The 65,189-nt window shown below is 57.6% G+C and overlaps 5 protein-coding genes, 1 non-coding gene and 1 pseudogene across 17 annotated transcripts; 3 read left to right on the top strand and 4 right to left on the bottom strand.

The window, feature by feature from the left end:
• Positions 1 to 7,655: 7,655 nt before the first annotated feature.
• On the bottom strand, positions 7,656 to 16,779 carry MIDN (midnolin). 4 transcript variants are annotated; one of them, XM_059697365.1, is made up of 9 exons: positions 16,622 to 16,779; positions 14,824 to 15,459; positions 13,679 to 13,766; positions 13,442 to 13,504; positions 11,325 to 11,453; positions 10,936 to 11,241; positions 10,601 to 10,748; positions 10,140 to 10,400; positions 7,656 to 9,411 (listed from the first exon to the last, which is right to left on the bottom strand). In XM_059697365.1, exons 2-9 carry the CDS (start codon positions 15,054 to 15,056, stop codon positions 9,134 to 9,136), a joined length of 1,506 nt encoding a protein of 501 aa, XP_059553348.1. In that variant the 5' UTR covers positions 15,057 to 15,459; positions 16,622 to 16,779; the 3' UTR covers positions 7,656 to 9,133. The 4 variants fall into 4 exon arrangements, with proteins under 4 accessions (XP_059553348.1, XP_059553349.1, XP_059553350.1 ...); XM_059697366.1 differs by having other exon boundaries at positions 10,601 to 10,745; XM_059697367.1 differs by lacking the exon at positions 11,325 to 11,453 and having other exon boundaries at positions 16,622 to 16,778.
• Positions 16,780 to 19,548: 2,769 nt separating this feature from the next.
• On the bottom strand, positions 19,549 to 22,082 carry ATP5F1D (ATP synthase F1 subunit delta). Its single transcript, XM_059697379.1, has 4 exons — positions 21,838 to 22,082; positions 21,125 to 21,278; positions 20,162 to 20,250; positions 19,549 to 20,062 (listed from the first exon to the last, which is right to left on the bottom strand). Exons 1-4 carry the CDS (start codon positions 21,976 to 21,978, stop codon positions 19,940 to 19,942), a joined length of 507 nt encoding a protein of 168 aa, XP_059553362.1. The 5' UTR covers positions 21,979 to 22,082; the 3' UTR covers positions 19,549 to 19,939.
• On the top strand, positions 21,277 to 33,553 carry CBARP (CACN subunit beta associated regulatory protein). Of its 4 annotated transcripts, none has more exons than XM_059697362.1 (10): positions 21,277 to 21,704; positions 26,586 to 26,696; positions 26,778 to 26,917; positions 27,065 to 27,129; positions 27,473 to 27,617; positions 27,823 to 27,994; positions 28,221 to 28,358; positions 28,862 to 29,072; positions 30,499 to 30,682; positions 31,592 to 33,553. In XM_059697362.1, the coding sequence occupies exons 2-10, from the start codon at positions 26,604 to 26,606 to the stop codon at positions 32,646 to 32,648; spliced, it is 2,205 nt and encodes a 734-aa protein (XP_059553345.1). In that variant the 5' UTR covers positions 21,277 to 21,704; positions 26,586 to 26,603; the 3' UTR covers positions 32,649 to 33,553. The 4 variants fall into 4 exon arrangements, with proteins under 4 accessions (XP_059553345.1, XP_059553346.1, XP_059553347.1 ...); XM_059697363.1 differs by lacking the exons at positions 21,277 to 21,704; positions 27,065 to 27,129 and adding exons at positions 22,274 to 24,846; positions 27,240 to 27,289; XM_059697361.1 differs by lacking the exon at positions 21,277 to 21,704 and adding an exon at positions 22,275 to 24,846.
• Positions 33,554 to 33,874: 321 nt separating this feature from the next.
• On the bottom strand, positions 33,875 to 53,212 carry STK11 (serine/threonine kinase 11). Of its 6 annotated transcripts, none has more exons than XM_059697370.1 (10): positions 51,861 to 53,209; positions 43,738 to 43,821; positions 42,948 to 43,037; positions 41,011 to 41,143; positions 40,799 to 40,935; positions 39,962 to 40,089; positions 37,700 to 37,757; positions 37,418 to 37,614; positions 35,077 to 35,295; positions 33,875 to 34,423 (listed from the first exon to the last, which is right to left on the bottom strand). In XM_059697370.1, exons 1-9 carry the CDS (start codon positions 52,148 to 52,150, stop codon positions 35,093 to 35,095), a joined length of 1,320 nt encoding a protein of 439 aa, XP_059553353.1. In that variant the 5' UTR covers positions 52,151 to 53,209; the 3' UTR covers positions 33,875 to 34,423; positions 35,077 to 35,092. The 6 variants fall into 6 exon arrangements, with proteins under 6 accessions (XP_059553353.1, XP_059553355.1, XP_059553356.1 ...); XM_059697374.1 differs by lacking the exon at positions 33,875 to 34,423 and adding an exon at positions 35,919 to 35,988 and having other exon boundaries at positions 35,155 to 35,295; positions 51,861 to 53,211; XM_059697375.1 differs by lacking the exon at positions 33,875 to 34,423 and adding an exon at positions 35,919 to 35,985 and having other exon boundaries at positions 35,155 to 35,295; positions 51,861 to 53,211.
• Positions 47,025 to 47,158, top strand: LOC132236368 (small nucleolar RNA U109). The gene has a single exon (XR_009453296.1). It is a non-coding gene; the product is annotated as a small nucleolar RNA U109 (small nucleolar RNA).
• LOC132236090 (large ribosomal subunit protein eL28-like) lies at positions 52,520 to 61,996 on the top strand (annotated as a pseudogene).
• On the bottom strand, positions 61,539 to 62,916 carry RPS15 (ribosomal protein S15; the record flags this gene model as incomplete). The annotated part of the gene is made up of 3 exons (XM_059697381.1): positions 61,539 to 61,676; positions 61,762 to 61,996; positions 62,765 to 62,916. Coding segments are annotated over 3 exons (501 nt in total), but the record flags the coding sequence as incomplete, so codon positions are not given.
• Positions 62,917 to 65,189: the final 2,273 nt, after the last annotated feature.

Below are 65,189 nucleotides of genomic sequence, written 5' to 3'. Positions count from 1 at the left end.
CACCCACACCCCAATACTCACCTGGCCATATACTTTTGTGCATCCCAGCTCTCGACCACAGGCTGACCCCCACCTTGCCTCTCAAGCCCACAACTGGGCCATCCTGGAGTCTTCACTGTAGACCTACGTTCAGCTCAGCCCTGGCTTCCCCTCCACCAGGTGCTCCAGCACCCCTGCCTCAGCAAACCCAGAACCCACTCACTACCCATGGGGGCGCCGGTGCCACTCTGCTCCTCCTCCTGTGTCGTTTTTCCTGTCTTTTAAAGGTGTCCCAAGATCTCTGCTATCAGGAGAACCATCCTTACAGAGATCCTTACACCTTGGAAACCCCCTCGGGGCAGAGGAAGTTAGTGCAGAACCTTGCCTGCCAGACCAAAGACCCTAGCAAGAGTCTTCAGAGAAGACACCCCAGAGAAATTCCAGTCTCACTCTAGATCTCTCAGGTGGGTCTAGCTGATGCAGCAGGGACCTGCCTGGGAACAGACACTGTCTCCTGTGATACACAGTCTTGGGAACCTCTCTCCCAGGTACCAATTCATGACTCATCGTGGTCCCCTCTGCAGCTTGTCCCCCCCACGCCACAGCCCCTCTACATTACTCCCAGTCAGCAGCAGCCTACTGCTGTGTCAGCCACTTATGCAAGGTGGTTATTAAAAGGAGCAAAGAAAGATAACAGCACTCAGCTCCCTTTCCTGCTGGCCGCCTGTGGGGAATCTGAGGCCAGGGTTCCCTAGCCGGGGAGCAATTCCTGCTCACCCTTTCTGATCTGCTTCCCCAGAAAAGTCAGGTTGGGCGTTTCCTTGTCCCGGCTCAGACCACGGGTTCCCAGGACCACTGTGCCCTGATCACCCTCTGCTCCTCCCCCTTCCGCTTTGCACCACTTTCTGTGGTTCAGAGTTGCCCTGGTTTCTTGAAGTGTCCTGTTCATTCATTCATTCCACCAGCACACAATTATTAAGCGTTTACTACAATCCCGTTGCTGGGCACGGGCTGCACACCTGCGGATACCGGTCACTAGATGCACCGGGTATTGTGTGGGAATTGTGTACTTGCGTCACAGGTGTGTAACCTGTCTCCGTACCTGTTTCTGTGGTAACCTGTGTCTGCTTGTTCCTGTGACTCGGTGCGTAATCAGAACAGTGTGTCTTTCGTGGGGTGCTCTTAGGGGGCTGCCGCCGCTGCGTCACGCTCACGCCGCGGACACTAGGGGGCGCTGCGGCCTAGCTGTCACCTTGACCCGGGCCCCGCCATGCAGTCTGGCTGCCCGCCTCGTGTTTCAGCGTGGGAGAGGGTCCCGTCTCGCCCCACGCCTCAGCCCGAGCCAGGAGGGGTGTGTGGCCGGGGAGGAGGTGGCTCAAAATAGCCGCGGGCGGGGGCGAGGCTGCTATTTGTGGCCGGGAACGCGCGGTGCTCGCCGCCTGCCTGGCGGGGATGGAGGATTAGGCCGGGAGGACCCGGTCGGCTCATTCACAAATAGCCCCTCCCCAGAGGGCCGCCGTGAGGGGGCGCCGGCCTCCTGAATCACCCAACTTTGGTCCCCGGGCTGGGTTCTCCACTCTCCGCCCCGGCGTCGCCAAGGAGACGGGGGTGTGGCCGCCGAGCTCTCGCGCCGCCCCCTCCGCCCTCTCCACAGTGCCCCACCCGCGGGTTGCCGGGTCCTACCCCCACCCAAGCTAATGAACAGGCGGAAGGCTCTATTGAGGGTCTGGGGCCAGGACCGGAGTGGCTGGGATGAAAGACGCTTGTATTTGGAAGAGCCGGGTACCGCGTAATAACCGCCCCCTCCCAGCCTGCCAGGCGGGGGCCGGTCGGTGCACCTGGCGGCTGCCGAGCGGGGGCGCAGAAGCGGGATGGTCCTGGCCCAAATCCGTGGGGTCCAGAGCCAGGGTGGCGGAAGCGGAGACTGAATGTGTGCGGGAGTTGCCAGGTGTGGTGCACATGTGTGCCCGTGGGCAGTGGACTCGTGGGTACAGAAACAGAGAAACAAGGATTCCTGGGGACGCTTGCGTGGACATGAAAATGGGGCTATGTGCGTGTGCACACGGGATGGCTGTGTGTGCATGTAACTCGTGTGCAAACACGTGGAGGTGTGTGTGATCACATATGAAAACATGCTTGCATGGCACACCCCATGTGAAAGATCATGGGGGAGAGGGGTTGTGTGCAATAGGGATGTGGATGTGGGAAAATCAGAGACAGGGCTGGGTATACATGACTCTCATGGGCTGGGGCTCACAAAGCATATGTGTCCATAGCTGGTAGCATGAGTTATGTCCCTGGGATGGGCACACAAGCTGTGCATCAGCAGTGGCCAGGGTCTCTTTGGGCAGAGGAGAGACACAGGAGGCCAGAGCCAGGAGGAGGAAGGGTTAAACTGCTCTCCACCCAGTTCAGACCTGCAGGAGGAGGTGGGGGCTTCTGATCCTAGCAGGCTCTAGGTGGCTGCCAACTGTGAACACAAGAGATTTAGCTGTCTCCGGCTGGGCTCAGTTTCTCTCCTGTTTTCTAGGAGGGGGTATTCCACGTAGAGGGAGATGCACAGGGCAGGGGGACACCTGGTAGAGCTGCCTGTGACTCACCGCCCAGGACTGGGGGGGCTGGTTCTTCTGCACCTGCGCAGGCCCCCATCCCAGAGTGTAAATGCCAGGCCGTGACCCCAGTCCCCATTAACTGCATGCACCATGTGATGGGCTGCAGAATGGGACCCTGAGGGATTCAAGGAGACACAGATCTTGTATATTTGCCCCCACCTGCTCCTGGGCAGAAGGCCTGTGGGAGCCACAAGCCTGACTCTTCTGTCACACACACGTTTGCTCTTTCCCCATTTCATGATGTTCCAGAGAGCTGGATGGTGGTCCCTTCTGCTGAGGGAAACGGAGGCACAAGCAGGATGGTAAAGGCAGTGATGAGCAAGCACACACCAAAAACATGCGTTCAGGCGTAGGACCTGTATCAGAAGGAGCTAATCCCGAGGGATGCCCTGTCCACTTGACCTTGGCCCCACACACCAGATGTCATTACCCACACACAGGCTCCATGCAGGCACAAGGGGCTTACGGCATCTCCATGGCAGCACTGGAGTGACACAAAGGTAGAGTGCCCCCTCCCCTGACAGCTGCAGGGATTCAGGGAAGAGCTGTGCGGCAACCAGCCCACACATGTGCCCACACCCCCCTGCACCTGTCCCCACCAGAATCACCTGGCGAGGCTCCAGTTGGGCCTGTGTGGGTGCGTCTGTAGCTGAGTGCTGGGTGTGTCTGGGGAGGACACTGCCTTGGGTGAGCAACTCTTCAGGACCTGGGTGCCAGCTGCCAGTGTAACTTCCAATTTTGTACTTTTCTTAAGGGAGATCTTGTCCAAGCTAAGAGTTGAGGTGCAGTTTGATTTGAGGGTCACTCAGTTGACTGAGGTTGTGGTGGGACCAAAGTGTGGGTTGGAGCTGGTTTGGGGGCGTGTGGGGGGGTGTTGTGTATTAGGGTTGCTAGGTTGCAGAGCAGGGTGCTGATGAACTGTGAAGAAGGGTGCTACATGTGAGTGTCCAGCAAGAAGGTGGATTAGTCTATCTGGGGCTGTGAGGGGCCCTGTGTGGGAGTCAGAGGTGGTGGTGTTTCTCCAGGAGGCCTGTGGGGAGCATCTGGGGAGTGCGTGTGTGGGAATGCAGTTGGGGCCAGCCTGTGGGGGCTGCCTTTCCCTGCCACTTCCTGGGACTGGCCCTGCCCACATTCCAGAAGGGTTAGGGGATACCCTCCCCACCCCTATCTGCTCCCAGACCTGTAACCTTGGTCCAAACCCCACTCCCTTGGTCCTGGGCACCTAAGGCGGCAGTAGCTGGCTCCAGGGAGGGGCACTGAGGTGGGGGTGGAGGCCAGAATGTGCCAAGCATGAGGAGGGGGCTTCCAGAGATGGGGCGGAAGTAGTGGAGGGGCTGGTGGGACAGAGACGAGATGAGAATAGAAGGAGACCCATACAAGAACAAAGACAGGCTGAGAGGCTGAGCAGGGCAAAAAGAAAGGGGATGAAGACAGAGAAAGAGAACTGGGCAGAAGGAGGAGAGGTAGGCAGAGAAGGACAGGGACTAGGAGCAGACATGAGGCAGTTGGCCAAGGACACAGGATCAGGGCAGGGCAGTTGGGAAGCAGGGCCCCAGGTGACAGTGGCCCTGCCCCCACCCACAGGCGGGCTGCTCACCTGGTTAGAATTACACCAAAGGCCACTGGTCCTCTGCCTTCCCAGGGTTGGGCAGCCGTGGGTGGGACTGGAGTCAAGACTCCTGGGTTGGGCCCCAGCACCCTTGGCTTGGTAACTCCCATTCCCAATGAGCCTGGAGAGAAGGGCGGATTCCACTAGGTCTGCTGGGGGTGGCTGTGCCCCGGGGCACTTGCCCAGTGCTTGGGGTGCAGCTGTCCCTGGTGGCATACCACTCACTCCCATCTCACCAGAAGGCTCCTGGCCAGGGGCCTGGCTCCCTAATGTCTTCCCCAAGCGACCCAGGACTGACTCTGGCCTTTGGCATTTCAACACCACCATGCAGCTAGCCACCGTGACCCATCGGGCCACCCCCAGAGGACTCTGGCCTCAAGTAGAAAGCCATGACCCCAGTGACCTTCTCCTGACCACCCACAGTGGCCTCATCACCCCAGGAGCACGGCCAACTTGTGAGCCACCACCTGCATTCAGGTTCCACACCTTGGTGTCCACACCAGCCAGTCAACACCACCATCCTTGACCCTCATCTCAGTCTTAAGCTCTTTGCCTTGGACCAATGGTGTGGCTCACATCCTCCCCAACTGGCAAAGCCTACCCTGTTCACACTGACTGTTGACTTCTCTGAGGGACTTCTGGTCACAGAACTAATCTGAGCCACACCCAGGCAGCGACATGAACTTCCTGCCACCCTAACCTCTCCCTCTCGGGTCCTCAACAATCTCTGCCTGGAGGCTGGCCGGGTGCCAGGAGCTCATAGGGGCACCTTCCTCCAGTCTCCCAGCTCCCTGCAGCCCTTTTGCCAGTCATCTCTCTGAACAGGAGGCCCCTTCAGAGGAGGCTCCAGCCCCATTTGTCCCTTCTCAGGCCTCTCCCCTAAGTCCAGGCCCAGCGTCCAGCCACTGTCCATCCTGGATGTTCTGGCTTCTGCTCCCTTCACCCGATTCCTGTTTTTATGTCTCCTGGTCTTTGCACACGCCTGGGGCACCCGTTGCCTCTTCCTCTATTTGTCAAACTCCTATTCCATGGGCAAAGCCTCATTCCAAGTGTCCTCTGCCCAGTGGGTCTCCTGGGCTTCCCAGCTTGGGGACTGCAGTACTCCTCCAGCCTGGGGTCACGCACACGGGGACGTTGGGGAGGGGCCAGCAGTCAATACCTGGGCGTAGAAGAAGGGGCGCACTCGAGCGCGCCGATGCAGGAGGGGGTGGGGGGCGGGGCACGGGCGGCGCCCCCGGACCCGCCTCCTCTTCCGTCAGAAGATATCCGCCGGCGTCAAAACTGCGGCCAGGGGGGCTAACGCCTCCGCGCCACACTGGCGCACTCGGCCGGCCGGGGCTCGGTCCTGCCTCGGGAAGGCAGCCCCGCCCCCTGTTGGTGTGTGCGAGGCCCAACGCGCACCCACCGAGGAGGCGTCACCCGTGGCAGGCGGGGCCTGGGCCGCCGACGCGCGGTAGGGGGCGGGCGGGGCGCCCGCTGTACGGTGACGTAAGAGCCGTGCCAAGGCGCGTTGCCCTGGAAACCACGTTTCCATCCCTGTGGTTTCCGGGGCCGCCTCTTCCCATTCATCTTTTTCGTTCATGGGGGAGGCGGCGGTTCAGGGCCAACCCCAACACTTGCGGCCCCAGGAGTCCCTGCTCTCCCTGGGCCTCAGTTTACCTTTCCGTGCCTCCTACTCCTGCATGGTCTGACCTCCCGCCGCTGCAACACCTCGGATGGGCACCCCCACCCGCACTTCCTGTAGGTGTCTGCACTGCGGCCCTCAGCCCCTAGGCGGGGTGGAGTCTTCTTAGGACCCCTGGGCAGGGCCGTGACTCTTGATTCCGGGGCTGCGCCCAGAGGGAGTAAGTTCCGGGGCATCAGGGCAAGTGTTCCCCGCCCTGCATTGTGCATACACAGCCCCGTGATTCAGCGTGTTCCTGAGTGGACACCCTCCCTCTGCATCCCCCACCCAGCTCTGCGGTGGTCACAGCGCTAGGCCCTTACCCTCCCCCTCCCTCCAGCCGGATTGCGTAGGCGGGGGTTCCACCTGAACTGCCCCACCCACGCTTCCACCACCTGCGGGGGCGTTTGCTCCGTTGACACAGGTCTGAAGTGAGCAGCCTGACCTGGACATCCTGATTCCTTTTTGCTGTGAGCGGGCAAAGATGATTTGGGGGTGAACGGACGGTGGGAGGGGCCCCAGTGCCTCCACAAGATGCCCCCAGGGTATTTCTGGGAGGGAACCTTTCCCTTCCTTCTGGGGTCCCAGGGAGCTGGGCCTTGGGAGGGCAGGAGCTTGGGCCATCAGAAATCAGCCAGGGAGGCCTGGCCAGATACCTGTGAGAACATCTTTTCATATACCAAGATTTCGGGTTAGATTCCTGGTTAGGGCACAAACAAGAATCAGTGAATGCATAAAATAATTTGAACAAATTGATGTTTCTTTCTCCCTTCCTCTCTCTAAAATCAATAAATCAACCAATGAATGCATAAATAACTGGAACAACAAATCAATCTCCGATTTAAAAAATTGGCCAGGGGTGGTCGTCACTAATTTCAGAAACACCGCCTGGACCAGTGTTTTCTCCTCTATGAAATAGGTGTAATTATCTTAGGTAGCAGTACTTGTGAAATGAGGAAATCCATGTAAAGTAAATGATTGTCCTGTGTCTGTCTGACCCCAAGTAGATGAAGGTGAGATCCCAGAGAAGTGGGAGACACAAACTGAGAAACTTCCCAGGCCAAGAGAGGGTTGTTCCTGGAGGCTGGATGCATGAAGGTCAGGGCTGGGGAGTGCTGGAATGCAAGGCCAGGGAGAGTTCACACTGGGTCTGGTGGCCTTGCACAACAGCCCCAGGCCCTGGGAATGATGGATTCCTTACTAGAGAGGGGGTGGGGCGTCTGGTGGTATCCTGGGAGGGGGCTCAAGTCTGGGGCCAACCAGAGCAGGGAATTGAGAGGGTAAGGCCCCACACATCCCCTACCCATACCCTGGACTTCGGGCCTTGGGCACTGGTGGCGGCCTACCTGCCACTCCTGCAGGGGCAGCTTCCTGCTCACCCTCACCCTCAATCAGGGAGGGGGCCTGCGATGTTATGGGATCCACTCACACCCAAGATGGTGGGAGACCCGGCATGCCACCTCATAAAGGCACCCCTCCCAGGCATGTAAGACCACTGGTTATCATGCTCTGGAACAGCCCTCCCTCGCCCCAGGGGAGCGGGAGGGACTTCACTTGCGTCTTTATTACTTGAAATCATGGTGTTGGTGTTTGTGCAGGCCTTTTTTCATACAGGAAACTCACGAAAAGTGCAGGCACACCCCACAGCCAGACCCCAACCCCCAGAACTGGTAATGCTTTCTTCAGGGGCTGGGCATGGTGAGGGAGGGGGGCCGGGCAAGGGTGGTTCCTGCCTGGGGCGTATAGACATTACTTAAAAATTGTTCAAAATAAAAGAGAACACACATTTAAATAGGTATCCAAGACAGTTTTTCAAAAACAAATCTGCCCCTCTTCTCTCCTTTTAGAAAAACAAAACAAATCTCTGACCCCTAACTTTCTGACCCCTCCTCCCCGCCCACCCCCCCCACAAAAAAAATTTACAGAGCTACAGTTAACACATGATGTTCACATCTGAAACCATTAACTCGAAACACATATGGGGAAGGAGTGAGGACCTGGGGGAGTTCATCTACAAGTAGGACAAAAGGAGGGAGACAGGCAGGGGGTGGGGTATCCTGCAGGACAGACAGGTGTGTGTGTGGGGGGAAGGCCCAGACATCTCCATTTATCAGTAAAAAAAAGTGAATGAAAAATAAACTCCACCCACATTGAAATGGCCCCAATTAAGGGGAGGTTCCTGTCCCTCTGCTCTGGGGCTGAAGACCCCTGGGGCATGGGCATGAGTGGGGAGGTTCCAAATTAGACCAGCAGCAACCCTCCCAAGGGGTTAATGCTACAGTGTAGCCCCTAACCATGAGATTCACAGCTCAGCACCCCCTCCCCTCCAGGTTGCAGGAGAGTCACCCCAACACAGTCCACAGGCCCAGATCACTCAGGTTGGGCTGAGAAGTAGGGCTGGGGGCATCTCCCCGACCCCACAGCAATTTCTCTCCTGATTTTTCAAGAGATTCCCAACTACTATTGGCTCAGTCAGAAAATTAACAGTCTATAAATACCCAGAGCTCAGGGAAAAAAAAAAAGATGTGGGGTTGGAGAGTGGCATCAGAAGAGCGTCACACAGTGCGTGGCCAGCAAAGGCAGGCAGCAAGTCTGTTCCCCTCCGTCCCTTCTCTGCCAGGAAAGGGTACTGACTACACCCGGACCCGCACTCCAAGGCAGGTTCTGGCCAGCCTCCCCTGAAACAGCTTTTCTTTTCCAGGAAAAAGAAACCAAGAAGAGAAAGTAGTACAGACGTGGAAGAGACAGCCCCTGGTTGGTGCAGCTGTGGGTCCTGTGAGGTGTTTGGAGCCCCGCGGGGCCCTGCTGGGTAGGCGGAGACCAGAATTGGCAGTGGGGGTTCTCTTCTCTGTGGCCCCCTCCTGTCTGTAAAGTGCAAATGAGGCATCTACATTTTAGACTTAAACCTGAAGGGGGGGGGGGGTGGAGCATCAGAGCCGGCGGAAGAGGGGGGCTTCTTCCTCATTTCTGCTCTGAACCATCTGGACAGACTGCTACATATTTGGAGCTTGGGAAGGTGGGCAGGGAAGGACCCTGCGTGGCTGAGGGAGGGTGGGGGTACAGAGGAAGAGGTGGGGAGATGTGAGGCTGAACCGAGGAGGCAGGAACCCAAGGCCACGGAGGGTTTGGAAAACCATGGTAAGAAATGAAAATTTTAAAAAACCAGGACGCTGGCTGAAGAGGGAGGGGCCTCCTGCAGTGCCCACTGCCTGCCCTCCTGAGCTGGGCGATGCTCTCAGCCACCCTGGGCAGGGGTGAGGGACAAGGTTTCTAGGCCACCACGAACTCTGACTTGATGTCGGGGTTAACTTCTGGCTTCCAGACAGATTCCTCGAAGTCAAGGCCCAAGCCCGCAGCCTCACTGGGGCTGCCACCACTGCCTCCGGGGCTGCTGTCGCTGCGGCCGGCCTTGCGGCTGGGTGGCCAGTGATAGGGGCCTCGGGCATCCCTCCGGGCCTTTCTGCGGAGCCGTTTCTGCTGGAGCAGCAGCTGCAGGCGCTCCACCTTGCAGCGGGTGGCTCGGTTCTCCGTCTGCCGCAGCCGGTCCCCTGTAAAGGAAGCAATGACCATGACCCCCGGGGAGAGGCTGGGCCCCCAGCAAATGCCCCCCAGCATTAGGCACAGTCCAGGGCCTCCTGGACACTAGTTCCATTGAGGGAGTTGATCAAGAGTATCCAGGGAATGAATCTCCAGCAGACTCCTGGGAGCTGTGGGTTTATTAAAACTTGTCTGAAAGTCCAGCACACCAGCTGTGAGCCCTGTGAGGGCAGGGCCGTGTCCAAGACAAGCACTCAAGACACAGTCACCGCATGAATTAACTGCAGCTCGAGCCCTTCCAGCTGCTTCTGTGACAGAGGAACTCGAGCTCTGGCCATGGTTTCCCCTTCGTGGCTTGGGCTGGGGGCCCACTGGACAGAGTGGCATCACCAGTCTGCGAGACTCCGGATTCATAGGGTAAAAACAAGTGGGGGAACACGGGGCCATCGAGGAGGAGGGGAAGCCAGCCCCCCTCCCTTCCCTGGCTCGGCCATTCACAGAGGCTCCACCTGCCATCTGGAGAAAGTGCCCGAAGAGGATGTGAGGAGGAACCCCACTCCCCCTCGGGAGGCACAAGGACACTTTGTGTCCCCAACACACACTCCCTTCTCTTCAGGCTCTTTCAGAGCAGGCCGAACGGCAGCTGGTGCCTCCCCAGCCTGAGGTGGGTCAGCTGCTCTGAGCTGCACACAGAGGGGCCTTGAGCGGTGAGAATGGGTGGGGCGCCTTGGACACTCACCCGTGGGCTTGCCCAGGCGGGCCTGGCTCAGGGCGGCCGGGGCCGAGGCCACCAGTTTCTCACAGGAGGTAGTTTTTGGGGTGAGGTCTGAGGCGGGAGAGGCAGGTGCACACTGGGCGTGGCAACGCAGTTGGGTCAGTGATGGGGGCATGCCCTGGTAGTGCCGCGTGGCACTCAGGAGGTCGTTGAGGATCTGCAGGATGGTGCCGATGTCCCGCCGCGGCCGCCCACTGCTGTCCTGGCAGTTGGGGTGCAGCGTGCCTACAGGGGGCAGAGCGCCTTGGTGAATGCCCAAGGGATGGGACCCGGGGGCAAGAATGACACAAAGACTCCCACCCACACAAGGGCACACACACAGCCTGCTGTAGGGTCACGATCTGAGGGTGGGATGGTGAGTGTCCCACCCCTGAGGTGTGTGCATGTGACCACTGCTGGGACAACATGGAAGCCATGACACCTACCAGAGAAGGTCCCTGAGAAGACCCCTGGGGCGTGGTTCACGAAGCTCTCGATAATGGCACCAGGTTTTCGGGAACGGGAGGTGGGGCTGCCCCCAGGGGTGGAGGTGGGGCTGGCCCGGGCACTGGCAGCAGGGGAACAGTCCATCTGCTGATGGAACAGGGGGACATAGCTTAGGGTATAAGAAAAGGCCTTGGGGTTCAGGGTCCGGGACCACCCACCAGCCCAGGATCCAGCGATGGCCTTTGAAACATGCAGTAGGGGCTCCGAGTCCCTTCTCCACCCCCTCCAAACAGCCCACCCTTGGGTTTGAAGGATAAGCCCTTCCCAGACTCACCTCGGGGCAGGTGGTGGGGGCTGAGTGGGAGCGGAAGGAGCCGGCTGTTACAGGTGAGGGGGATGCAGGTGCAGGGCTGGTGGGCACGGGGGGGACACGGACAGTACTGGACACTGGCCGGCAGGGAGAGGACACAGGAGTGGTCATGCTGGGGTCCCCACGGGTGGCAGCGGTTGCAGCTGCCAACACATGGCGGTGTTGTAGTGGGGCGTGCTGGGCCGCAAGTTGAAGCTGGACGAACATCATGTGGTCACCCACTCGAAGAGCCAAGGTCAGCGGTGAGCGGCCTGACAAGAAGTCACTGACCTGCAGAGAGTGGCCCGTCAACCCCAGGGTCCCAGCCCTAGGCGCCCAGCCCGTCCCGGCCCAGCCCCCCCACGCTGTGTGACCTGGGGCCTCTCGCCGCCCCTCTCTGGGCTCTGGGGTCCCTGTCGGTGCCACGGATGCTTAAATAAAATGAATCGGTATTTCCGGAAGCCGCCTCCGCCAGCCCGGCCCGGCCCGGGCGCCGCTGGGGGCTGTGGGGGACAGAGGCAGGTCAGACAGGGGGGCCTGGCCCTCCTTGGCCAGCTTGGTTCTTTTAAGGGGAAACTGAGGCCAGAGGGGGCGGGGCCTAGCCAGAGGTCACTGCCCTCAAATAACCCTCACCTTGTGCCTTTCCCCACCCTCTCAAACCCCCAGATCCTCTCTGCCTATGATTATGAGAGACCTATCTCAGGCCCCCTCCCAGTTAAGCCACAGGGGTGGGCAGCAAGTGGGTGGAATTGCCGGACAAATTCTTCATCCTAACCTTTGCTTTCTCAAGATAAATATTTATCTGTCCTGGGCGGGGCGGAGGCTGAGAGAGAGGCGTCACTGTGGGAAGGGGCCCTGACTGGTTCCCTGGAGCCAGGGTCCCACAGGGCCTGAACACAGCCCATGCAAACATGAGCCTTCCAATTGGGGTCCCCCTTCACCGAGGGTGTGAGGTGCCTCTGACCCGTCTGCAGTGGGGCCTGGCTAGCACCGAACTGTCCCCAGGGGCCGGGCCGGGGTGGGTGCGGGGGGGGAGGTTTCTGAGAAGTGACAGAGGCTGGATGACTCAGAACAACCGCCTCCCAGCTCTCCCCTGGCAGCGGCTGGCGTAACCTTCTCTGCTTGGGGGCCTTGGGGAGGAGGCGAGGGAGGCAGGCAGTGAGAAGCCCCCACCTCCCAGCCCAGTCTGCATGACCCTCCCCCACCCCCAGAAATGCCCCTTGCAGAAAGGGCCTGGGGTAGCTCCCAAGAGCAGCTGGGTCACCCCCCCCACACACCCACTCCCTCCCGCAACTTCCTCCCTGGGGAGGGCAACCGGGCAGGCATGATGTGGTGCCAGGCAGGGAGCAGCCCTGGGAGCCCAGTCAATCCACCCAGCCCCCCTCTCTATCTCCCTCGCAGGCACCCCGGGGCGGATGTGAACCAAACACAGAGGGCCCCCCTGGCAACCACATCACCCCCCCAAGAGTAGGGAGCTCAGTTCACATCTGCCCCAGGAAATTAGGAGACACCCTGGGGCTCCCAGGACTCCTGTTCTTCCCCACCTGGCTGCCCCTCCTGATGGCAGACCACCCAGCTACTGCTCTCCCCCCTCTTCCACACTAGCCGGCTGGTGAGGGCAGGATGCTACATGTCGGGGAGGGGGCGAGGGCCTCAGGCAGGAGGAAGGGAAGCGGCTGAGCAGGTTTCCTGCGGCTGGCCAGCCCAGACAGGGAGGCCTAGAACCTGCCCACCCCCTCTAGGGGAGGGCAGCAGCCTGCTTCCCCCACCCTGGCAGCAGGCGGATAGCTGAGGCCTGTGTCACCCTCCTGGGAGGAGGCCCTGCCGCCAGAAAAATGAGAAAAGGAGGGGGGAAAGGCTGCAACAAAACCGGGAACCTGGGTGTGGGCCAGCCCAGGCCTCCCTCCTCATCTTCCTCCAGGCTGCTTACTAAATATTTTCCTAACATCCTGTGTTGGCCTCGCTGGGTGCCTGGTTGCCCCCACCCCGCCCCTCCCCTCCCCTTTTGGGGCAGAGAACAAAGGCCAGAAAGAGGAGGGGGAGGGGTGACTACCCACCCCTCACAATGGGGTCACGAAAGGCGGAAGGAGTGTCACCCAGGCCAGCCCCTCCCTCTCCCCACTAGCAGAAATTTTATAAAGGTCGCTCTGGGGAAACTTCAGTGGCCCTGGAGGGGGGGGCACTCAGGGACACAGGCCCCGGGGGTGGGAGCCTGGGCTAAGGTCACCCGCAGGCAGGCTTGTGAAAGCTGGGCCCCCATCCCCCATGGCAGCCACCGTGGGAGAGAAGGCCCTCAAGGTCAGGTGGTGAGTGCTTGGGGGGAGGAGGAAGAGGAAGCTGGGTGACCAGGCCAAGCTGGCAAGAAGGCGGAGCAGCTCCAGTCCCCTCCCCACAGGCCTCCTCCGAACAGAAACAACCCCAGGCTCTCCAGAGGGGTTGGGCTCGGGGCCTGCTAGCCCCTGGGCGAGGAGGGGCGGCACTTGAGTCTCACCTGGGTCTCTGTTAAGCTCTCCAGAGCCTGCATCACAGACTGTTCTGGCCTTGAGGCCTGAGACTACAAAGAGAAGGAGGGGAAGAGACCCTGAGTATGCATTCTAGGTTGGGCACCTGGGCACAGGGGCTGGGAGGGCCCTGAAAGGTGGGGGGGGAACCCAGACAGGTGTGAGGGGGACCATGCTGGCATGAAAGGGCGCTGCCCTCCCATGTTGGGGCCTCCTCAGCCATTTACCATGAGGCCCGCCTCCACGGTGGGCACGAGAGTCAGCTTGCTGCCATCCCCCACGCCGAACTCCTGCAGCTTCCCCGAACTGAGCCGGCTGGTGGGGTGGGGTGGGGAGGGGGAGGAAGGAAGAGGGTGAGGCTACAGCAGAGACCAGGCAGGGACGCGGAAGCAGACGCTGAGGGAGTGCTTGCTAGGGAGACAGAAGTCCTCCCACCCCCATCTCTACCTGGCCGCTAGACCCTGGGCCCTGAAAGTGGGGGCGAGGCTCACTATCTGGCCCTGGGACCCCATGCTAGTGGTTCAGATCCCTTCTCTCAAGGAACCCCAACTCTGGAGTGGGGCACCCCCTTTGCACCTCAGCAAGACACTTTTTTTCCTTACCCGGGCCCCACTTTGCCCTGTGACACCCTCCCAGCCACCCCAGGGCCAGCCCTGCCGGTAATTCACGAACTCCAGCCCTGGGCTCCTCTTTGTGGGGCCACAGGACGTAGCCTTCAGGGGCTTTGCCCGGCAGGGCTCCCCCTCCTCCCTCCTTCACTGGCGTAGGCAGCCGCCGTTCAGACAAAGGAGACCCTCCCCCTCTTGCCCCTCCCCCACCGAGGCCCCTCCGCTGGGGATGGACACAGCGAGTCCCCGGAGGCCAGCGGGAGGAGGGCTTCCCAGCCTGGAGGCGATTTAAATACCATGGGGGAGGGGGAGGGGAAGGCTGAGGGGAGCGCTCGTGGCGAGAACAAAGGGGGGCAGAGAGACGCAAGTGGAAGGAGACAGCCAGACGCACAGAGGCCTGCCGAGCAGATGCGGAAGCCGGCGGAGAAGCAGGCAGGGGAAGCGACAGCAGCGGCTCCCCTACCCCCGCAGATGGGAGCACCGCGCCGTCCCAGGGCTCCCATCGTCCCGCGAGGGGTGTCGCCTGAGCCCAGCGGGAGGCACCGTCGCAGCAGCCTTTGTGCAGCGACCCCAGGCGGGGGAGGGGGCCGAAGCAAGCAAGGCCGAGCAGAGGGCGCCCGAGAGCGCGCCAGTCCCCCCACCCCCGGTCTGGCCGCCCCCTTCCTTTCCCGAGCTGCGAGCTCTTTGTTCCCGTCCGGGGGCCGGGGCCACAGGGAGCAGCAGGCCAGGGGTGCGCTGCGGCAAGGGCGGCGCTCGGTACCTACGTGTCTTTGTGGAGCAGCGCCAGGCGCTCCTTGGGCACTTTGAGGCGCTGGGACAGCCGCTTGCGCAGCCCCTCCACCGTCTCGTCGGGGGACACCGACAACTCGTAGCGAGTGCCCGTTGTGCTGTGGATGGCCAGGCTCATGGACGCTGCATCCGCCGCGGAGCCCAGCTCGCAGGCGCCGCCAGGGGCCCCGCGCCGGCAGCTCCGGGCGCCGCCAGGCTGCGGCTCCATCCCCGGCCCGCGCTGGGGAACTGGGGTCCGCGGGGCAACGCCAATCCTCGCCGCGCCTCCGGACAGGGCCGGGGCTCCCCGAACCAGGGTTCTCGGGGTCACTGGGTATGAGGGGCAGCGCGTGTCCCCTTCGAGAAGGTCCCAGGAACAAATGGCGAATCAAGAATCTCAGTGGCGCTCCGGGGTCGAGTCGGCTCGTTGGGGCGCCTTCCGGGGGTGGGGACTGTACTTGCGGCTTCTTTCAAGGGCGGCGGGAGTCGACCGAGACTAGGCGGGCGCGGGGGGAGGGTCCCGGAGGAGTGGGCGCCGCTGGCTGACCGCGCTTACTGCCGTCTGCCGGTCGGGCCGCGTTTCTCGGCGCGTCACCTCCCTTAGCAACAGTCGCCGCCGCCGCTCCGAAGATCTGGGGGTGAAAGTAACAAGAAAAAAAAGTTATAATGTAGCAACGTTCCAAGGGGCGGGGCCTCCGCCCCCTCCCATTCACTACTTACTCTGCCGGCCCGCGCCGGCCAATCGACGCGCGCCGAAGGCCTAGTGGGCTGCGCTTACCGGCCAATGGCTGTAGCCGCGGCGCTGCCCCACGTGGCCGCAGGGCCCGCCCCTGGCCCCGCCCCTGCCCCGGTGGCCAAGGGGAGCGCGACGGGGGCGGAGCTGGAGCCGCAGAAGCCGGCCCCCACGCCCCCGCCCGCGCCGGGGGCCATTCATAAGGCCTGGTGCCCACAACAAAGGGCGAGCGGCCCGGGAGGACTCGGGACCTCTTCCCGGAGCTGTGTGGCGTGAGGGCCGGCTTTGTCCCCGCGCCAGGATGGGCAGGATGTCGCGTGACCTCTCCCGCGTCCGTCCGGGAAGCTACCGCGAGCGGAAGCGAGGGGCAATACCCGCGCCTCGTGGCTGGGCCATGTTCGGCGGCTCGCGGGAAGGTTCGACTTTGGGGCGTGAGGTCTCCACGAGCTGATGGCGAGTCCTGCATCCCGTGACGTGGCCGGTGTCGGGGGGACCCTGGTGCTACCTCGCTTCCCACCCCAGTCTCGCGGGCTGGACCTGCTTCTTGAGTCGCACCCGCCGGAGCTATGACGTGACGCGGCGTCCCTGGTGGGGCCCGCGCGCACGGCTCTGCTCGGGGCTGCGGTGAGTCAGCAGCGCTGGCGCGCCCTCTGCCGGCCCCCATCCGGGAGCGCTGCTGAGAGTCCTGGGGAGGGGGCGCGAGAATGTCCCGGGCAGGGCAAAGCCGACCGACTTCGGGCGTGGGGAGAGACTCGCTAGTGTGAATCCTCTAAATCATTGAGGCCGTACACACCGGAAAGCAGGCTGGAACAGCAACTAGCTCAAGGTCACTCCGGGGAGGGGGAGTGACGGGGGGGGTGGGGCAGGGGCCCAGGTCCTGTGAAGGGGGTGCTGGCTGCGCCTCGCTCCACCCATTCCACGTCCCGTGGGGGAAGGGGTGCTTCCCAGGACTGGAGGTATCCCAAACCCTGCCTGTCCCAAGAACAAAGAAAAGTGGGGCACCTTAAAAGCCTAAAGCGGGGAACCCCTCCTTGGCCCGCGAGATCCCGCCCACAACTCACCGGGCGCGGCCAGTCCGAGGTCACCACAGTCCTTTAATGTACCTGGGTCGAGAACCAGTGCGCCGTGGTGGGGTAGGTATGGGGCCGCACCGGCGGCCCTGAACCTTTATCCGCGCCGCCTTCCCTGGGTGGAGTTTGGGCGGGCAGGGGTGGTGGGAGGGAGCCGGGCGGGCAGTGACGCAGGCCATCGCCGCCCCTCCCAGTGGGCCAGAGCCCAGGAGTGCCGCCCGGCCGGGGCCACTTGGCCGTCAATGACTGCGCTCATGGAATGCCACCGAACCCGAGGTCACGGTTGTCCTAGTCGACGACTCGGTCGCACCCCTACTTGGGCCACGGGTATTGGGTCTCTGGGTGCACAGCCGGACTCCCTGACATTTTTCTGCCGCTCCAAGCCCTGTGCTTCCGCCTGGGGGTGCCTGCAAGGCGGAAGGCGGGGCGTGGGAAGGGGAGCCTGAGTCAGCAGCACAGTCCAGGAAAACAGGCCCAAGTCACCTGCCTGGAGTGGGGGTGCCGGGCCGCGCATCCCTTAACAGTGACCTCAGAGGGCATTTATGGAGCGATTAACCAGCACCAGGACTGCCTTGTGCAGCCAGTCATCACACGTCCTGTGACCTCGGGAGGGTTTTGGCCCCTGGAGCCTATTTCCTAGGTGGCCATGGGGTGGAATGAATATCCTGCAGGACTCACCCTGGGGCCTGAGGTATGGGTCCCTCACTCAGACCCAGTGATGTTGTCATCATTCAATAATGCAAGTTCACAGGCTGCTGCCCATCCTTTGGGCTGGGCATAACCCCCCTACCCATTTCACATACTAGGAAATAGACCACACAGGCAAGAGCATGGCATGTCATTTTGGTGGCTTTCTGAGGATGACCCTGATTGGTGGTGGGGCCCTATTGGTCCTCCTGACCCTTCTGCCTAGAAAGGGACCCCAAGCTCTACTCACCCAACCCCTATCCACTTTTCTGGCTTCTTCATCTGGGATGACCATCCCCACCTCTACCCTCAGCATCCCTCCCAGGGCTGTTCCTTCCGACTCTCACCCAATGCTCCTATGGCCTTTGCCCCACTCCCACTCCCAGGCACTCCTAACCCCACAAGGTCAGTTAGGACTCGGCTGGAAGGAAGGAGTTACTGGGGCTGGTGTGGAGGGATGGAGAGCGGTTTGCCACAAACACAGCATGGTTCTCCAGGAAATGGAAACAGCTACTGCAAAGGTCTGGAGACTTAAGTGGCTACAGGTGGTGGACACAGGCAGAGGGGCCCAGTGTAGGGGCTCTGCTTCCAGCTTGGAGTTGGCAGAAGAAACAGAACAGCCTAGGTGGGACCTCCAAGGGGGGGGGATGTTGCTACTGGGGTAGGCAGAACTTTGCGATCTCAGGCTGGTCCCTGACCTTGCTGAAACCACACTGGCGGGTGACGGTTTGCTCCTGATGGGGGGCGTTGTGTGTGTGTGGAGGCCCTGACCTTGCTCTGCAGGTCTAACTTAATAAACATGCTAATCAACTGGCTTCTGATTCCTTCCCATTTACAGCATCCCTATACTTCAGCAATTGTCCCAGGATATAAGCACAGTTGTACCAGGGGACCCCTTTCCTGCCCCCCTCAGGTCCCAAGCCTGCCCTGTGGATGAGGTCTGGACCCCTGGTTCCTGTCCCTGTGACCTGCCCCACCCTGAAACCCTTCTGCCCCAGGTCTTGACCCTGCCAGCACCAGCTGTTCCCTCGGGGCCCGTGTCAGGCAGGGTGTGTCCCCAAGTCTCATGTCTCCCATGGGGAATGTACTATGGTGTCCCAGTTGCATCCTGCTGTCCCCCAGCTGGAGGCTGAAGTCTCTCAGGACATAAGCAGAGAGGGGGTGCTGGCAGCATTTTGGTGATGGTCTCCCTCGTTAACCTCCCTCCTTTGGTTTTATTTATGGTGCCCAACCTGGCCATGAACTCTGAAGACCTTGCCTCTGAGCTGGAGACAAGGAAGAGTGGTGCTGCACCCGCTATCACAGCCTTCTCTAGGCTGGGAGTTCCCGGGAAGTAGGGGACTGCTGCTTGGGCCTCACTGGCCTGAGAGAAAGGAGACCCAAGCGTGTGGGGGCGCGCACGCACATACGCACACACACACACAGCGCAGGAGATCACCTGGAGGCCCCCACACATGGGTCTCTCACCATGTCAAGCCTTGAACACAGCCATGTGACAGTCACTTGCACAGGACTGTGACACACTAGTGCACAGCCCATCCATACTGATGACATGCCCCAGGGTGGCCTCCCTGTGACACAGAGGGAGGCCCAGGCTCTTCCGAACACTCACCATCCTGGAATACCCTGCAAGCCCAGCTTGGGCTCAGGGCTGACGGGGGTGGGGCGAGAAGACCCTCCTGCCTTGAAGTCCTCTGCCAACCACCTGGAACCCAAGTCTGGGTCATCCCCAGGGTTACAAAATGGAGGAGATGGAACAGCTCTGTGAAGCTGTGTGCTGCCAGGGCTGCTCCTGTCGAGACACCCCACCCCATCTGGGGCTGTCCCAGGGCCTGGGGTGCCACAGAGATGCCAACAGCAACAGAAGTCAGGCAGTCATCCAGCCAGGGCCACCCAGGCTGGTCCAGTACAAGGCAGGGCCTCCCTGGGAGTAGGGCCAGGAAGCCCAGAGTGGAAATCACAACCTGGAACCTGACTGGACCCTAGGTGTCTCGACTAGCAGCCCAGTCCTGACCAAAGAACCACAGCCACCCCTCCACCCATGCTGTCCCGAGAACCCTGCCCGTCACCTAGCCTGGTGTCACTAGCTGTGTTCTCCCTCACTCCTCAGAGGCTCCCAAGGACCTTTTAGGCCACAATCCCCAAATCCTTGAAGCCGAGGCCCTCCCTAACAGAGGTATGGTATCCCAAGCCCATTGCCCTAGGCAGGAGACAAAATCAGCACACACAACTGGGGTCCCTGGTCTTTAATGGGGTGCACACTGGGGACAAGCGGTCCAGAGAAGGCAGTAGGAAAAAGAGGTCTCTACAGCATGAGGGTGGAGGGCAGCAGGTCAGGTTGGTGGGGTCTTTGGAGGTGGGAGGCAAATCCCCTAGGTGACAGTCCCCCCAAGAGCAGAGCAGGGTCTCTGAGCTCACCCCTGCCACCAGGCCTGGGCCCAGGGGGTATGCACTGGGAGAAGCTAGCAATTTGCTGCCCCCTGGTGGCCTCACTGGCAAGGATGGCTACCTCCCAGAGGGGTTGCCCCCACCCTCATGCTGGAACCATGAGAGCTGGTTCCAACCCCTGCCCCACTCTGGGCCTTGGTTTCCCCGCTGACACTGGCGAGGAGCACGCACCGCCTACTCCAGAGCCTTCACCAGGGCTTCGTTGGCCTCGATTCGGATTTGGATCTCAGCCCTCATGGCCTCGTCGGATGCCCCTGACAGCTCCGATTGTGCCTTCTCCAAGTTTGCCTTGGCCGCCTACAGTAGGTGGTGGTTAGTGAGGTCCAAACAGGGTCCCTTCCACCCCCAAAGCCAGAAACCCTTAGCTTGTGCCTCAGTTTCTGCTGGGACACTTACCCCCAAATCCAGCATGTCCAGCGACACAGCCTCTTCAGCCAGTAACTGAACTGATGAGTCAGCGTTCACTGTGACCGAGCCGCTGCTAACTGCAGGAGGAGAGGGGGTGGCTTAGGGGAAACCACCAGCCCCAGGACAGTGGCCCCACAAGAACCCTGGGATCCAGCGCAGGGAATGGGCACCTGGAGAGAACACATGAGACCAGGGGGCCAACAGGGGCATCTGCTGGTGGCTGGTCATGGGGACAGACCCTTCCCTTCACCCACGAGCTCATTAGCGGAGCAGGGTCAGGTGAACAGAGGGCTGTGTTTGAATCCTGGATGGCTATAGCTTTGGAGACTAATGCTGGTGAAGGTCTTAGAGCTGGTTTCTTTCTGCACAAATTTCCTCCTCTTAAGTCAGGCCCCCTTGCCAGCACATTTATTTATTTTTAGAGAACATTTGTTAAAGCTGGGAACAATGAAACAAGGAAGGGCCTAGGATAGAAGAAAACAACAGGAGAGGGACTAGGAGGGGAAATGAGGCTAGGCCGGGCTGCTTCGGCTCACAGCGAAAAAAGGGGCCTTGGGGACAGGGACAGAGGGTTAGCCCAGGACAAGCTGCCACTGCCCATTGCTCCCTGGTTGCAAGTCTCTGTGGGGTCTCTTAGCATTTAGGAGAGGCCTGTGGAGGAAGAAGAGAGGGAAGGGCAAGATGGGGGCTGCTTCGGGAAAGGAGAGCACACCTAGCCAGCACCATTTTACTTCTCTTCCCAGACCTGTCACCCACCTCCAACCCACTACAAGCTTCTTAACCACAGCCAGTAAGAAGCTGGAAGATGCAAAAAAGCTTCTGGCTTTCTTCCTATTGTGTCCTCCGAGTGCCCACAGCACTTTTTCTTACCATACCAACTGAAATGGGGACTGGCTTGCTGCAACGTGCAGCTCTGCTCAGCCCAGTCCCCTGTCCTCCTGCTGGACTCACCGAAGTATTTGGAGGTGGTGCCATCCTCAGCATGGACAACAACCAATCCTGGCCGCAGGACCTGCAGGGTGGGCACGTGGGCTGCCAGGATACCGAAGGCCCCTGTCTGCGTGGGCACATCCACCTGCCGGACGTTGGCGCCATTGAAGAAGACCTGGCGAAGACAGATGAGGAATAATAGGTCACTGCAGGCCAGGCCCACTCCACCGGGATTCAGTCTCCCAAGTAGTGAAATGGGCTGGGCAGAGCTGAGTGCCAATGGGAGACACAGAATCAGCCAGCGCTGGGGCCGACTTGGGTTCTGTTCTTTGGGCAGGACCTCAGTGCCATCATATGTGAGAACGAAATCTAGCACCCAAGCCCTTCGGCAGAGATGCTCTAAGGATATGAGGAGGTGCCTGCCAGGGAAAGGCACATAGGAGGTGCTGCTCTCGGGAGGGGTGCTTGCAGCAAGGGGCAATCCCGGCTTAAAGGGCATGTCCGGCCCTTGGGTGTCGAATTCCAGGTGGAAGGTCCGGGAGTTTGGGAGGTTGGGGGTGGCAGGACCCCAGACCACACAGTGAAGGGGCACGAGTCCGAGGTACGGCGACCTGGGGGTTGGGGGTCTCGGACTGTGGGTACCGAATGGGGATCGGCGACCTGGGGATTGGAGAAATCGGGTTCGGAATGGAGGTTAGGAGGTTCCTGCCCGGGGTCCGGAATAGCGTCCGCACCTGTGTGGGAGAGGCGAAGGTGAAAGACATTTGTCCCGGGCCCGCGGCGGGGGCTGGGGCGGCCGCAGCCTCGGCGTAGGCGCGAGCCTGGCGCACGAGGCGACCCAGGCCGGGGCGGCGGAGCAGCGCGGCTGGCAGCATAGCAGCGGCAGTAGGTAGAGGACGGTGGTCAGACCCCGGCGGAACGCGGGCAGCCTAGAGGGCGAGGAGGACGACGCGGTGACGTCTGGGAGAAGGATTAGTAGCCAGGGCGCACGCGCGAACTACGATTTCCGGCTGCCGCGCGCGACGTTAACGACGACGCGCCGCTGGGTGCGCAGCATGCTGGGGGTTGTAGTTTCGTTTCGGTCCCAGCTCTCAGACCGCTGAGAGGGTGTGTGTGTGTGTGGCGGGCGGGGGGGGGGGGGGGTGCATGTGCTGTGTGCGTGTGTGTCGCGGGGGTGGAGACGACGGTTACAAGGTTCTGCATGCGGAGGATCAAAAGCCTGCGCGGAGGAGACACTTAAGTTGAATTCAAGATTTAGGGAGCGCTAATTGAATGCCAGGAGCTGAGACATTAGAGAAATACCACGATTCTACCTCTGGTGTGGGGGTCGGGGGCGTTTTACAGACGTTCAACGTTAGAAGAAAACAAATAATTTTTTTAAAGGAGCAAAAGACTGTGTGGGGCGGTGATGAGTCAGGCTGAAACTGAGGCAGAAATCCCGGAAAAAGCATCCTCAGGCTGAGAGTCCAGTGCAAGCCAGCGCCAGGGATGCGAGCACGGCTTGGCTGCAATCCCTGCGAGCGCCACGAGACGGCGCCCCCGTGTCCGGAGATGCTGTCGTCGCGACCCCGCCCGACCGTCGCCCCCGCAAGCCGCTGACGCACTGGCGCGTGTGCGGTAGGCCGGGGGCTCCGCTGACGTCACCGCGGCCTGCGCAGCCTCGCTTGCGGCGCTGACGTCACCGCTCCGCCCCCGCGATCATGCAGGCAGGTCGGGGAACAAGGCCGAGCCTCCCACCCCCCCTACCTTGGGCTCTGGGAAAACGTGGGGTCCGGGCTGAGCTCTAAGGGCCTTTGTTGTGGAGCTGAGGGATGCAAGACGCAGGGGTGTCACACCTGGGCCAGAGGCACCTGCTGCAGAGGCTCCCCGGTCTCAGGGGTTGCATGAGTCCTAGCGTCCAGCAGTGTTCGGGCTGGCGCTGTGGCTGCGCCCCTGCCTCCCAGCATCCAGGCCGAAAACCCCCTCCGGGTTCGGGGGGCGGGGAGGGACGGGGTACGTGTGCTTTGGGAAGCCCTACTCACATGTCTAGGGGTGTGGTGCGTCATGTGTGTAGCCCTACCTCTCCTGGACACCCAGGCCCCATAGGGAGGCTTCGTCTACCTAATGCGCTGCTCCTACCCATGCACTCGAAGACTTTTCAATCCCTATTCCAGCGTGGCCCATGGGGAAAGGCACCCCCTGTAACTCAGCTCCCACACCTGGGGTTACCCTGGAATACCCTAATAGACCCATTGACAAGGCCCGTCCGCTCAGCTTGGCCCCTGTGGCCACCGTCATTCGTTTGGACGGTCCCAGCCTCCTTCCCTAGCCTCACCACTGAGCCCTTCTCCACACACACAGCCAGAGGGACCATGTTATTCCCCTACTAGGAACCACGAGATGGTTTCCCCTGCTTCCTCAAACATACGGATCTTCTGCAAACACACTTTTCCACCTCAGGGCCTTTGCACATGCCATCCCTACTCACCTGGAGCCAGCTTTCCTTGGTATTGATCTACGTGGCTGCCCCTTGCTCTCCTGTGGTGGCATCACCCTTTCATCCAGTTAGTAAGCTGTTCCCTCGTGGGTACCAGCCCTGGGGACTCAGCCCTGAGTGAGCTCCTGCTCTTGGAGCTCATCTGTAGTGGGGGCAGGGTTGAGCAGGGACACAACACACCGGCGCTAGTAAGGTAGAGGTCCACAGCGAGAACAACCAGCAGCAAGCAGGGCACAGGAGTGTAAAGTGGTGGTTGCTATGTTAGCAGACAGCCAAGAGGAGAGGCATGGAGGCTTTGCTGTTGGGAAGTGTTGAAGGGGTGAGGAAGGCTTCTTGCGGCTGAGCTGGGGAGGGGGGTCTTGCCTCGCACCTGCGAGTGCAAATGCCTGGAGCCTGAACTTGGGCATCACCGAGCAGTGTGGGCTTTCTATGGAGACGGGGTGTCGTGATGGGGTGTGGTTGGGATGGAGCCAGGACAGGGAGGATGACAGAATGGTAGCCTGAGCATCTAGAAGGCATGATTTTTCGGAAAGAGAAAAGGGGGAGCAGCTTTCGGGTTTGCCAGGTGTGGGGATTCTGCAGGGTAGTTCTGATGTCACCGGCGCTGGGCAGGCCCTGGTGGCACTCAGGACAGGCTGTGTTCTATGATCTTTGTGGGTCCCGACAAGGCAGGGCGCACGGAGACCCCTGACAGTGCTGCCCTCACACGGAAACAAAGGGAGGACAGCGAAACCTCCGGGCTGTGTCCCTCGGGGGACCCCCGACTCGGGGAAGGTAAGGAGGGGGAGTCTATGCACCCCAGTATCCCGGGTTGTGGGGAGTCGTGCATCTCAGCACGCCCCCACCCCGCCTTTCAGGACTCAGGGAGGGGTCGAGAAGTCGTGCTGCAGGGCGTGGGGGCGGAGATCAGCGGCCGCGGGAGAGGGCGGCTCCGCCTGGGGAGGGGGCAACCGGGAGCGCAAGCTCCGCCCCCCGCCCGCGCCGGAAGGGAAGGGGAGGCGGTGGCCAGTGCGGACCGAGCTAAACGCAGCGGCGAGCGCGGTGGGGGCTGCCGGCCACGACCCGGCGGCACCCAGCGGGTGGGAGCGGGCTCCTGGCCAACGCGGTCACGTGAGCGGTCCCTCCTCTCTCGCCTGCCTCCCCCGCGCACCGGGCTCTCCATTCATAAATTCTCCTCCTTCTCCGCGGCCACCGGGCGCCGGAGCCCGCCGGGAGCGCCGCGAAGCCGCCCGCCCGCCGCCCATGGGCCGTGCGCCCCGAGACTGAGGTAGGCGCGGCGGGCCCGGGGCTGCACCGGGCGGGCGGGAGGCGGGCCGTGACCGCGGAGCCCAGGATCGCGCAGGCTCCTGGGCCCGCCCTGGCTCAGGACCACTGTCTATTCCCGGCGAGGCCCGAGGGAGGGAGCGGAGGATCGGGGCGGGCGTGGGAGCCGACCCGCCGAGCTCTGCACCGCGCCTTGGGCGGCCTGAAGAGGGACCCTCTCCCGCGCCCTCCCCCGGCCTCAGTTTCCCCCTGGGAGATCCGGCGAGGGCGAGGGCGCTTCCGCCTCCTGGCTCAGCCCGAGGTTGATGTACCTGGAGCCTCGCTCTGCCTGTCCTCCCTCGACATCCCCGCCGCCGGGGCCGGATGTGAGCGCGGGGTTAGGCGCAGAGGCCAGCGAATTGGGGGAGCCGAGGCCGGGCTGGACCTCACGGTCTGGCCTGTGGGGAACCTCCACCCGCCGCGCCTGTTCCCGCCTACCCCCGAGAATCCACCGCTCTTCTTCCTCCGCCTCCTGCCATCTTCCCTCGTCTTGTCATGTCCATGCGTCTCTGTCCCCTCCCCCTCCCGCCTGAACTCATTTCTCAACCTACATTTATGCGCGCCTTACCCCAAGTAGCCCGGGGAGCCGCGGCCAGACTCTGACCCGAGCGTCGAGGACACCTGGCTTTCGTCAGCACCCTCCCCTTCCCTGGGCCTCAGTTTCTCCCGCTGTCTCGTGGGATCAAAACCCGAAAGTGTTGGGGACGCTGGAGCCTGTGCACAGGCATTCCCATTCCTCTGGGGAAGGACCGCGCGGGCGCCTAGCCGACTGCTGCTGGCCCTCCGGCCCCGAACTCTGTTCCCTGAGATTCCAGAGCGCGTCCCCGTCCTCCCGCAAGGAGGAGGGTCAGGTGCAGTGTCTGGACAGCCCCGTTCCCGAGTGCCGGGCCCCGCCCCGGCCTCAGTTTCCCCAAGCGTAAAGCTGGCGTGGAGACTCGCCAGCCTGCGCTGGGAGAGGCTGCCGGCGGAAGAGCCTGACCTCGGGCTGGGCACCGGCGCGCAAGGAGGCGCACAGCAGCCATTTTGCTGCCCAGGGCCCGCAGGAGTCGCCCCTGCAGGAGGCCTCCCTCTCACGCCCCGCCCCTCCCCTCCCCAGTGCTCCCTGGCAAACTCGCCCCCCCCCACCCTCCCCCCCCAGCTCAGCCTGCTCGCTCAGTCGCCATGGGAACCAAATTCTTCAGGGCTGGGAACAGATGCGCCTTTGGCCTTTTCACTCCCACTAGTGCTCCGTGGAAGGGGGCCTTTACCTCCCGAGTCAGGACCCTGGAGACCCGTGCTCAGCTCCTCCTTCCCGCTCCCCACGGTGGACTCCTTGTCCCTCCAGCCCGGGGCCAGCCTTCGGAAGCTGCAGTCTCCTGACGGGGCAGGCAGGGCCCTATAGTCTCTATGGGTGGCGGACAAGGAGGTGGAGCTGACAGTCTCGGCGTCTCCATTCTCCCAGGGTGCTTGCCCTTTCCTGGACAGGACTCCTAAGCAGTGCTCCCTTGCCAGTCCGGCCCCGCCAGCTGGGGAGGCGTTTGACCTCATCTTAAAGATTGGGAGATGGAGGTCCCTGCTGGGCACTGATCTGAGGGGGCGGGAGTTGTGTGGGGTTCCCCCACCTCCCTGTGAGTCACTGCCCTATGTGGGCTGCTGCTCTGACTCCCTGGGATGAGTGAGGGGGCAGGTACTGGGAGCTGGAGCTGAGCAGCGCCCCTCCCCTAGGGTCCTTCTCACCTCAAAATGCAGCCCACGGCCACCATGGCCATGACTGCCACCACCGCCACCACGGCCACCCTGACCACGACGTGGGACAATACCACAGGCCGCCCCACTGTGAGTGAGGGGGTGGGGAAGGAGATGGACAGGCCTGGCCCACCAGAGTCCAGGTAGGACCTGACCCCTGCTCCCCCACAGGTGGAGCCTGACCCGGTCTTGGACAACTATATGCTGGTGGTGGTGGTGATGTCGCTCTTTGTCGGGGGAACCCTCGTGGTGCTGTCTGGTGTGTTGCTCCTGTGCAGGCGCTGCTGGGAAGTCCACCAGGGCTTCAACAGGTTTGTGCCAATCAACCTGCTGCTTTCTGGGAGGCCTGGGGGTCCTGGGGCCAGGCAAGTGCCTCTGACAGCTGGCTAGTGGGGAGCAGGTGCACCGTACCTGTGCAGGGACCCTGGCCACCTTGCTCTCCTGTTGTCTTGCCCCAGAGCCACGGAGGAGGCAGAGAAGACAACCACCACCTACCTGGACACCAGCTCCCACCCAGTCCAAGGTGAGGTGCTGCCCAGGCCCCACCCCTGCCCAGGCCCCGCCCCTTGTCCACTCCTCGGCCATCCCTCTCAGGCCTCCTGACCTTCTGTGTCTGTCTGTCTCCCCCACCAGACTGGGCGAAGCTCGATTCCGACTCATCTCTGTTTCCTTAAAGCCCACGCGTAGGTGCTCACAGGCGCGTGCTGAGTGAGTGAGTGTGTGAGCGGATGAGCGAGTGCCCGCCCACCTCCCTGTCCATCCCTGGTGGTCAGTTGGGCCCCCTCGCTCCCTCCCCCTCCGCCTACAGTCTGCCGGCACGAGGTGCGGCCCACCCGGGGCCCACCCTCTCTTGGCTCTCCTCGCAGACCCTGAATTGCGGGGGGAGGACCTCGAGGGCCAGGATGCAGAGACCGAGCGCTTCCTGTCCACCAGCTCTACCGGCCGCCGCGTGTCCTTCAATGAGGCCGCCCTGTTTGAGCAGAGCCGGAAGGCGCAGGACAAGGGCCGAAGGTAAGGGGGCCGGCACCCTCAGGGCCGGAGCATAGCCTCAGTACTGAGCTGGGTGGTCATTCGTGCTGTGCTCTCCGCAGACCCAGCAGGGTGGACGATGGGGCCGGGGAACAGCAGATTGTGGGCTGGGGATACCTGGCCTGCGTGGGGCGGGGCTGAGCACAGGGAAGGGCTGCTCTGTGATGGGTGGATATGCTTGGCACAGGTATACCCTGACAGAAGGGGACTTCCACCACCTGAAGAACGCTCGCCTCACCCACCTGCACCTGCCGCCCCTCAAGATTGTCACCATCCATGAGTGTGACTCCAGCGAAGCCAGTGCAACCGCCATGCCTCACCCCTCAGTGCCTCCCAAGGCCAGCCTTGCCATATTCCAGGTGAGTACGGAGGGGTTGGTAACCGGACTTGGACTTGGTGGGAGGGATCCCTACCCTCACCTGGCAGGTGGCATCTTTCCCACTCTCTGGGCCGACCCCCTTATCTCAGGATGGGGAGTGGGGCTGGCTGGATGCATAGAGGGTGGCTGGGCCCAGCACACCCCCTCACCCACCAGTGCTCTTTGACCTGTCACTGCTTCCTCCTCCACCCGGCTCTGTCCCACAGCCCCCGGGGAAGGCCCTCACTGGCCGCTCCGTGGGCCCCAGCTCCGCCTTGCCAGGTGACCCCTACAACCCTTCCACGGGCCCTGCTGACTTCGAGATCAGCTCCTCCTCATCCAGTGACTCCGGGGAAGGCACCTCGGTGAGGGCTCCCATGTGTCCCTTGTCTCTCCCTGTCCTGTTTCAAGACAGGTCTGCCTGTGGCCTCCCACCTCCACAGCTCTCCTTGCCCCAGCCTGGTCCCTGAATGGGCCTCAGCACACAAGTGGGCTCCTGTGAACTGGGGAAGCTGCCATGGGCATGAGCCCTGCGGGGTGGGTCGTACCCAGGACATGCACAGCCATTTCGAACATGAGTATGCTCACACGTGCACAAGGCACTCGGGCAGCTGGGCAGGGTGTGGTCAGGACCCAGTTCAAGCCCCAGGGTAAGCACTCCCAGGCATTTACTCGGACCCCTCTGTCCAGGGCTGGGAAGGACAGCGCTGGCCAACACCTGGCTGAGCCCCTGGGGAACCTTTGGGCAGCATCAGGCGGGAGGAGAGAGCTCCCTGCCCCACCCCCCCTTGGTACTTAGCCTGGGCTGAGTAGCAGGTGGGGAACAGTGGGGAAGGGGCCGCCCGAGAGCATCCCTCTTCCCTTCCAGCTGGATGCGGCTGCCAGGAGCACCAAGCCTGGTGGGCTGGGGGCCTCTGCAGGGCCCCGGGAGGCTGGCCCAGGCTCTGGGGCAGGCCCAGTCCTGCAGTTCTTCACCCGCCTGAGGCGCCACGCCAGTTTGGATGGGGCCAGCCCCTACTTCAAGGTCAAGAAATGGAAGCTGGAGCCCAGCCAGCGGGCATCAAGTCTGGACACAAGAGGTGAGCTGTGGCCCCTGGTGGGGAGTAAGGGCCAGGGGCCCCGCCCCAGGCAGCCATAGAGTGGGAGGCTCAGAACCCAGGGTGGGATCTCTGCTCCTGAGAGGGGTCTCCATTTCCTGCCCCATGCTGGCCAATAGATGCTCTGTCCAAGGTCTCAGAGTTGGTCAGGAGGGGCCCGGGGCCATGCGCTGAGCTTCTCTGGGGCCCCAGGTGGTAGTGTTTTTGGTTTTGCAGTCAGTCTGTCTACAGTGGTGGTGGGCAAGCAGCAGTAAATGGCGTGGAAGCAAGTGTGGCTGTGTGCCAATAAAACTTATGTGCAGCCCTGGCTGGTGTTTCTCAGTGGTTAGAGCGTCAGCCTGAGACCGAAGGGTTGTGGGTTCGATTCCCTGTCAAGGGCATGCACCTGGGCTGCAGGTTTGTTCCCTGGCCCTGGTTGGGGCGCTTGCAGGAGGCAACCAAATCGATGTGTCTTTCTCACATTGTGTGTGTGTGTGTCTACCCCTCCCTCCCTCCCTTTCTCTAAAATATCAATGGAAAATATGTCCTCAGGTGAGGATTAACAAAAAAACCCCAAAACTTATTTACAACAGGCGAGGGGCCCAATTGGCCGCCCCTTTGATCCTGCAGACCCAGCGGCATGTGGGAGCCTGGATATTGGGCTTCTTTACCTTCAGCCCAAGGCAGGGTTGTACGGGCTGGGAAGGTGGGCACTGACAGCGGTAACCAGGCCTGCACAGAGGAACTCAGTGGGCCGGGCCAGGCCAGGCATGTGCTTGCCGCCCGGTGGAGGAGGTGGGAGAGGGGACAAACGGTGTCAGAGAGAAGGTACGAGGCTAGCGACAGTGCCAGCCTCCTTGTTGGGGCCTGGCTCCAGCCAACATCAGAGAGGGGAGGGTGAGTTGTGGCCTAGGTGCTCCTGGCCAGGGAGGGAGGGCCTATCTTGCACCCTGTTGGGAGCCCAGAGGCATTCTGTGATTCCTGAGGGTGACTATAGTCAAATTCAGGTGCAGAACCATCCAGAACCTACCTATTTGCTAGGTGACTATCCTCCCCACCCCTGTGACTTTACCGCTGAAGCTTCTCCCAGGCCTCTATGGGAGGGTGGCCCATGGGCAGGGGTGAGGCTGGCAGGAGAGGGCTTCACCTCTTCCCTCATCCCCCCAACCTGTGCTTTACAATCCGCTCCTTCCCACATCTGTCTTAGCCCAGCTGTGCCTGCCACTAGGTGACCAGTCAAAATCCCAGCTGTAGCCACACCTGTCTTCCCTGGATGCTCAGGGAACTGCTGCTGCCTCGACAAAACTCACACCTGCACAGCACGGTGCATGCTTACCTGGTCCAGGCTCCTGCCTTCAGGCCTGGGGATGGGGGTGGGGTGCCATGCTGGGAGGGGCCCAGGCAGGCTGATGTGCCTCCCTCTGCACAGGCTCCCCCAAGCGGCATCACTTCCAGCGACAGCGAGCAGCCAGCGAGAGCATGGAGCAGGAGGAGGGGGACACCCCTCACACGGACTTCATCCAGTACATTGCCAGCACAGGCGCTGCTATGACCTTCCCGCCCCCCTGCCCCTTTCTGGCCAGCCCCACCAGCCCGTCCCCCGCTCTCGGCAGGTATTTTTCAGTAGATAAAGGTGCTAGGGGTGCGCCTGTGGGCCCCTGCCCTACCCAGTCACCCATAGGTAGCCAAGGGAGTGCATTCCCCACCCTGTCTGCAGGGCAGACGGGCAGTCAGTTCCCTGTGGTGCCACTGCTCCTCCTGGAGGCTGCCCCGCTAGGGCCCCCTCTCCAGCAGGGACTGTGGGCTGGAGGAGGGGAGCAGGGGGAGACTGGGTAAGGGCCCAGGGGAGGGTCCCCAGGACTAAATGCCTACTCAGGCAGGGCTTCTGGGAGTCCCCAGTGGAGTTCTTGGTCTGAGGGGCCCCCTCCCACCTGCTCAGGTTCCTTCTCAAAAACTGTCCTGACCACATCTTCCAGCAGGACCCCACCTCCACACAGCCCACGGGCAGCTATCCCGGAGCTCTGGGCCCATGTCAGTGACACGTGGAGACCCAGGGAGAGGGTAGGGTTCCTATACTTCCTAGCGATCCCTTCTGATTGTGTATCGTCCTCCATTTCTTATCAATCCAAGATTGTGGGAGGGTGCTAAGTGGCATATTCAGTCACCCGGAGGTAGGGGACCTCCACCTGCTTAGTCCCGCCCCACTGCCCCAGAATTACGACGTTAGGAAGAAGGTGGCTTGTAGGAAAGCATCACTCTGGGTGAGGAGCCAACCACCTGCAGTGCCCACAGATGTTTAGGTCACATTGTATAAGACACCCTGCTTGAAAAGCAGGCTCCAGGAGAGCTCAGGGTTTATCAAAAAGGCATCCCCGTGCAAAGGAGACAGCATTTTAAAAAACTCACCTTCTACAGAGCCTGGCCAAGGTGGAGAGGCCCCATCCGTGCCCACCCTCCCTGACCGGACAGGGTGGCCGGGGAGGGCATGGGGGAGCCCTCTGACTGTTGCGCCTGGCTTGCAGGCTAGAGGTGGAGGAGGAGGAGGCAGGCGCCGCGGGAGGAGTGAACCCCGAGCCCCCCTGGGAGCGCAGCATAGGTGGTGCGGGGCCTGACCAGCAGCAGGAGTCAGACAGTGAGCGGGATGCGGGGCTGGAGCACACCCAGACCATCTACCGCGACATCTGGAGCCTCCGTGCCTCGCTTGAGCTGCACGCGGCCACCGCCTCAGACCACAGCAGCAATGACCGCGACTCGGTGCGCAGCGGCGACAGCTCTGGCTCAGGGGGCACAGCGCCCGCCTTCCCACCGCCCTCACCGCCACCCACGCTGCGGCCTTCGGACAGTGAGGTGGGAGGGCCGCGCAAGCTGCTGCAGATGGACAGTGGCTATGCCAGCATCGAGGGGCGCAGCACGGGCGACGATGGGCCTCCCAGTGGGCCCGAGAAGCACTCCTCCTTCTCTAGTGTGGGCCATCCAACTACCGTGGGGGGCAGCTTTGATGGGACACCAGCAGAGGAGTTCCCCTGGCCCCGCAGCCCGCGCGCCTGGCCCCGCCGCACACCACGACGGGACTACAGTGTGGATGAGAAGACTGATGCGCTCTTCCATGAGTTCCTGCGCCACGACCCACACTTTGACGACGCCCCGCCCAGCACTGCACGCCATCGAGCTCGTGCGCACCCACACACCCACATGCGCAAGCAGTGGCAGCAGCGCGGCCGGCAGCACAGTGACCCTGGCGAGCGCACTGCGCCTTCTGCACCGCCTGGGCCGGAACCCCGCCCCGCGCGCGCGCCTCTGCGCCGGGGGGACAGCGTCGACTGTCCAACAGACAGCCGTACAGGCGAAGACCCGGCCGGCCCTCCAGCGCCCACCATCCCTGCCATCGAAGAGGAGCCTGGCGGTGGGTGCCCAGGATCAGGCCTGTGTGCCCGACCCTCAGGGGCACTGCTGGACAAGCTGGCAACTGGCCTCGAGGACAGACTCTTATTGCCACACCTCACCCAGCCCATTGCCGCAGCCCCCACGCTGGCCACTGCCACCGCAGCACCCACGTCCCCGGACCACAGTCCAGCCTAAGCCCCTTGACCCATTCTCCATTTCCTATTGCGTGCACAAGGCCTCTACAGCCGTTCCTACCAGTGGCGTGAGGACCTGATGCGTGTGCGCTGAGACCACGGGTTCTAAGGCACAAGCGTACTGCCCCTGGCTCCACGCTGCCGCAGTGCGCCTGTGCACAGCTCTCTCCAGTCACTAAGCTGGTTCCCGCGTCATTCCAAGGCACAAGCACCCTGGCTTATCTGGAGGGAGCCAGGCGTATTCTAATCTGTGCTCCTGAGGAACAGTCACACGTCCTTACCCCAGTATAGCCTCTGGATGGTGGTAGGGCTTTCGTTGGAAGGATAGGTCTTAACTGCATCCAAGAGGGACAGTGCAGCTGGACTGTGTAAGGCGCATGTGCAGAGCGCCCCTCCCAGGGCCAACTGAGCTTCTAGGCATATTTGGTGTGCAGTTGCAGAGTCCATGCCAGGGCGCATGCGTCAAGCCCGCTGGAACATGGACTTCAGGTTGCTGAGGATGGGTGAAGAGTGCACTGGCATGGCTGCCAATTCCCCAAAGCCGTTACCTCACTGGGGCGTGTGTTCCCTGAGTTCACTGCAGTCCAAGCCTCCTCCAAGCAATAACCACGCCCACCGCTGCTGCTGCCCCAGCCCTGGAAGACTCCTCCCTCTGCCCTCCCCATGTGAGTGGCCTGCCAGCCCCACAGCCACACATCCAAAGAGCCCCAAGACTCATTAGTGTTTTGAGACTTACACAAAACCCAATCGGCCAAGGTTTCAAGTTTCCCAAGCTTTATTTATTGCCAAAAGATGGGGCAGCTGAGCCACCCCGCCCCATCCCTCAAAGCTTCCTGCAGTCTGTGTACCATACAGTGATGGAGTTTCTTGTTGTTTTCATGGTTGATTATAAATATTTACTGCATACTCTTGCTTGCTCTGGTTTTTCTCTGGGAATCTAGGTTCAGAGGTGTTGGGGGAAAGGGTCAGGGTCCTGCAGTCACACTTGGCCCCAGCACTGTGAAGCTGTAGGCCCAGGAGCTAAGCCAAAGGGTGTGTTGGGCTTTGGAGAGCATAGAGGGCCAGTGTGGCCAAAGGCAGGCCCCCAGTCTGTCAGCAAGACCTGAAGACAGAGGCCAGCCCATGCACTCTAGGGTCCATAGGGGGCCCCAGGTACAGACTCAGATAACCCACCTGAAAGCACGTCCTGCCACCCGACAATTCCCAAACACCCCTCACAACCACAGCTCAAATTGACCTGTTTTATTTTTTCTTAAAAAAAAAAAAAAAAAAAAAAAAGGAACCAACCAAACAACCAAAAGGCAGCCACCTGGCTCCCACGGGCACTGGGCATGCGTCTCGGTGGGGAGGCCCGTTCACCCCTGATGGGCTGCAGTTTGTTTGAACACATTACTACATATGGGAGGTGCTAACATGTAGCAAAGTAAAGAAAAGTCGGTGAGAACCAGTAGTCTAAACGTAAAGTGCACGGCGAGGTCTGTGCAGGGCCCATGGCCTGGCCTCACCCTCCCTTGGCCAGGAAAGGGGCCTAGCACAGGATTGCAAAGTTAACAGGAGGTTGTATCCACTGCCCACGATGGGGGAGGGGGAACAGACCCCAGTCTCTGCTGTCCCCAGCAACAGCCCTTCAGAACTTCCCCCCCAGCTTCCTGAGGGGCAGTCAGTCCGAAGGGTGTGGCGGTGGCCTTCCTGTGTGGTCAGCGGTGAGCCAGCAGTCGTTGGGAAGACTGAAGAGGACCTGGGCCATGGCACTTGGCCAGGGCTCTCCGAGACGGGCTGCAGATGGACGGAAGGTGTATCAATCCCAGGTCAGCAAATGTGCTCTGCATCCCCAGGGGCATCCCCACCCCGAGGCACACTGGTAGGGCAGGAAAACTGAAGCCCAGTCCCACAGGGCTGTCAGACATCTGGAGGCTAGGAAAAGCTTTGCTGACTCGAGGGGTCACCCTTTGAGTCACTCATTGCTCACTGGGGTTCAGCAGGGCCCTTAGAGGCCCTGTGGCTGGGCAGGGGCAGCTGCTGCCTCAGGCCCATACACCACTGCCCACATCCTGAGCAGGTGACAGGGTCTCTACCACCTCTGGGGCCTAATTCCCACTTCCTGGACTAGGGCAGCCAGAGATACGAGGAGGGAGCAGAGACTAGGATTACAGTCTCAGCTAGACCCCAGCCACTCCCAGCACCACTATCCTAGGAACAGCCTGGGCCACGGGCAGGGCAAGCTCCCCACCCCACCCCCAGCTTCCCTCCTACACAGGGGCTCCACCTCTTGAGTGACCTCTGCCCCCAACCCTGGTGGCAGTGATCACAGACTGACAGGATTTTGAAGGGCAGAACTGGCCGTGGTCAGCAATGTCCATGAGGATGATTTGGCTAAGTTTGGGCAATGCTCCCTTCCGCCCACTCCCGCCATCCCTGCTGTGGCCCACCTATGGCCGAACGCCCTCACTGCTGCTTGCAGGCTGACAGCCGACGAATCTTGCCGCTAGCAGAACAGGCCTTGCGGGCAGGGTTGGAGGCAGCACTGGCCCGGCGCTCTGCCCTCGATCTGGTGCTTAGCTGCACTGAATCGGTGCCATTCATGCACATGTTCTTGGGCAGGCCCCGACTCTGTCCGTTCTGACTGGCCTCCTCTTCTGGGACTTGTCCTAGGAGGGAGAGGGCAAGTGTGGGCTGATGGAGACCCAAGACACACACCCCTCCCAACCCCGTCCACAACTGGGGACGCCCTGTATCCTGTCCCCCTACCCCACTGTCCTGCCTGCAGGGGCTCTCACCCAGGTAGAGGGAAAGCTGGCTAGCCGGCCAGGGCAAGACTCAGACACTCGGTGAAGGACCAAGGTGCTGGGACCTGTACAGGTGAGGGCCTCAGCCTTCTCACCTGTTTGTAGGCCACACCTTGCTGGGCTGCCCTGGGGGACTTGGGAGGGGCAGGGCTCAGGCTGGGTGTGTCTCTCCCAGAACAGGCCACTGGGATGAAGGGATCAGTGCCAGGGACCTACCCCACCCTCACCCTCAGAGCACCCTGGCGGCCATCACTGGCCTAGGGCTTCATGCCCACTTGCACTCCTGTGCTCACTGAGGCAGAGGAGAGGAGAGCATGCACAGAGGGGCCCAGGAAGCTCAGTCAGCGCACACCAAAACCTGGCTCGCTGCCTGAGGCCTGCCCTCCTGCGACATCGGTGGGAAACTGCCCTCAGCTGCCTGGAGCCCCATCTCCTTTCCAACACAGAGCCCCCTCTCTGCCCAGGGTGTCCAGGGCCCGACTCACGGCTTCAGGAACTTGCCACACCCACTCGTGTGTGCCCAGGTCAGAGCTCATCCCTGCTCACAGGATCCTACTAGACAGAGTACGTAGGGGGTCTCAGCCATCAGCACAGCATCTGAGACCTGCCCCACTCACCCTCGAGGCACTGTGCCGGCAGCAACTGACCAGACCCAAGGCCCAGCTCTCAGGGTAGACAGCAGGACCCCCATGGTGGGGACAGATGAGAGCCTCTGTGGTTGACCAACCAATTAGGACCAGAGTGGGAGGGGTCTCCATAAGCAGGTCAGGGAGAAGTGGATGCTCAACTTCGGAAATGGACTGTCCCACTTCTGGCATGGAGGACATTCCCAGGCTGGGGATCCCCACCGGGAAAGGCCACTCTGGCCTCTCACACTGGCCCAAAGGGTACTTGGGAGCCGGATCTGGGGACCTGTCCGGATCCTCACTCAGCCTTGCTAGGACAATAGGCTGCCTGTTGGTGAGGGTGACACCTGGGTACTTGTCACCTGTCATGGGCCCCAGTGTCCCTGAGATGCAGGACAGCTTGCTCCTGTTTTGTGAAGGGGACAGAGGCTCCAGGAGGCCTCAGGTCCAGGACTGGAATGTAGCCAGGTCTCCCAGGACAAGGTCCCTACAGGGAAATGGCTAAGCCAAAGCCACAGTGACTCGGGGCCCCATGGACACCAGCCCCAAGCTGACCCTGTGGCCACAGACCCCAGGACAGCAGGACTCCTGGACCCTGCCCAGCTCTGCCAAGGACATAGCTCCTGAGGCCCCGTCCACCTCACAGGCTATTGCTGCATAATGGTTCTCTCTCCAATAAAAACCTACCACACAGCTGACGAGCCAGGGAGGGAGACAAGCATCACCCACACATAAGCGCTGGGCAAACCTTTATGATGGGGCCTACAAAACCAGCCCCGAAACAGAACAGAACTATGAACGCTGTGAGGGGACACATCTGGCAATAGGGACAGTTGCCCAGGCTTCCTGACACCCGGACAGGGTCAGTGAGGGCTCGTGGAGGGCGCACAGTCTGGCCCCTACAGCCCAGGCAGGCAGGGTGGCTATGCTAAAGCATGGAGCTCCTCCTCGAGCTCCTGTGTGCCCCCGGCCTCAGCTTCCTCTGCAGAAAGGTCTGTGTACTGGCTCTGCTGGGTGCCTCGCTCCTCTCTAAGCCCTGCCTCAGACGCCTCCTCGCCACCTGGGGAAGCAAGGCCACTGGTCAGGTTGGTGTCACGGCCAGGAGGGCCGCTAGACCCTCAGGGCTGCCAGAGGCCACCCCCATCGCTCGGCAGGGCACGGGGTGCAGTCTGTGGAACTGATGCAGAGAGAGCCCGGGCAGCCTCTTCCCGCTGGATCCCCACCTGCCGCCATGGCTGTCCGTGAGCCCCAGCAGGCCCGGGGGGTCTGCACTGGTGTAGATGGACCTGCCCTGAGGGCTTGGGGACATTGGGGGACGTCCAGGTTGGGCTGAGCGCCACTGCAACCGCCAGACTCACCAGGCACCGTGAAGTCCTGAGTATAGATGATGTCGTCCTCGATGTCAAAGAGGTCCTCCTCCCCCTCATCGTCAGCGCAGCCGTGAAGGTCCTCCAAGTAGGGCACCACAGTCATGCCACGCCACCGGTCCTTACAGTCCGAGCTTGGTGGGATGGGCACCAGCTCCTCAGCCAGCGGGTGCTTCTTCCGGAACCAGCTATGGAAGCAAGCACATCAGGACAGCCTGGAGCACCCAGATCCCCATGAGGGCCCCGCCCAGCCAGACACCTGAGGACACTCACCTGTGCTGCCTGATCTGTTGTATGGAAAACCTCTTGGCTGGCTCATATTCCAGCATCCCTGAGGAGGGGACCACGGGGGAGTCAGCATGGGCCCCTGCCCAGCTCTACCCCGCCCACCTGGTGCTCTCTTAGTAGTGCTGAGCCTGTAACTGTGGGGACATGGCACTCGAAAATCCAGGGCCCTGTCCTATGAGGACACAAAGAGCAATCCCGGCACCAAGGCCCCATGTAGCCACCTGTGGAAAACCGCAATACGATAAGCAGCGTGGCTGGAAAGACAAGGATGGGAGACTGCTTTCCAAAACAAGACCAGAGCAGGCCGGACAGGCTGTGGTCCCAGTCCACAGGTGTTGGACCTGTTGTCCACACTTGGGAATGAGGAAGCAATGGAAGCCGCCCGTCAGCAGCCAGCCATCAAAAGCCACCAAATCCGGTGACCCACAATTCCAGCCAGGAGCCCAGGAGCCCTGAGAGGGCAGCAAGGACAACACGTCGTGGGTGCTCATGCTCCAGGGGCAGGTCCCACACCAGGACAATTACTTGGAAAGGGCAACACTGGCCCCAGGCCCACCACCAGAGTGGCAGCATCATCCTCAAGCCGCAGGAGACACCAGAGCCTTTGGTTTCTGCTGCTCCCACCCCTCACTCCCTGTGTCTCTGGCCCCCTTCCCAGTGGGAGGACAGTCATGCCTCCTGAACAAGATGCAGAGGAGGTGATGGGGTGCAACGTTAAGCTGTGAACACCACCTAAGGGAGGGCAACTTTGTACTCAGGAAACAGCAATTTTGGAAGCTGAGGCTCAGAATTGAAAGTCTGAGTGGTGTGGGGAGGAAGAGGAGAAATCATGGTGGTAGCCAGCTGCGAGGCTCCCGCCAGTGTCTGCTTCCCCTGTCCCTGCCCCAGCTCTCCACACCTGGGCACAACTGCCAGCAATGTCCCTTCCCATCATGCCTGGGGATTCTGAGACACTTGAACTCAGGGCCAGGGTGGCTCTAGAACTCACAGGGACACCTCCCACCTACCCCAGCTGATGGGCAGCACAGGGGGAGGCACAGCCGACGTGCCCCGGCCAACAGAGAAGATAAGGGATGGAGCTAGCCTGCCGGCATCTTGGGGACAGGGATGTCCTCTGCCATGTCATCACCCCACACGGCGCCATTTCAGGTATCAACAAGGGTACAACAGGCACACGGAACACGAGTACATGTAGGGAGAACACCAAACTGACTGACGCCTATCCAGGGAAGGTGAGTCCACAACACCTGACCCTTAGCAGAGCTGAAACCACCAGGGACAGAAAAGCCTTGTGTTGTGGGGGGAGGTCGAGGGCCAAGCTCTGGGTCCACCTGAGGGTGGGGTGCTAACTCCATAATCATCCCACAAAGGGCTACAGGAGCCTATGGGCACTTGGGAGTGTTCAGAGGGCAAGGGAGAGGGAAAAGGCCAGGCCAAACTCAACCCAGGGGCCCTTTTAAGCCGGCAATGGAAACAGGAGGGCCGCTTCCTAACTACTTGCTCCTTCCCTGTTCCAAGAATAATCCACGCTGCATCCCCAGAGCCAGCCATCTCCCTCAAAGTCCTGGGGTGGCAGGCCAGACCTCTGCTCAGCACCGGGAGCCCAATTCCACCTTCAATGTACTAACTGGACTTATATGTAAGAGCCAGCTTGACTCAGTTACTAGGAAACTGAAGTATATTTGGGGCAGCTTGGGAACATGACTTGATCTTTCCAGCTGTGCCTTATGCAAAGTCTAGGTATTGACTGAACATCCAGTGAGGACAGGGTATGAGGTCAGTCACACACCAGAGCATAAAGACTAAAGGGAGAAAGAACCTGAGATGGCACAGCATTGATGAATCTTACACACTAGCCACGTGCTGGGTGTGCAACATCTTCATAAACTGCCTCATCCAAACTCACTAACCGCCAGCCTCAGGCTGCCAACTAGGGCTCCCACCTACCTGTCCTCAACCTGCCAGCACTGTGTGAGCTCACAGCGCCACCTGCTGCACTGACTGGGAAATGCAGGAGGACAGTGTGACCCAGCAGGCACTATTTCCTTGGGGGCTGGGGGCTGGGGGTTGGGGTCAGAGCAGGCAGTGAAGCACAAGGCTCAGCTTCCAGGGGGTCAGCCTTCCTAGACACAGCCATTCTCCATACCTCACGCCCTCCATGCTTCACGGAGAAGTGCGCTCCTACCCACCCTCGACAGACCTGCTCCACCCAGGGCCCATGGTTGGTCTCCATCCTGAGGGCCTCACCTTTCAGCAGGTCCGAGAGTGGAGGGCCGCAGTCGCCTGGGATCGTGTAGTCCCCCTTCCCGATGTTCTCAAACAACTTGTAGATGTTGTCCCCCTCGAAGGGGTACAGGCCTGTTGTGATGTTGTATCTTCGCCCCCGAGCGGAAGGACAGAGGCCCAGTCAGTTGGGGCTTGTCCTGCAGCTCTGGCCCGAAACCTGCCTGGCACAGGAACCTCAAACCACCCCCACATATAGAGCCCAACATTGGGGGGCAGGAATGATCTGGAATAAAGGGTGGTGGCTGCACCACTGAAAATACTGGAAACTGCTGGATTGTACACTTTACAGTGTGGGTCACATGGTATATGAATGCTCTCTCAATGAAATACAAACGCCCAGCTGGCGGCTGCCCTATGGCAGAGACGGATGGGAGATTCTCGATGAGGGGCTATGCCCAATCATCTGCAGCATGAGTGCCACTTCAAGAGTGAACAGGGTCCCAGAGAACTCTGATAGGCCAATCAGCACTGTTATTCCAAAGTGCTCAGGGACATGCCCCATCAGGTCAGCAGACCAAAGCGGCAGAATGGGGGTGGGAGTGGGGGAGAGCACATAGCGGTTGGCCAAGCAACACTTTCAACTCGCTATGTCTGAAAACTCGCAGTATAAAGCCTCAGGACATAAGGCACCCACAAGATGAGCGTGGTCAGTTGTCAACCCGTGGGAATAAAGACAAACGGGGCCCTTGATAACTGAAGGGAACGCGCCCTCATTCCCACCCACAGGGGCTGGTTCCAGAAGCCCATAGCCAAAGCAAGGGTGGGCGAAAAGGGGGCCCATAGCCCACAGGCACTTACAGTGTAACCCCAGCCGACCAGATGTCCACCTTAAAGCCGGAGAAGGTGTCCAAACCATTGGCAATCTCAGGCGGCTGGAATGCTGGGGAACCCTGGCTCGTCCTGCATGTGTCATCCTCAGCGAAAGGGTGCAGGGCCTGTGACAGAGCCAGGCGGCCTCAGGAAGTGGTCCCGGGGAGCACCCGGCCCTCACCCTGGTCCTGGGGTCCTACCTCGGCCACACCCAGGTCAGAGATCTTGAGTGTGCCACTGGTGGTGAGCAGCAGGTTGCCCGGCTTGATGTCCTTATGCACAATGCCCTGGCTGTGCAGGTACTCCAGGCCATCCACCAACTGGCAGAAATACCTACAGGACACAATGGCCTCCTGGGGTCACCCAGCAAAACCAAAACAGGAGGCAAAAGCTCGGGAGCCACCAGGGTGAGCAAACAGAGAAATGACAGTTCACGAGGCCCCTCAGGGAAACATGGCCCTCAGTTAGGGCTGAGCCACTGCTAGGCCCCCAAGGGCTATAGTCACTCCTACCCAAGGCTCCTGGGGAGGGCACAGAAGGGCTCCTCCCTCAATCAGACAACCCTTCCTTTTATATATATACTAGAGGCCCAATGCACAAATTCGTGCATGGGGGTGGAGGGGACAACACCGCGCGAGGTTGGCCACCAGCTCCCTTGGAGCCAGCTCTCAGCCCCCCTGGGAAAGGGGCCACATCTGCCGCCATCCACCCCTGGTTCCCAGTCCCAGCCCAGGGCCCAAAGGCCCCGGTGGGGTCGGGAGAGGAGGAGATGGTCGCTGGGCCAGGTGTGGAAGGAACAGATGCCGAAGCCACTGTTGGCACCATGCCACAGGGAGGTTCCCCGCCTCCCCCTTCCCTCGCTGCCACCGTGGCAGGCAGGTGGCCCCCGGGGAAGGGAGAGGCTACAGGAGCAGGACAAACCCTTGTGTCAAGGGCTGACTTTCAATAGATCACAGTGAGGGAGCTGCTCTACTATGTAGTAAACTCTGACCCAAAAGCAGGTAGTCTATGAATGGTTTAGCATGAGGGGCCGATGGGGGCAGCCTGGCCAGGGGGAGGGACTGCGAGCAGTTGGCCGGCCACGGGAGGTTGGCTGTGGAAGCGCACTGACCACCAGGGGGCAGCTCCAGCATTGAGCATCTGCCCCCTGGTGGTCAGTGCGTGTCATAGTGACTGGTCAACCGGTCATTCCAGTCATTTGGTCGTAATGGTTGCTTAAGCTTTTATATATATAGATATATATATATTTTTTAATTGACTTCAGAGAGGAAGGGAAAAGGAGATAGAAACATCAAAGATGAGAATCATTGATCAGTTGCTTCCCACACGTCCCCTACTGGGGATTGAGCCACAACCCAGGCATGTGCCCTGACCCGCAATCAAACTGTGACTTCCTGGTCCATTGGTTGACATGCAATCTCTGAGCCCCTCCAGCTAGGCCAGGTAGCCCTTCCCTGCTGTCCCCATCAGCTCAAGGGATGTGTAACACCCCCTCCCTTCAATTGCTCTGACATAGACATAGCCATGTAGGCTCCCCCCCCCCCCCCCGAAGTCCTCCATGGAGCCAGAGACCTGGGCTTACCCCACTGTTCTTCCACTCACGCCACAGGCCAGCTGGTCCTGCAGCAAGGGGGATGCTACTTCAGGGGGGCTAGCCAGCCAGTGGCAGTACAGATCGCTGTCAGGGGCTTCCTAAGGATCAGGAGGTCTCAAAGCCTCGGGAGCAGGCACACTGGAGCAGAGCATGCACAGAGAGGGGCTGCTGGCCCAGGGTACTGCAAACTACCCAAACGCTGAGTTTTAAAGCACACCTGAGCCTTCAATTCACTGGTAATCAGAAAAAGTTGTTGGAACACAGGACTGAATCCTTGAAGTCCTAGGGCAGCGGTTCTCAACCCTTTCACAGGGGTCGCCTAAGACCATCAGAAAACGCATATATAATTACATACTGTTTTTGTGATTAATCACTATGCTTTAATTGTGTTCCATTTGTAACAATGAAATTGGGGGTCACCACAACATGAGGAACTGTATTAAAGGGTCGCGGCATTAGGAAGGTTGAGAACCGCTGGTCTAGGGCCTATGGATGATATGGCAGGACAGAGAGGCAGCCATAGGCCTGGCCATGCACACTCACCCATGAGCCTGGCACACAGGGAACCGCTTCTCAGGCACGCTGTCCAGCATCTCCTGCATGCCACACACACAGTACTCCATGACCATATACGTGCAGTGCTAAGGAAACCACGGCACAGCCCAGACCCCACCCAGGCAGAACCTGTCCCCAGGGATAGCTGGGAAGAAGGCCCTAGAAGGTGGTGGTGGGAGACCAGGGGCAGTTAGGACAGGAGACTAGAAGTGTCCTCTAGTCTCCGGTCAGGAGTGGGGTATAGGGGGGAGGCTGCAGGGCCAGACAGCCCAGGGTCAGGCAGGAATTCCCCACCCCTAAGCTGGGTCTCTACCGAGGGGAGTCTTGAGACATGGACAGAGAGAAGCCACATGCTGGGAACCCTGTCACTGCACCTGTGAGTCTGTGATGGGCACTTGTGGAAGGACACTGACCCCTCAGAGGGAGCCTGGGCCCTCATGAGCCAGCTTCTGGGAGCTGGAGTCAGCCAGGGCCGCACATTTTGGAGAGAGCCTGTGCCCCTCAACGAAAGGCAAAGGCCAAGGACACTGTGTATTCCAGAAGGACACTCTGGCCCCAGAAGGCAAGGCCCAAATGCCAGAGGTAGGGGGTGTGTCAGCCACGGGGCTCCTAAATGAGGGGTCACCCAGACTGGGCCAGGAAGTGTCTTCTCTCCAGACCCAGTATTCCCATTTGGGCCATGGAGCGACAGGAGGACACCCGATAGTTCCGGAATAACTGGGAAGACAGACGCACAGGTGTCATGGCCCAGGTCCCCCACCACAATCCCGAAGGATATATCTTCTGCTTCTCCTCATTGTAAAGCACGTCCACTAGCTGGATGACGTTTTTGTGCCGCAACCTCCGCAGTAGCTGAATTTCCCTGGAGAGAGGACAGAGCATCAGCCAAACCCTCTGTGTGGTGGGATGCAGAACTTGCCCTTGGGTGCCATGCAGAGGACACTCCAGTTCTGAGGTGCCCGGAAAACGGGGAGGCTCTGCCACTGCCCCTTCCACTGAGCCAGTCTGCACAGGGACAGCGGGTGGGGCCTGAACAGGGACAGCACAATCAGGACACTTGTTACCCATTTTAAATGAAGATGAACAATTTGTTTTATAAGAGACCACACACAAGGGAGAGCAGAGCAAGGGTGGCATGAGCACCTACTATGCAGAGCTGTGCTTATGGTGCATCTCCAGAGATGGGGTTGTCGTACAGAAAGGCTAGGCCAGCCATGGGCAAACTACGGCCCACGGGCCGGATCCGGCCCGTATGAAATGAATAAAACTAAAAAAAAAAAAAAAGACCGTACCCTTTTATGTAATGATGTTTACTTTGAATTTATATTAGTTCACACAAACACTCCATCCATGCTTTTGTTCCGGCCCTCCGGTCCAGTTTAAGAGCCCATTGAGGCCTTTGAGTCAAAAAGTTTGCCCACCCCTGGGCTAGGCCATGCCCACCCCTTGCTGTCTCCTAAGGAGTCCCTTCTTCTCCCAGCACTCTAAAGTCCTGCAAGAAGGACAACCCCACCAGCCCTCCTAGAATGGACATCAACGCGCCACTGCCAACCTGGCACCAACCCCACCCGTTGGCTTGTGACAAGGGCTGGGCACAGACCCTGTGCACAGTAGTGCCTACTCTGCAAGTGACCTTCCATGCGTCTTGTCTCCAACAGCCTGAGCAGGAGAGGCCTGCACAGCTGGGGCACTGGGGGTCAGGAAGTGGTAAGTAGCCCCTCAGAAGGTTGAAGTTACTGGGTGACACAGCAATTCTGCTCCAGGTATGTACCCAGAACTGCAGACATGCACACAGAAGCCTGCATGGGCACACTCATGGCAGCACCACACAGAGGCCCCAAAGTAAAAACCACCATGTGTCCATCCAGAGGACATGGGCCCTTGGGCACATGTAGGGGAGCCGACAGTGGAGCTCCACGTGCCTGACTGCCCAAAACCACTTTTCCTTTTTTCAAATATATTTTTATTGATTTCAGAGAGAGGAAGGGATAAAGAGGGATAGAAACATCAATGATGAGAGAGAATCGTGATCAACTGCTTCCTGCATGCCCCCTCCTGCAGGCTCAATCCTCCAGCTTCCACTGGGGATTGAGCCCCAAACCCAGGCATGTACCCTGACTGAGAATCGAACCGTGACCTCCTGAGCCACGCCGACTGGGCCAGAAACACCTTTCCAAATGAGGCACAGATAGCCCACAACAGTATGTGACTGCACTGGGAGTGGGAACCCTGGCTGCTAATTGGGGGCTCTGGAGTGCATACCCCAAGTCCTCACCGATGACGATCAGCTCCACAGATCTGTAGCCCTGCATCTGGAGACCACTTAGGGCCCATCTCCTGCACTGTGCCCCACTCTGCTCACGAGGAGGACAAATTCTGACAGAAATTGGCTGATGGCACTCTGTCCTCTGCAGTGAGACAGCTCAGTGCTCTTGTTGATGTCAATGAAGTGTGTTCTTAAAAAAAAGAGGCCCACTTGCTTAACTTAATGAGGCTGACCCACTGGGGTGAGGTGGGATGAGTGTGGGGGAGTATTTGTTCATTTGTTTGTCCAGTAACTGGATCAAAGCACTCCATATAAACATGTAAGTCCCATGACTCACATCAGGAAAGAACTGACACACAGTTTCACAGAGATGGGAAAGTGGGAACCTTGTGCCCCCAGCAGCAGGAGCACTTGTGTGGATGGTGCCTCAGGTGAGGTAACTGGAGACACGCCATTAGCATGACTTGAGCTGCCGACAAAAGAAATAGCATGTAGGCGGCAGCCACCAAAACCATCACTCAGTGACCTCGAGGGCACAGAGGAGCTTCTATCACTGTCTCTATATTGTCAACTTCTACAAGCTGCCTCTCTGGCCAGAAAATGAGAATAATATTTAAAGAAAAAGGAAAGTCCAAGTGCCCAGCCAGGATGTAGGAAGTGATGGAGAGGAAGCGGTGCCTTCCAGGTCAGGAAGGCTTGCCTCTGCTCCTTGGAAACCTGCCCGTGGGCAATGCCCAAGCGAAGTAGATTGTTCAGTGACTCTGATGAACACAAGAGAAACTGAAGAGCCACCTCCACACTCAACCTGAAACACATGGGAACGGGCAAGGGAGACAAGGCTAGGACACACAGCCACTGCTCAGAACCACCTCATCTCGCTCCCCTCCAAATGGATGCAGGGCAGGCCCAGGGCTAATGGCGGCTTTGACAGAGGGACACTGAGCAAGATCCCCTCACCTCCTGGTCCTTTTGCTGACACTTCTAAACACAGGGCAAAGGGCCCTCAAAAGTGGGAGAAGGAATAAAATAGGGGAAATTCACTAAAAGTGCAGTTCAACACAAATACCTGTATATAGACGTTCACAGCAACAGGATTTATAATAGACGCTAGATGGAAACAACTCAAATGCCCATCAAAATAAATAAAGAGAATGTGACACATCCACAAACTGGGATATTAATTACTCAGTCATAAAAAGGGGTGAAGTGCTGACACTCCCTAAAACATGGATGGACCTTGAAAACACGAAACTCAGTAAGAGAAGCCAGACACAAAAGGCCACAGAGTATATAATTCCATTTATGTGAACTGTCCAGAAAAGGCAAAACCAGAGACAAAAAGTGGGTTAGTAGTTGCCAGAGGCTGGGGGAGGGTAGGGGTGGGGGTGGGGGGTGGGTAACTGCTGATGGGGAAGGGTTTCTTTTGGGATGATGAAATATTCTGAAATAGGTAGTGGTAAAGGTTTCACAATCTGTGAAAGTACTAAATGACACTGAATTACACATTAGCTAGGTGAGTTTTATGCTACAAAAATTGTCTCTCAATAAAGCTGTTAAAAAAAATAAATGACAGCCTCTTGTCAGTGTTCTCAGTGGTTAGAGAGTCAACCCACGCACCAAAGGGTCTCGGGTTCAATTCCCAGTCAAGGGCACATTCCTGGGTTGCAGGTTTGATCCCACCTCCTGGACAGTCAGTCAGGGCATGTGCGGGAAGGCAACCAATTGATGTGTCTCTCTCACGTTGTTTCTCTCCCCAACCCCACTCTTGCTAAAAAAATCAATGCAAAAAATATCCTTGGTTGCATGTGGAAATATGTCTGTTCCTCATTCCTTTGGGAGCAGGAATACCTCCATAACATGCTACATAAAAGGAGTTCTCAGGGCTGCCAACCTTACAGTAGAGGTTGAGTAGTAGTATATTTCTCCTACATAGGAAAAAAAAAATATCCTTGGGTAAGGATTAACCAAAAATAAAAGTAAAATAAAATAAATGATAGTTCAGCCACAGGTGGATGTGAGATAAAGGGAAAGTCGACTATGATTCCCCACATACTCACAGGCGAAGAGCCAGAATTCTACATGGACGTTGGCCTATGCCTCATGCTCCCACTGCATCTCAGAGTCCCCCTCTATCAGGGAAAGGCCAGGCAAACAGGGAGGCCCCCGGGACGTTCGGGGCAGGTGAGCCTCAGCAGGTGGCTGTGCCCTCTTGCTGTTGCTCTGGCAGCCGGCCAGTGTGGCCTCACAGCGGAATCCTTCCCAATACCGAGGGGGGTAGGCATCCCAGCAGGTGCTGGGACCTTGTAGAGGCCTCTCGGGACAGGAATGAAAGCCAACAAAGTCCAAGGCTCTGGTCCTCAATGCGCTAAATCACAACCATTCACCATCCAGATCCAAGTACCTGCCAATCACTGCAAGGAAGTCCCAGCCTTGTCAGGCCCAGCAAGGACACCAGCTTCTGCTCCCAGAGCCATCACCACTCTGCTGAGGATCTGGCCACACAGGGGCCGGCCAGCCAAAGGAAAAGAAACAGCCTGGGTGGCCAAGCACATCTTACTGTCACTTCCCTAACACACACAGCAGACACGTGTCAGAAACCATACTCAATAGAGCAGGGGTCCTCAAACTGCGGCCTGCCGAAAACATTTATCCGGCCCGCCGGGTGTTTTTGCCGCCGCTGTGTGCATAGGAATTTGTTCATAATTTTTTTTTTTTAAACTACAGTCCGGCCCTCCAATAGTCTGAGGGACAGTGAACCGGCCCCCTGTTTAAAAAGTTTGAGGACCCCTGCAGTAGAGGATAAGTTGTAATGCGACACTGAGCTGTGGCGGACCAGTAGTCTGCACACTGCCTATCAAACTCACCCACCCTTCTTCTGATCCAGAAACTCCATTTCTGGTGATGTGCCCTTCATACCCTTGAGCTTGTCACGCAACATGGCACAAAGTAACTCATCAACACAGCAGAAACGTCCCCAGCACAGGGAGGACCAGACTCAGCCAGTATGAACAGAGACCCACCGTGGGACAGAAAGGTGGACTGGCTTGGGCTGCAGAGCAGACCACGCCAAGACTTTGGTACTAAGCAGGAGTGAAACTGTTTCATGTTTCTAAACATGAAAACAAAACAAAAAACACACATAAAGACCACTCTTTGATGACATGTGAGTATTCTCTCAAGTCATCTGTGCAGTTGTAGTGGGGGTTTCCCTCAGCCCTGATAACAGCCTGCCTAGCTGGACCTCCTCATCACCTGCACCCCAGAGTGTGCCCACCTGGTAGGGAACTGTCTATACCCAAGAAGAGGGGGCGGAGGGTCACCTTCTTTTGGGCTTGATCTGTGCAGTTCTACTGCCTATTGGAAACACAAGTACATTCAACTTGTTGTTTAAAAGTGATCCTTAGGGGAATTTTATTTTTTATTAAAATTTGCTTGGCTAAGGTAAGAAAACAAATAAAAAAGGAAGTGGAGCAAGATACATCAATATTAAGATTACAAGACAAAAAGAACAACAAAAAAGAAAAAGAAAAAAAAATTACAAGAAATTTTTCATTTTTACTTGATGCTTTTTTGAACTTTGCTTTTTATAAGAACAAGCAAGGGGACACGTACAGACCCACAGCAGCCTTCCTAGAGAAAGCCCATGAAGGAGAGAAGGGCATTCTGATCTGTCCCACCACTTGGGCAAACATTGTTCTTTCAGAAAAAAGCTTTGATCCAACTGAGGCTTGTCTGGAAGGTTCTGGACACTCCTCTAAGAGCAGTGACTGCAGTCGAGTTTATTAAACCTCTCACAGACAAAGGAGCCTTTTTCCCTTGCAGTGGGCTAGCTGGCAGCAAGGGAGCCCAGCTCTCCAGGCCAGGGAGCTGACAACTATCCCCTCAGGACCAGGGACCTGCATGGGGTAGGCCCACCCAATCTCCTCTTGTGGAATTGGAACAGCAGAGCAGAGGCTTAAGAAAGGAGGTGCAGCCCTAACCGGTTTGGCTCAGTGGATAGAGCGTCGGCCTGTGGACTGAAGGGTCCCAAGTTCCATGCTGGTCAAGGGCATGTACCTTGGTTACAGGCACATCCCCAGACGGGGGTGTGCAGGAGGCAGCTGATCGATGTTTCTAACTCTCTATCCCTCTCCCTTCCTCTCTGTAAAAAATCAATAAAATATATTTAAAAAAAAGAAAAAGGAAAGGAAGGAGGTGCAGCTGCAAAACCAGTTTCTAATCCCAGCTGCAAAACCAGGTGGATAGGACAGCTCTGAGCCAGCCCAGCACTCCAAGACAAAACTCATAAAGGGGAACCTCTGCACGCAGGTCCAGGCCTGAGTTGATGAAACTGAGCGCTGGCTCAAGGCCTGCTACTGACATCTTATGCTAATTGCCAGGTTGGCTGAGGACCACCAACCACTGGCCACTCTGGCCTGCTTCCCCTCCAGTTCTTCCCACAGACACTTCAGAAACCAGCTCCATGCAACCCCAACACTACATGCCCACATGTCTCCATACGCTCTTGGGACTTCAGCTGATCCTTCAGGAAACCAGGAGCAGGATGCCAGCGCCCTGCAGTCCTCCAGCTGGGTTCTGGTCATTTGTGTCTCCAGTGGAGCATGAGGGAGCTCTCGAGTGCCCTCTAACTTAACCTTGGAGTGTGGAAACTGCATCTCCTGAAAGGGTGCCTTATCACAGGTACATTACACCTTAGCAAAAGAGGGGCCCCTGTCTACCCTGACATGCCCTCCATCATGGTGGCGGAGTGTAGACCTTCTGGGACCTGCTAACCCTGCTACCACCAGTCAGTGCCCTAATCTACATACACCAAGGCCCCCTATGGCTAGCAGGGTGGGCTTGGTGGATGACTAGCCAGACAGATCAATTGGTGCTGGAACCCAGCCACTGGGAAGGGACTCTGGGAACCCCTCCTACCTCGGGCTGCTGCTCCCGAGAGGCTGGGGCCTGGGGTGCACAGCAGCAGAACATCAAGTGGCCAGCACCAGAACACGTCGATGGACCAATGCCGATTCCATCCGGAGGGCTCAGCCAGGCGGGAAGAGACCAGAGCCCGTGCCAGGACAGATGGGCTTTGATGCCTAAGAGGAGCCAGGAGGACAAGGACAACACTGGAGAGCAGGAGGGAGATCCATTTCCAGGGCAGCATTCCAAATGCAGGAACTCACTGCCCTCAACCTGCAGTAGTAGCAATCTGGCTGCCTGAGGGCCACACTGTCCCCACAAGCTTCTAATGAGAAAACATGACTTAGGGCCAGCAGTCCAGTGGGAGTTTCTAACTTGAGAGTAAGGCTTCACTTGACCCTCAGGAGGGCATCTGCTTTTGGGGCCTGAGTCTCCCCAAGGACACACCATGGCTCCTGCCCAACCCCCACCTCACAGATGAGAGACTGGTACAGAGAACTGACCAACTGGCCCTAAGGTGCCCAGCCACACCTTCTCCCAGTGTCTTCAAGGATGGGCTATAAAAAGGCCTCACCAAAACACAACCTACCTTGCCCACTGCCCCACCCACCTTGCAAGTGGCTCAAAGAATACCAGGCACTAACAAGGAGCCCTGTCAGTCCAACCCCAGTTCTCTACTCCACCCCCCTTTCCCCTCCCCCAGGTGTTCCAGAGCAAGTGAAAACAGCCCAGCTCTCCTGCCAGTGGGAAGGAGGGAGGTGAAAGCCCACCCAGTGAGTGGCACTTCCAGGACAGGACTGGCCTGGCCAGCCTGCTTGCCTGCTTGCGGACCAGACAGGCCAAGGTCACAGTAAGTCCTGCTGCCTGGCATGTTAGATAAACCTCTTCTGGGAATCTGGAGGCTGGGAGGGGTGTGGGTGTGAGTAGGGCAGGGTTCCACCCCCGGCAGCAATAAGGAGGGACACCCCCCATCCTGAAACCAGAAGAGGAAGGAGACAGAGCCCCCACCGCCCTTGGGGGACGTTTGATAGCAGACCTGAGTACCTCCAGGATTCCTAGGGGGCAGATTGCGCAGAAGAAATTTATGTAAAAAGTTCACCAGGACACAAGCAATTCCCCTCTGGGGGTCACAGGGCCTGCAGTCAGGGATATCTAGTGACATCCAGGCCAGCAGGAAGGGACAAGCACCCCCTGCTGACTGATAAGCGGGTGCAAACAATTATTTTTGGCAACTACAAGGTTCCCCTCCAACAGGATAAACAAATCGCGCTTCGGCTGGCGCTGGTACCATACTGGCTGCTCACTAAGCAGAAAAACTGATGGCCTCCCAGGCGTTTCCGGGCAGAAACTCTCAGGGCCAAACCAACACTGGCTGGCTCCACCGGGCACCTAAGTTCTTTGGACAGCTGGCAGAGCCAGGAAAAGAGGGACGTGCCCCTACGGAGGACAACTCTGACACTGGCACCTAAGAGCCAAAGGCACCAGAACCCAGCTACAACAAGCTAGCCCGACTTCCTGAAAGTACTCAAGCACCTTTCCAACGACACTTTCTCTGGCAAGGGGATGCAGGAACAGCTGGTCACCTCAGGTTAGGAAGGAAGGGAGGGAGGGAGGGGGGGAGGAGAGAAGCAATGAAAAGGAAGGAGGGAGGAAGGGAAGGAAGGAAGGAGGACGACACTGGCGGGCCTGGGGACGTCCAAAGCTGCACAGGTCAGAAAGCCCACACTTACTTCTTCACGTTGGCTTCCCCATTGGGGATCCTCCGCAACTTCTTCTTCTTGAGGATTTTGACGGCTCTCCTGCACAACGTCTCCGAGTCCAGCACCTCCTTCACTTTGCCGTAGGACCCCTCCCCCAGCAGGTCCCCCATCAGGTACTTGCCAATGAGCTTGGCGCGCTTGCGGCGGGGCTGGTAGATGACCTCGGTGGAATCGATGCGGTGGATGAACGTGTCCATTCCCACCGACATCAGCTCGCCCTCTGTAAACATGCCCAGTTGCTGCGGGTCTGCCACATCCATCCTGGACCCAAGGTCTCCGACTCGCGCCGCCGGCAGCACCTTATCCCCTTTATGGATGCCCCGGTGAGCGGTCCTTCTTCTTGTCCCCCCCGCCCCCGCCCCAAATTCCCTTCTCAAAAAACAAAAAAAGTCAACAAAAACCCAAAGGAAAAACCCTTCTTCGGAAAGAAACGATTGTACTAAACGTGAGTTCAAGAGGCGCGATGGTCCGAGGCCCGGACACCCAACGGTGCGCAGCGCCGCAAGTTTCAATGCGACCCGGCCTGGCAGCTCCGGGTCGGGCCGGCGTGTCCTCGGGGGCCCAGGGGAGGCCGGTGGGGTTGCGAAGTGCTAGGTCATCCTCCAGGGACTTTAGACCCTCCGGCAAACATGGACGCGGCCGAGCCAAGTCTTCTCCGGGCCGTCCATTACCAGCGGGCCGTGGCGCGCGCCCGTAGCCCCAGCAGGCCCCGGAGCCCCCAAAGCTGGGGAGATGAGCTTCGCTGGGGGCCGGGCGTCTCCGGCGGGCTCGTGGTCCTAGGGTCCCGAGAAGTGGCAGGTGCCTATCCGGCTCGGTCCGCTGCCGCCGGCCCCGGGCGCGTATCGGGGGTCGGGAGGCCACCTGGGGCACTCCCGCCGCAAGAAGCAACTTCCGTGGGAACCGGCCTCCAGGGCGCCCCCAAACCGGCCTGGGACCCACAAGCGGCCTCGCGGGCGCCCCCCACCCCAAACGGCAGCCCGCGCTCGCTCTCCGACCCGAACGCTGTCCGCCGCGGCCCTCGAAGCGCAGGGGGACCGTAGAACTCCGGGCAGGCGAAGCGGCGCAGGCCACAGGCCCCGGGGCCGGGGGTACCCGATGCAGCCGGGTACCGGGCAGCGCGTCCCCCGCCGCGGCCGCCCCAAGCGTGCAGCAGGAGGGGCGGCGCGGGGACCCAGCCCATGCAAGGCGGCCGCGGTGCCACCCGGCCCCGCCGCCGCCTGCACTCCCGCCTCACTCGCGAGCGCCCCGGGCCGCCTCCCGCTTCCGCACCCGACACGCCGCCGCCATCTTGTTTACCTCCCGCCCCCGCCCTGAGCCGCCGCGCCGCCGCGGACCCGCCCCTCGCGACGCCGACGTGCCCGCCCGTTGGCCCAGACGGCACTCCCCGCCCCGCCCCGCCCCAGCCGTCTATTGGGCCGTTTGGACCCGGGCGGGCGGCCGAGCAGGGATAGGTTCGCGCTCGGCTCCGCCTCAAGGGTGGATACTGCTTGATCATTGGTCCGCAGAGGCACCCCTTGGGGCGGGGCGGAAAGTGGACGTGGGGAAGTGAGGCTGCAGCGACGACCTCGTAGGGGTTTGGACCTGTGGTTGGAGTTTGGGGGTGCTAACCGGCTCCCCGAAACATCCGTGAGGCGGGTGTAATCTTCGCGGGCTAGGACGCGGCTCGGGGACCCAGCAGGGTGCCTCCCAGCCCCCCCCCCCACCCCGGGACTTTTCTCCAGACGAGGTCAAGGGTCAAAAAAAGCCCACCTTTTCAGGTCTCCAGCTGCCGCAGTGAGAGATGCTGCCGCTGTGTGTGCCCACCTGCAATGGATGGTGTGAGGAACTGCGCCAGCTTCCTGACCAAGAGGAACAAGCAGACGTACAGCATCGAACCCAGTAATCTGTAGGCCCGCAACTCCGTTCGCTACAACGGGCTGATTTACTGCAAGAGGGTGGGCGTGGAGCCGGCAGCCAACGGCAAAGGTGTGCTGGTCGTCAAGAAGCGGAGATCCGGGCAACGAAAGCCGGCTACCTCCTACTTGTAAGAACGCCCGGGCAGTATCCAGCACTTGATCCGCAAGAACAAGTACCTCCCGGAACTGCGCATGGCCGCCATCCGCAGGGCCAGCGCCAGCCTGAGCAGACAGAAGCCCGAGAAGGTGAAGAGGAAGCGGGCCCGCTCCACCAAGAGCTCCTGAGCCCCTCCTCCCCCCAAAGCAATAAAGGTATTAGCCAACTTTCCTAATTGGGGGTGGGGGTGGGGGTCGCCTAAAGTGGTCAGTTCAAGGCAGACCTTGATTCTGGGCCCGTTTCCTCCTCTACAGGGTGGAGACTTCATCCAGATTGGTATTTCATGACCAGGCTTATCTCAAGGGTAGAAAGAATGAAGCATAGCTGGGGTCCTGTTTCCATAAAATAAAATGGGGGCTATATATTCATATCTGCAAATGCACAGAAAAAATTTCTGGAAGGATACTATCCTCCAGTTCCCTACCAGAGGGTGAGAGAGGTGAGCAGGTTGGTCTCGGCCCTAAAGGAATTCAGGAATGAAAAAGAAGACAGCTGCTGCAGCGAAGTGCTTTGGTTGAAAAAGGTTGACTGAATACAGTTGTTGAAGCTGCAAATAACTCCCTTGTACCAGGCCCCTCATTTCTGCTCTTCTGCTTTTTAGCATTAGATTGTTTGGCCAGAACAAACTGTCTGTGTGAAGCTCCTGATTCACAAGTCAAAAAGTAAAGATGTTGGAAGCTGACACATCAGGTTTGGGGTCCAGGCTGGGCCTTCTGAGTTCATGACACTTGAATGTCCTTAAAACTGCCAAATTGACTGTGCCCATGTATATATTGTTGGGGACAATCCTGGACTTTCATCAGAATCTTTTAAAATTAATTTATTTTAAAATTAAATTTACGTCAGATTCCCCAAGGACCCATATAAAGGGATATATTGGTGGCCTGGCCCAAGTGGCTTAGTGATTGGAGTGTCGGCCTATACAAGGAAGGATCAAGGGTTTGATACCCGGTCAAGGGCACTTACCTGGATTGCAGGTTTCCATCTCTGCCCCCGTGGGTCAGGGCTCCTGCTTTCTCTCTCACATTGATGTTTTTCTCCCTCCCTCCCTCCCTCCCTCTAAAAAAATCAATGGAAAAACTATCCTTGAGTGAGGATTAGCAAGAAACACACACAAAACATATGAGGGGGCCCTAGCCGGTTTGGCTCAGTGGATAGAGCGGCAGCCTGCAGACTCAAGGGTCCCAGGTTCGATTCTGGTCAAGGGCATGTACCTTGGTTGCAGGCACATCCCCAGTGGGGAGTGTGCAGGAGGCAGCTGATCGATGTTTCTCTCTCATCGATGTTTCTAACTCTCTTTCCCTCTCCCTTCCTCTCTGTAAAAAATCAATAAAATATATTTTAAAAAATATATGAGGGGGATTAGTTTGGCTTTGGGGAGAGGAGGGGGCACAAGGGGCACCAGTATACCAGCAAGTCCAAATAAAAACATGCTGATAGTCCCAAACTCCTTTTTTAAAAAAATATACTTTTTTAATTGATTTCAGAGATGAGAGAGAATCATTGATTGGCTGCCTCCTGTGTACCACCTGACCAGGAATAGAACCATAGAACCATGACCTCCTGATTCATAGGTTAATGCTCAACCATTGTGCAACACCAGCCGGGCCCCAAACTCCTTTTGAGAAGGAAATAAAAAAGATGAGAGCACAAACCAAGGAAACAGGGAAATTAATGAAGCAAAAAATTATTCTTTGAAAAGATCCAAAAAAATTTACAAAACTAGATTAGCCCCCCCAAAAAAAGACCAATATCAGGAATGAAAGAAAGCATATCAGTCACCACAGACCCTACCGATATTAAACAGATTAAATACTAGGGACAATTCTATGCCCATAAATTTAACATCCTACTTGAAATGCACCAACCCCTTAAAAGACACTAAAATGAAAGCTCCCTCAAGAAGAAATACATATCTGCATAGTCATATTTATTAAAGAAAGCTGTAGTGAAAAACCTTTCAACAAAGACTTGTCCACAAAAGTATTCCCTCACCAACTAGGGAAACAAAATATTTCTATGGAAATAAAGACTTCACATCTTTAGTTTGATTGGTCAGAATAGAGCCACTCTTAATTTGTCAGTGAATATGCAAATAAGGATAAACTTAGGCAGCTCTGATTGGACAGGGAAAGTCTAAGTCCTATTGGTCAAATTTGGGTCCTAGGAGCTCTCTTATAAAGGTGACTTACCTTGGAAGCCTAGTCTGCAGCTTTTTCCTTATAGGGCGCTTGAGAAATAGGCCCCTATAAACAATGGATGGTAGACTCTGGTTATGAATTTGGGCCCAGTTAACCACAAAGAGTCCTTGGCAGTGGGTCAACACAAAAGGCTCAGATGGTTTCAATAGTGAATTTCAACCAAACATTCAGGAAGAAATAACATCAGTTCTAAAAAAAATATTTCCTAGATAATAGAAGAGGAGAGAACACTACCCAACTCCTTTATGTAACTTCTATTTTTTTTAAGACAAATACCATATGATTTCACTTTTTAAAAAAAATATTTTTTTTTTTTTTTTTTTTTGCCGAAACCGGTTTGGCTCAGTGGATGGAGCGCTGGCCTGCGGACTGAAGGGTCCCAGGTTCGATTCCGGTCAAGGGCATGTGCCTGGGTTGCGGGCACATCCCCAGTGGGAGATGTGCAGGAGGCAGCTGATTGATGTTTCTCTCTCATTGATGTTTCTAACTCTCTATCCCTCTCCCTTCCTCTCTGTAAAAAATCAATAATTTTTTACAGAGAGGAAGGGAGAGGGATAGAGAGTTAGAAACATCGATGAGAAACATCGATCAGCTGCCTCCTGCACACCCGCTACTGGGGATGTGCCCGCAACCAAAGTACATGCCCTTGACCGGAATCGAACCTGGGACCCTTCAGTCCGCAGGCCAACGCTCTATCCACTGAGCCATACTGGCCAGGACTTCTTTTTTTTTGATGGCATATGACCAAACTTTTTGGAATCTGGGGGTGTCTTTGACAATCTTTGGCATCTATAGGTCCTACTCTCCTTCACAGAGCCCAGACTCCTCTCTTGATATGCAGAACATATGAAGGGACTTAGGAAATATTAGGTGACCATTGCAGAAGGTCCTTGAAGGTGAAATCTCTGCTCAGATGCCACCTCCTCATTTCTTTACCCATTTTTCTTGTCTCTGCCATTAGACTGGGATCTCTGGGGCTGAGTCTTGGTCACTGCTGTGCCGTCAGCAATGAGAGCTGTGAAGTCCAGTACAGCAGCCACTGGCCACACATGACTAGGAAGCTCTTGTGACTGCCCAAGTTGAGATATGCTGTGAATGTAACTGTACACTAGATTTTAAAGGAAATATGTTATTAAAATTAACTATAGCCGCCCTGGCCAGTGTGGTTCGGTTGGTTGGAGCATTGTCCCGTACACCAAAAGGTGGTGGGTTCAATTCCTGGTCAGGGCACATAACCAGGTTGCAGGTTTAATATCCAGTCAGTGGCATGCAGGAGGCAACTAATTGTGTCCCTTTCTCTCACATCGATGCTTCCCTCCCTCCGGGTCTGAGACCTCAGTAGAGCTACTCTCAGCCTCTCCTGGGACCCTCTTGCTGGCCTCAGCCCTTTTCCCAGCAGAAATCCTCAGTTGAGGCTTCTTGGCCTCTCACTTCCCACTTCTGTTTCTCTTAAAGGGGGATTAACAGCACTGTCATCAAATATTAGGCCATTTGTAATGAGATGTACTATTATTTTATGAATTGCCACAAAAAGCAAAGATTAAAGAGTGGGCAATAATGCTTTGGGTTGAGCCTGGGCAGTGTGGCTCAGTGGTTGAATACTGACCTATAAACCAGGAGATCACGGTTCAATTCCTGGTCAGATGCCTGGGTTACTGGCTCTATCCTCAATAGGGTGCATGCAGGAGGCAGTCGGTCAATGATTCTCTCTCATTGATGTTTGTGTCTCTCTCTTTCCCTCTCCCTTCCTCTCTGAAATCAATAAAAAAATATTTTAAAAAATACTTTGGGTTAAAAGAAGCAGCCTGACCTCTGGGAAGGTAAACTATGACAAATGGGGATAATCGTAGGGCAAGGCAGGAGTATAAATACTTGGGATAGCCTTGAGAAAAATCTTGTCCTGCATTCTCCATCCTCACCAACCTGCAGGTTTTGCTAAGGATCCTGGGTTACAGGTGTGGGCCCCAGGTTATGAGTGGGAGTCTTCAGATTGTAAGTGGAGGGATCTACACATTCACTCATGTCCAGCCAGCCCCCAGACCCACTAACCCCTGCGAAGCCCTTTTGCTTTCCCAGCATTGGTCACAGATGTCCCCAAAGACTCCCTTCACCACCGAAGACAGAGGAAGCCAACTATCCTGGTCACTCTCCCAGGCCGGCTGCCCCCATCCTGGATCTGCTCCCACTCAGTGGATCTCATGAATGTCGAGTTCCTGACTACAGGTCCAGCTCAGACCCTGCCCTGTCAAGTGGGCCACTCAGGAGCCGGAGGGGTCTTTCCAAAGAGATCAGCTCCCTCAGCGGATTCAGCTACGGCTGCATCTTAGGATGTGCTCCAGGTCTGTGTGGACATCTGTGGCCACCAAGGGGCAGGTGGCGGGACCATGGCCAAGGCTTCCTGGTTTCAGATCCACACATGGTCACTCAGAGCAGTGACATGTGGATTGTTACCAATAGGGTGGGGATGTCCAGACACACAGTGACAGTCACCTGTTCTTCACTCTAGACCACTGGTAGTCCGTGAGGTCCGAAAGGTTGGCGACCGCTGCCCTAGACCATGCTGTACCCCCTCCTTCCTGCACTGTGGACATCTGGGCTGGGTCATCCACTGTGGGAGGCCTAGACACTGTGGGATATGGAGCAGCCTCCCTGCCTTCCACTCCATGTAAAGAGCACCCCAGTCGTGACAATCACAGATGTCCCCACACAGCCCAGGATCACCCATGGCTGGCAATCATTGTTAGCGACACACATGTATTTATGATGTTTAGCATTTTGCTTTAAAATACTTCTGGAGTAATGTATTTGGGAGAAAGTGACCTGAGAGCCCCTAAGGTTTTTTAAGTTTTCATTTATTGATTTTAGAGAGGAAGGGAGAAACATTGCTTTGTTTCACATATTTATGCACTCACTGGTTTACTCTTGTATGTGCCCTGACCACGGATCAAACCTGCAACCTTGGCATATCAGGATGACACTCTAACCAAGTGAGCTACAGGGCCAGGGGCATGTCATTTTTATTTTATTTTTAAAATTATTTTTATTGACTTTAGAGGAGAGGGAGAAACCTCAATGTGAGAGAAGCACTGATTGGTTGCCCCCCACCCCTTACACACCCAAACTGGGACTGAACATGCAACCTGCGCATGTGCCCTGACCAGGAATCGAACCAGACCTTTCAGTTCACGGGACAACGCTCAACCGAGCCACAGTGGGCTAGGGCCACATTATATTTTATTTCTAAATATATTTTTTATTGTTGATAGTATTATAGGTATCTCCCGTTTTCCTCCCCCCCCCCCCCCCCGCTTTCTCCCAGCCTCTACGCAAACCCCCGCCCCCCCCCGCCCCCCCCCCCCCCGTTCTTCCCTACCCTATTGTCTGTGTCCATGGGCTATGCATATATGTTCTTTGGTTTATCTCATCTCCCAAACCTTACATTTTACATTATTTTTAAATGCAGCCACACAGATTGATGGCCACATAGAGGAAAGAATGGATTTCCAAATATGTAATACAGTAAAAAATATTCTTCAAATAAACTAAATATTGAGTTTTTACCACAAAATCCTTCAACTCTTCTCCACATTTGAAAATGTTTAAAAATAATTCAAGGGAGGAATAGAGATGCAGCAAGATAGGCCAGGAGTCGATCATGGTTGAAGCAGGTACAGGGTTCTACTTTCTCTGTGACAAAATGTTAGGACCCCGACTGGGTGGCCCACTTGGTTGGAGTGGTAAGATTGTGGATTAGATCTTTGGTCAGGGAACACAAAAGAATCAACCAATTAATTCATAAATGGGTGGAAGAGCAAAATCTTTTTTTAAATCTTTACTGTTGAAAGTATTACATAGGTCCTCCTTCCTTTTCACTTCTCCCTTCCTCTAAAATCAATAAATAAAAAGGTCTGCCACTTCACACCTGAGGCTACTACCACGAAATAAAGACAGCAACACCCCCCACCCACAGACAGTAACAAGTTCTAATGAAGATGTGGAGAAATTGGAAGCGTATGAACTGGTAGGGAAGGTGCTATGGAAAAAAGGATGGCTGTTCCTCAAAGAATTAAACATGAAATCACCACTTGACCCAACAATCCCACTTCTAGGTAGAGTGCAAAAAACTGAAAGATCTGGAAGAGATAGAGGTACGTACACATACATAGCAGCACAGTTCCTAAAAAGTGTCCCCTATGGGTGCCTCCAACCTTCCACTTGCTCAAGCCAAAACCCAGGTGTCATCTGGACTTTCCCATTCCATCACCACTGTCTGGACAGACACCAACTGCTGAGGCATGCCACCTTTCCTGCTTCAACTCTGTCTCCCCCTCATAAAAGAAATGAATCCAACCAGGTTGCTTTAGCCAATGCATTTAGGACCCTTCTGCATCATACCCTATGGAGGTGGTGAGAGACACCCTGGTTTATGGGAAGGTTTAACCCAAGGCCCATGGCTCAAGGCTTTGGGTCCTGGGGTCATTGTGCAAGGCTTTCAGATGCCAGTCAGAAACATCATGTCCACCTGGTTTGGTTCAGTGAATAAAGCGTCTGTCTGCGGATTGAAAGGTCCCAGGTTCAATTCCCGTCAAGGGCACATGTCTGAGTTGCGGGCTCAATCCCTAGAAGGGGGCGTGCAGGAGGCAGCCAATCAATGATTCTATTTCATCACTGATGTTTTTTTCTCTCTCTCTCTCTAAAATCAATTTTTTTTTTTTTTTAAAGAATCATGTCCCAAAAGAGGGACAGATACAGGCAGCGTGGTGAGGGTGAAGAGCACTGAGAAAAACTGGGCAGGCGTATAAATTGGAGGGGTGGGAAAGCTCAAGTCATCAGAAGGCTCTTGCTGTTCATGTGCTTGAAGGTCAACCTATGAACCAGATCACTGTTGATCCCCAGTGTGGGCTGTGCAGGGGCAGCCGATCCATGGCTCTCTCCCCCTCTCTGAAATCAAGAAGTATTTTTTAAAAAAGTAGGCACCCACCCCTTGACTGGAGGACATGGGAGGGGCCTATGAAGGGGATGGGGACCTGAGGGGAGATGCTACATTCAGTCCAGCACTGGCCATCTCTATGGGTACTTAAGAGATGCCAAGTAGCCCAAACTGCAGATCTGGGTTGGGAGGATCAAGGGGGAGGGGCACAGGGAAGATAGCATAGGACCCTGAACATTCCCAGACATGTCACAGGAGCCCCCGACCCACTCACTATCCATGTGGCTGTCACTGTGTTTACAGCAGGAAACCCAGGAACCCTCACTATCCAACATTCTGGCAAACACTACACAAGTCTTGCTGGACCTGAGCTTCCAAGTACTGTGCCCAGGCCCAACCCCCTCGCTGGATGATTGACAAACTGCCCAGAGCCCCAGACACTTGGAAGAATGGGTTGCACTCTGATGAGGTAAGTCTGCTTTTTATTAACTACTTGAGAGGGATGAAGCGGGAGGAGTGGGTGGCTCCAATGCCAGGCCTGCCGTGCTTCACTGGCTTGTAGGTGATGGAGAACTCACCCAGGTAGTGGCCAATCATCTCAGGCTGTGGAAGGCAAAGAATGGACCTGTTAGGTGACCATGGGAGGACAGGCCCACACCCACCCAGGCAACGCAGTCCCACCACACACCTTGATTTCCACCTGATTGAAGGTCTTGCCATTGTATACGCCCACCATGCTGCCCACCATCTCCGGCAGGATGATCATGTCCCGCAGGTGTGTCTTCACCACCTCTGGCTTCTCCATGGGCGGCGCCTCCTTTTTGGCCTTGCGCAGGCGCTTCAGGAGCGAGTGCTGCTTCCTTCGCAGGCCCCGGTTTAGCCGCCGCCGCTGCCGGGCACTATACAGCTGCATCAACTGCTCACTGGGGGGCAGGCAGGACAGGATGTGTGGCCTAAGCCCTGGTGGACACCCCACCCTTCACCCACCAACACTAATCTTCCCTATAGTGCCCCAAAGCAATGTTCACAGCCCAAACAGTCAACAGGAATCCTGCAAAATGGACAACCTTCACAGCACTGTCTAGAAATGAGGAAACCGAGGAAGGAGGACAGGCTGCTCAGGTGAGGTGGTGCAGCCAGAACTTTGTGGACTAAAGGCTGTGCTCCTAGAGGCCTCAGGAACCCAGGAGAGGAGCCGAGCCTGAGAAATTCTCAGCCTGCTCTGTGTCCCCGGAAACTGGATCCTCCACGCCCAGACCCAGGCACACCTTCAGGAGACGCAGGGTCCCTGGCTGTCAGCAAGCCTCCCTCGCTCCGGTCTGGAGACTCAGACCCAAACCCGCCCTGTCCCTGGGGGCAAGAGTTTTAAGAAGCACAAGTCAGACCACTTAGAATCTTCCAGCTTTAACCAAATCTTAGACCTGGGGTTGCAAACTCCCACCCATGAACCAAACCCGGGCCTGATGCCTGACCTTACAAGGCTTGTGAGCTACAGATATCTGCGTTATCAACTGAATGAAAAGATGTCAAACAGGGCACGTTAACATTCTATTAATGTCAAACCTCAGAGCCGCAGCCCATCCGTCTATATACTATACCGACCTAAGGCCGCGTCAGCAAGTCAGGCTGCAGCTCCTAGCCCCCTGGGACCCCCTCCCGCCGCCATCCCTCCCGATGCGGCCGGCACTTACTAAGACATGTCAAGCAGTTGATCGAGATCCACGCCGCGGTAGGTGAACTTGCGGAAGGTCCGCTTCTTCTTCTGCTCCACTTCCGCCTGCGCGGGCCCGAGACAAGGGTGAGCGGGAGCCCGAGACCCATCTCCCACCCTCACGGCTACAGCGGGTCACCAGGCGCAAAGGTCGTGCCGAAAAACGCGCGGCAGCCCCGGTAGAAAAGTCCGTGGGGGGACACCACCTCGGGCCCGTCCGAGGGCGCGGGGTTTACAGGGATTTGGCTGAGACAGGAGGGCATATACAGGCCTCTCCCGCCCCGGTGGTCACGACACCCACAAGGACTGCGCCCCCACATCCGGCGGCTCCGGAGGACTGGAGGAACGTGTCTCAGCTGCACGGCCTGACCCCGGCCTCCAAAGAGCAGCCAGACCCAGGATGGCGCCGGATAGGCCCGCACAAACGCACAAACTCCCAACACTTACCATCTTGGTTCCTCGGAAAGGCCAACCCACCCGGCGTCTGCGCAATTATTTCCAGTTCGCCCGTGGCCCCGCCCCTTGACGCTGCGTGCGCAAGCGCTTCAGCTCCTGGAGGAGGATGTGCGCCCTCTGCTGTCCGGAGGCTAGAGCGCAGGCTATGAGGGCAAAAGGTTTTTTGTTTTTTTTAAGAAAATGCTTTTAAAAATATATATTTTTTTATTGATTTCAGAGAGGAAAGGAGAGATAGAGAAACAACAATAATGAGAATCACTGATCGGTTGCCTCCTGCACGCCCACTACTGGGGATCTAGCCCAAAACCGGGGCATGTGCCCTTGACCGGAATGGAACCCAGAACCCTTCAGTCCCCAGGTCGATGCTCTATCCCAGTGATTCCCAAAGTGGGCGCTACCGCCCCCTGGTGGGCGCTGCAGCGATCCAGGGGGGCGGTGATGGCCACAGGTGCATTTGTTTTAACTTTTTTTGTATTACCTTTCTATTCTGAGTTCAATAAATAGTTTCATAATTTCAAACTTCAATGTTTCTAATTTACACCTTTCTTTACTATATTTTACGAAAAAGGTAGAAACATTAATACATATATCTTTCTGTTTAATTGCTATTAAAATTTTTTAAAAAATTAATTTCCAGGGGGCACTGAGTAAGTATTTTTTCTGGAAAGGGGGCGGTAGGCCAAATAAGTTTGGGAACCACTGCTCTATCCACAGAGCCAAACCAGCTAGGGGAGCAAAGCTTTTGTTAAGGACTCGGAATCCACCCCCAGGTTGGGGCCAGCCGCCTAGAGTTTGGGCAACTTCCTGAAAGTCACTGCTCCTTTCTAGCCTCATATTTGTGCTCTATAATCTCCATTAATGGAACCCAACTAACAAGTGTTAATGGAGCACCTGCTGTTTGCGGTCGGTGCTGTCTGGTTTCAGTCCAGAGTTCCATGATGGAGCTGATACTGTTGTAATTAGCTAGTTATTAATAATAGGAAAGGAGTAAAGGGAAGGCCAAGTATTATAGGCATGTCATTTGGGCAGCTTCACCAGGAAACTAAAGCTTTATACTCCCCAGGCAGCCACCCGTCTATTCCCTGCAGATCTCTGGGAAGGGACTGGACATTGAGAATAGATGCATGCCCAGTAAAGTTGGGGTGACATCGGGAAGGTACCTGTCAGTTACACCTGGGAACAGGTCATTGGTCAGAATGGGCGTGGCCAATGCAAGGGCATGAAATTTGGGATACTTCATTTCCTAAACAAAGGAGTTCACTCTTGTGCTCTGTGCTCTTGGGACTCTTATTGCTCCCGATGTGCTCTCCTGGAGCATGTCACCAACATGTGGACCCCAACAATGATTCATCAACTGCAACTAGCCTCATGCGGAACTGGATCTGACTGCAACATGGAGCAACAATTCTGAACGCTGGCTTTGCTTCTAGCTCTACTGAAACTCCAGCTATGCTTCTTCAATGACTGGAATGGGACTTTGGAAACCCCTGGATGTAATTCCACACAAATAAAAATCACTCATCCTGTTGAAGTTTCAGAAAATTATTTTTCTTGAGATATCATAAGGACCCCACCTCCAGCATCCAGAAGGGAAGAGGACACCCCAATTTCTCTGATAACCGAGCTGTTGTTGCAGAATGGGAGGTAGTCCCCATAAGGGACACGTTAATACAGACCAGAGCCAGGAGGAAAATCCAGGCGAGGTGGGACAACGGCTTCTAACATGGTCAGAAAAAGGCATCCCTGATAAGAACCAGTCAGCCTTTAACTGACAAAATTATATAAGTAACAACTATATAACAATGCACTGCTAGGTTTGTAACATAAGTTGATATAATAAGTATAACAGTAATAGCAAAAAACGGAACAAGGGACTAGGCTAAATAGGAATACTGTTGTTTTTTCATAGATTAGAGAGAGAAAAAGGGAGAAACACTGATTTGTTGTTC

The sequence above is a fragment of the Myotis daubentonii genome, chromosome 5 (genome assembly GCF_963259705.1).
Source record: "Myotis daubentonii chromosome 5, mMyoDau2.1, whole genome shotgun sequence".
Taxonomy (NCBI): Eukaryota; Metazoa; Chordata; class Mammalia; order Chiroptera; family Vespertilionidae; genus Myotis; species Myotis daubentonii.
The sequence above is the reverse complement of the archived record's forward strand: the minus strand, read 5'-3'. Positions and strand labels throughout refer to the sequence as shown.

Coding starts and splice junctions, on each gene's coding strand:
- MIDN (XM_059697365.1), bottom strand. CDS start 15,056: ATGGAGCCGCAGCCTGGCGGCGCCCGGAGCTGCCGGCGCGGGGCCCCT. Junction 11,242..11,324: donor GGGGCGGCGAGAGGCCCCAG/GTCACACAGCGT, acceptor CACTCTCTGCAG/GTCAGTGACTTCTTGTCAGG. Junction 9,412..10,139: donor CCGCCTGGGCAAGCCCACGG/GTGAGTGTCCAA, acceptor CTTCCTTTACAG/GGGACCGGCTGCGGCAGACG.
- ATP5F1D (XM_059697379.1), bottom strand. CDS start 21,978: ATGCTGCCAGCCGCGCTGCTCCGCCGCCCCGGCCTGGGTCGCCTCGTG. Junction 20,251..21,124: donor CACCACCTCCAAATACTTCG/GTGAGTCCAGCA, acceptor CTCCTCCTGCAG/TTAGCAGCGGCTCGGTCACA. Junction 20,063..20,161: donor TGGACATGCTGGATTTGGGG/GTAAGTGTCCCA, acceptor CACCTACTGTAG/GCGGCCAAGGCAAACTTGGA.
- CBARP (XM_059697362.1), top strand. CDS start 26,604: ATGCAGCCCACGGCCACCATGGCCATGACTGCCACCACCGCCACCACG. Junction 26,918..27,064: donor GTCCACCAGGGCTTCAACAG/GTTTGTGCCAAT, acceptor GTCTTGCCCCAG/AGCCACGGAGGAGGCAGAGA. Junction 27,618..27,822: donor GCGCAGGACAAGGGCCGAAG/GTAAGGGGGCCG, acceptor TGCTTGGCACAG/GTATACCCTGACAGAAGGGG.
- STK11 (XM_059697370.1), bottom strand. CDS start 52,150: ATGGATGTGGCAGACCCGCAGCAACTGGGCATGTTTACAGAGGGCGAG. Junction 37,758..39,961: donor ACTCTCGGACCTGCTGAAAG/GTGAGGCCCTCA, acceptor TCCCCTCCTCAG/GGATGCTGGAATATGAGCCA. Junction 37,615..37,699: donor CAACAGATCAGGCAGCACAG/GTGAGTGTCCTC, acceptor TTGCTTCCATAG/CTGGTTCCGGAAGAAGCACC.